General features: G+C 42.5%; 2 protein-coding genes across 2 annotated transcripts; one reads left to right on the top strand and one right to left on the bottom strand.

The window, feature by feature from the left end:
* Positions 1–24,925: 24,925 nt before the first annotated feature.
* On the bottom strand, positions 24,926–34,976 carry rbm8a (RNA binding motif protein 8A). The gene is made up of 6 exons (XM_056286284.1): positions 34,890–34,976; positions 33,351–33,410; positions 33,160–33,237; positions 26,855–26,991; positions 25,679–25,815; positions 24,926–25,346 (listed from the first exon to the last, which is right to left on the bottom strand). The coding sequence occupies exons 1-6, from the start codon at positions 34,954–34,956 to the stop codon at positions 25,298–25,300; spliced, it is 528 nt and encodes a 175-aa protein (XP_056142259.1). The 5' UTR covers positions 34,957–34,976; the 3' UTR covers positions 24,926–25,297.
* Positions 34,977–38,601: 3,625 nt separating this feature from the next.
* On the top strand, positions 38,602–40,980 carry LOC130118428 (type-4 ice-structuring protein LS-12-like). Its single transcript, XM_056286874.1, has 4 exons — positions 38,602–38,615; positions 38,883–38,960; positions 39,306–39,456; positions 40,510–40,980. Exons 2-4 carry the CDS (start codon positions 38,909–38,911, stop codon positions 40,781–40,783), a joined length of 477 nt encoding a protein of 158 aa, XP_056142849.1. The 5' UTR covers positions 38,602–38,615; positions 38,883–38,908; the 3' UTR covers positions 40,784–40,980.
* Positions 40,981–62,702: the final 21,722 nt, after the last annotated feature.

Raw genomic sequence — 62,702 nt, 5'->3', positions numbered from 1 at the left:
ATTACTAGGAAATTACTAGGTAATTTCTGACCCCCTAAAATAAAGTGTTACCAATTAGTTTGTCTCATAGGTTATAGGACAATATAAATAGATTTAAAAAAAATAGTCAAAAATGACTTAATGGCAGATTTATATTCTTCAAGTGACAATCACTCACTCACCAGTGTCGAAATGGAGCAACATACAGGGGACAAGTGGGAAAAAATAATTCTTTGTTTAACTTAATGTGTGTCATAAAAATAATTTTTGACAAATGTGTATTAAAGGCCCATCACTTGTAAGAGAATATAATGTTGGCACAAGAAAAATTCAGAGTTATTACTCATGGCATTTAGTGACTGTGAGCTGTACAAACTTGAAGTAAGTTTGTACCTGCACTAAACTGGACCCTGAACATCAAAGTAAAATTGTTGAAAACGAATTGTTTAAATTGTTAAATAAATGTGTGATATTTAACAAATTGGCACCATGTGGTCATGTTTCCCATCGCCAGATGAGCTGGGGCTTTATCACCTCATGCTTTACTTTTACTTTACTTCCAATCAAAACATGGAATCACGCTTACTGCCAATCCTTGCTTGTACTTGTTACTCACATCTCATGGATACTGATGAGGTCTACACCACTCCCTCACACATCTTGAGACAAGTGAGTACCATTATGGATAAAGGTACAAAAAAAACCATAAAATCAAAACTAAATGTTAGTCATTTATAAATGAAAAAAAAGGAAAAGTCCCTGAATGTATCATAATGGTCCCTGAATGTATCATAATTTTATTCAGGGTTTTTAGAAAACGAAATCTGATCTTTGACTTTAAAAATATTTGAGACTGTTCTTGCATGAGGCCCAATGATGTTGATACAGAATCCAACACCAGCTTAAGAGAACATACATGATATATCATCACATTGTCAACTCACTCAGCATTCGGCTGATATTTCCCCCTTTCTGCTGTAAAATATATCAAATTACAGCTCAATATGTTTGTACTGGCCAAAAAATCACTTTGCTCACTATCCTAAGATATGAGTGATGATTACTTGTGATAACTCCATAAACAACAATTTGAAAAGATAAGAACGCTATTTGTTTGAAATCTGTCAACTTCATTCACACTTATTATTTCATACATCATTTTAGATTAAAATCCACAGTAGCAATAATGATGTACAAATACAAATAAACAAAAAAAACAAAACAAAACAAAATGGAAACATGGTGATCGGGGGGATCAGGGGGGAAAATGCTGTTGTTATGGTCCTTATATGAAAGAGAGGGATGCACAGTTAAACAACATAAATCAATACTCCTTCCACCTACAAGTCTCAGATAATGATAAAATTCCCATGTACCCTGGGGAAGGTCGGGTACACAATTTTACACATGCATTGCTTCACATTACAATGGTTTAACAGTATCCTTCACACCAACCGCCGCCCTTCAATGTGTGGCATCAATTCCTGCAGGAAGCGCTCTGATAAATTAGTTGGGGATTCTTTGAATAGCTGGGGTGTGCTGCTGTAAACTGAATCCTAACGTTTCAGGTAGGCTCTGCCTTAACTGCCAGTAAAAAAAAGTTTTTTAGGGCAGCAAGAGTGTCACTAAAATGATAACCCATTACTTTTTATGAGAAGGATCATTGATTAAAATTAGTAGTTATAAATGATGTGAGGAACAAATAACTGCAGGTTCTGCATCCATCTCCACTAAAGATGCTCTAAACAATGTGCCCAATACTGGGCTGTAGGACTACTGACTGTAGAAACTGGTTCAGTTAAATCAGCCATATCAGGCAAACTATTCTACAGTCTATCTTGGTCTGGACAGAATGTGACGGTTCCTCCACTCATCTTTTCCCACAAGCCCATGTTCCTGCCTCAGCTCTGACTCAGTGAACTCCTCAGCACTGTGCCTGATGAGTCACGAGCTTACTCTCCTCGCACCTCTCCGTCCCTCTCTTGCCTCATGTTGCTTGCAGTTTTCTCCATCAGCAAACAGCAGTTGCTGGCAGGAGAAGTATACATTAAAAAGGTTTTCTCTGCCAGTAGAATAATTTTCGGGGACATTCTGGTCTGAGAAGCCAAGCTTCCTCTTCAGGGTGGACTAACAGTCTGGCAGTGTGGTAATGCTCTGGGTCGGGTCTACCATTCCCACACAAACAGCAGACTGAAGCCTGAGAGATGGAGGCCAGTCAAACATTTTAAATCCCTGATTTTCCACAGCTGGAGTCCAAACGAGAAATAAATGTCAAGTTCTGCAAATCAAAATGCTTTTGGCACCATTCAGGATATTTTTTCTCTCGAAGCCAATACAGTTCCAAAAATTCACATTTGTTTTATTACATTATATCTTATGGCTAATCTTCCTTGTTAAGCTAAAGCACATTTCACATTAGAGTACATTATTTTCTAGTAAAAACATGCAAACTGCTCATTTCAGCCTTAACTGACTCCTTATCCAACTGCAAATATAAACTAGTGAAAAATCTTTGATCCAATTCTACAATTCTAGATGTTTGATGCCTGAACAGAAACTCAGTACAGTACTGACAGGGATCAGCCTTTAATAGCCGTCCCTTGCTGCACTGATTGGTTTATGTTTAGGTTGTGTAGAAGAAGTAGAACCCAGTGTTTCCCCAGAGATTTAGCTACCTCGTAAAACCTCTTGTGTTTAAAGTCGGATGCATCTTGTAAAAGGTAATTTAACGGCTCATCAGTCTGAAAAACACCGCTATTAGACCCGCTGAGGGGAAGCGGGGGAGTAACAGCAAATAATTACCTGTCAACTCACAACACAGGCCACTAACAGCCTACATCAGCGTATTAAGGCCATTGGTTAAAAAAAAGAAGAAATTACTGAGCCAGGGGAGAGGGGTAATATTCCAAGAAAAAACTCAGAATTTATGAGATTAAAGTTGTAAATTTGAGAGAAAAGAAAAATCAGATATTCTCTAAGATTATGAAGTCAGATTTGCAGGAAAAAACTCATAAATTCTCAGATTAAAGTCACAAATTTATGAGAAAAAACATGGAATTTTTTTTTTTTGTCACATTGCTTTACTTTGCAAGGTTGGGTCAATCTCATCACACCACAGACTTGCTGTGTATTATGCCTGCAGTGGAGGACTTTATCAAATTATACTTTGCAATCAGATTTACCAATAAGGAAATACCCATGATTGTAGCCCAGAATCACCATATTATCATAAGCATCCGGACTTTGAAGAGACATTGCCATGAATTGGGCCTATTGATAAGAAAACAACATACTGATTTGGATGAGGTGACAGGTTTTATGCATCAGGAACTACAACACAATCCATCAGGAACTACAACGCAATGGACAGACACAAAGATTATCAAGGATATAATTCAAATGGGATTTGTGATACAGCAGGACACAATACGATGGATCATCATATTAATCAATCCTCAAGGTGTGGGGCGCTAAAGAGCGCAGCGTCTTAGGCACCGGCAGTACAACAACTAAACGGCTCCACACCTTGAAGATCGATTAATTTGATGATCCATCGCATTGTGTTCTGTTGCACTACAAATCCCATTTGAATTACCCGTAGATGTAATCAGTGACTAAAATCACGAGTATCTCCTTATTGGTGAATCCGATTGCAAAGTATAATTTGATTAGGTCATCCACCGCAGGCATAGTACACAGCAAGCGGCGGCATCTGTGGTGTGATGAAGTTAATCCAACCTTGCAAAATGAAGCGATGTGACAAAAAATAAAAATCAAACCACTGTCTTTATGCATGCTCAATAATCCAGGTAAGGAAATCACAGAAAGTTGAAATCAGTTCATCTGGACTAGGGCTGAACGATTTGGGAATATAATCGAATTGTGATTTTTTTTTAGACCAATATTGTGATTTCAATTTAGTATGCTTTTTTTAAGTTCCTTCTCTTCTGTATCATTTATTAAACATAAGCAATAAATCACTTTAGTATGACCAACACAACACTGGATACACTCACCATATAAACTGTGCTTTCCTGTAGGCCAGACCTACGTGTTATGATAAAATGAGACGAATTGATGCATGAATTGATATGAATAACATATCTTTATTTAACTACTGAATTGTAAACAGAAAAACCTCCAATCACAGTAGAATATTGACTGACTGATTTAACTTTAAGTCTTGTAAACAGTAATATAATTATCATGACTTAACTTTTTAATAAAATCTGAACAAGCAACAACAAAGCGCTGCAGAACAACCGGCCTGGTGTGAGCATTAATATGAAAATAAATACAAATCTTACTGATCTCCAGTCAGTAACGGTAACAAATCACATAAACTAAAGTGTATAAACATAAAAAAGAACAAATCTGTGGCTCTACCACTCTAAAAATATTTAGACAACTTAAAGTTGTAATAAACATGTAATATGTAAACATGTGGATTGCACTTTTTAATAAAATCTAAAAAGAAAAAGAAACACTGTGAACATTAATATAAATATTAATCTTACTGAGCTCCAGTCAGTAACAGTAACAAACCACACAGACTGAAGTGCACAAGGAGTATGGCTCTAACAGCCACTGTCATCCTACTATATGGTTCTCATTAACTCACAGGTTGTTCTTTTTGCCAGAAAAACCAGCATATCGACTTTTGCTGGTTTTAAAGATGAATGAATGAGTACAAGTAACTATATTCCCTCCAGTGCTAAACAGACGTTCTGAGGGGGAACTTGTGGCTGGTACACAAAGATACCTGCAGGCCAACTTGCTCAGTCGTGGAAAGTTGGATCTTGTTCAGCTTCCACCAGGCCAGGGGATCTTCTTCTCCATTGATGGCAGGGGTCATCAGTTAACTATTCAACTCAGCCTCCACAACATCTTCAGGTTGCATAGGCAAAGCAAGGGATGCCACATTAGTCTTGAAAAAGCTGCCGAGAGACTTATTTGCCTTTTCCACAGAGGGCTTTGTACCTTGAGGCTTCGAAACGGTTTCAGTACGGGACCTCTTCTCCTGCCAGATTTTCAAAAAAAAAGTAATAGCCATATGTTTTGCAATGAGAGATATACATATCCGCTTCATATAGCCCCTCTCCAGGGGTCTGCTGTTATAGTAGCATTCCACCAATTCCAGGTTCTCAGCTCTTGTCCATGAATATCTTGTTCCAGTAGCCCATTTCTCATCAGGTTGCCCAGTTCCCCAATACCTGACGCAGACCTTGTTGACCTGGGCAACGTCTGAGCCGGTATGACTCTGTTCATGTTACTCTCACTCATATGCGAGGTAGCTGGCTTGTATAGCACTAGAAGTCTAAGCCACGGACTCTTACTGGATACTTCTCCCCAACCGCGGCTTGAAACCCTAATCTCTGGCATGGAAAGCCGAGCTATCCAGCGAAGTCCAAATGGGAGACACCGCCAAAGGTGGTTGAGAATGACAGAGCTACGATCCTGTGGGACTTCAAGTTCCAGACTGACAAGCGGGTGCTGGCTAACCAACCAGACATTGTGGTGGCCGACAAGGAACAAAAGACAACAGTAGTTATTGATGTAGCAATCAGAAGCTAGAGAAATACCAAGGACTGAGGGAAGAACTAGATCGGATGTGGAAGGTGAAATCCACAGTAGTCCCAGTGGTAATAGGAGCACTCGGGGCTCTGACCCCCAAACTGCGAGTAACTAAAGCAGATTCCAGGAACAACATCTGCAGCCTCTGTTCAAAAGAGTGGTCCTAGGAACAGCTAAGATATAGCGCAGAACCCTCAAACTCCCAGGCTTCTGGTAGAGTACCCAAGCTTGAGGAAGACACACACCACCCGAAAAAGGGTGAGAGGGAGATTTATATATATATACACACTACCGTTCAAAAGTTTGGGATCACCCAAACAATTTCGTGTTTTCCATGAAAAGTCACACTTATTCACCACCATATGTTGTGAAATGAATAGAAAATAGAGTCAAGACATTGACAAGGTTAGAAATAATGATTTTTATTTGAAATAAGATTTTTTTTACATCAAACTTTGCTTTCGTTAAAGAATCCTCCATTTGCAGCAATTACAGCATTGCAGACCTTTGGCATTCTAGCTGTTAATTTGTTGAGGTAATCTGGAGAAATTGCACCCCACGCTTCCAGAAGCAGCTCCCACAAGTTGGATTGGTTGGATGGGCACTTCTTTGAGCAGATTGAGTTTCTGGAGCATCACATTTGTGGGGTCAATTAAACGCTCAAAATGGCCAGAAAAAGAGAACTTTCATCTGAAACTCGACAGTCTATTCTTGTTCTTAGAAATGAAGGCTATTCCATGCGAGAAATTGCTAAGAAATTGAAGATTTCCTACACCGGTGTGTACTACTCCCTTCAGAGGACAGCACAAACAGGCTCTAACAGGTACTATTTAATGAAGATGCCAGTTGGGGACCTGTGAGGCGTCTGTTTCTCAAACTAGAGACTCTAATGTACTTATCTTCTTGCTCAGTTGTGCAACGCGGCCTCCCACTTCTTTTTCTACTCTGGTTAGAGCCTGTTTGTGCTGTCCTCTGAAGGGAGTAGTACACACCGGTGTAGGAAATCTTCAATTTCTTAGCAATTTCTCGCATGGAATAGCCTTCATTTCTAAGAACAAGAATAGACTGTCGAGTTTCAGATGAAAGTTCTCTTTTTCTGGCCATTTTGAGCGTTTAATTGACCCCACAAATGTGATGCTCCAGAAACTCAATCTGCTCAAAGAAGTGCCCATCCAACCAATCCAACTTGTGGGAGCTGCTTCTGGAAGCGTGGGGTGCAATTTCTCCAGATTACCTCAACAAATTAACAGCTAGAATGCCAAAGGTCTGCAATGCTGTAATTGCTGCAAATGGAGGATTCTTTGACGAAAGCAAAGTTTGATGTAAAAAAAATCTTATTTCAAATACAAATCATTATTTCTAACCTTGTCAATGTCTTGACTCTATTTTCTATTCATTTCACAACATATGGTGGTGAATAAGTGTGACTTTTCATGGAAAACACAAAATTGTTTGGGTGATCCCAAACTTTTGAACGGTAGTGTACATATATTATATATATATATATATATATATATATGTATAGTGTGTGTGTGTGTGTTTGTGTGTGTGTGTGCATGTGAGAGAGAGAGAAACATTGACGGTATTATATTCAAGAACATTATTGTTATTATTACTATTAGACTTTATCTTAACTTGATTATATATACATCTTGCCGACTGTTCCATTTCAGTCAGGTCTTAATGGTACGGAAGTGGTCTGCGCTGATGTGCTGTGTTTTGAACCTCGGGTCCAGAAATGACATAATGTCCAAAAGCTCCTTGGTGTCACGTTCGCTATATGTGTCATTGGGGTATGCCAGGACCTTGGTTTTAATTGACCTAGACAGGTCAGTGTCTTCATCATCTTCAGCCAGGACTGACGTAGCCAAAAGATGGAGAACTGGCTTGAGGTAGGAGATGCTGACGTACTCCTCTCCGGAAAAAGCCTCAGTAAGTTCATGGAGAGGATGTAGCACCTTCTGAATGGACTCGTCAATATCCTGCCAAGTCAGGACGAGGGGGCGTGCATTTTGATCGCCTGACAATACCTGGGATATGGCCTTGGTCTGTTCCAGCACACTTGCAATCATCATTTCTTTGGATCCCCACCTTGTGTGGCACTCAGTTTTGAGGGTGTGCTTGGGAAGATTGAGCTCCCTCTGTGCCTCAGTCATTGCTACAGTCTTCTTCCAGCTTCTTGCACAGCCCTGTTGCTCTTGACACTGTCATCTTTCAATGCATTTTCTGAAAGAAATGGAAAAAAAATTAATTAGTGTACTTTATAAAATTTAAGTTGTGTGTTACTAGGCTATCACAAGCACACACATACACATACACACACACACAGCTACATTAGAAAACAAACTTAATCTTTCATTCAGCCATTCTGTTCTTAATCTTTCACATTCTCTTCTTACTCTCTCTCCATCCCTCTCACTCTTTCACACACACACACACACACACACACACACACACACCTTACCAATGGCAAGATATAATCGGTGACCCAAACACTGGGGCCTGGTCCACTCGTTAAGCTGCGCAGCCTTCACCATGTTCGATGCTTTGTCCGTCGTTAGGCAGACATGTTTTTCTTCATGGAGGTCCCAGCTGGCTAGTCCCTCTCTTAAACTGACTGCAATCTTCTCCCTAGTGTGCTCGTCTGGGAGGTAAGCAGTCTGAAGATAGCGAGCTTTTCTTCATTGATGAAACGCACAGTCAGAATCTGATAGGGTTCCGCTGTACGGCTTGACCACATGTCCGTGGTAGTAGCGAAAAACTCCGCTGTTTTTAGCCCCGCTGCGACTCTGCCTGTATGTTTTATATAGCCCCGGTATGGCAACCTCACTAAAATATGTGCGGGATGGCATGCTGTACCGTTTATCAATTGTCTTTACCAAAGCCATACACCCGGCCTTGGTCACCGTGTTGAGGGGCATCATATCTTTCCATATGAAGTCCGCTATCGCCTGAGTAATTTCGCGGTGCCGTTTTGAATCTCGTTAATATGGAGATATACTCTCGAACATTTCGGTCAGTGATCCCTGCCGGGTGGTATCCGGCCTACTTGACACATTAGTGGTCACGTTTTTAGCCATGCAATTGTAATACGTGGCCTTGTGATGCTTTCTTAAATGCTGGAAAAGGTTTGTAGTGTTGCCCTGTGTTGTAGCAACGGTAGCAAAACACAATACCTGACTCTGTGCAGCATCTTCTTCCCTAAATCCAAAATAGGTCCGACGTACTGCTCCTCTTTGACACTAAAGTCACCTCTTCAGTGTTGGGTTCTGCCGACGCCGTGTTCACATTACTGCTTGAATCAAAGCGCAGCGTGGCAAGTTGTTTTCTTTATTTACTGCTCTCACTCGCATGTCACGTGAGCTAAGGGTAGCGTGTTTGTACATGAGCCCCACATGGCCAGGTGTTTCCGACACTCTGATTGGTTAGATTATGTAACGTAATGTAAAAAAAAACCCACTTATTTTAATTGCAGCCTTTGCGGTTTGAAAATTGCGTTCTATTACATTGCGATTTCGGCTTGAATTCGATTAATCGTTCAGCCCTAATCTGGACACAACTTTTATTGAGAGAAACGTTTCATCACTCATGTCTAAGTGACCTCTTCAGTCTCAACGGACTGCAGATATTCCCACCCTTATAAACAATACAGTGGCATGACGACCAAAAACAACGATCGGTTTCATATGCAAATTGCCGTGACCATTAACTAGAGTTACAATGGCCATGTGTACTATTCACAGAGGATTGGGGAATAGTAGTTGCAATCACAGCATTGTAAAATGGTGACAGACTGATGTAGCAATGGAAGAAGTCCATATGAAATTACAAAATGACCCCACCCTTAGCAAAAGGACCACCCTTAACACTGACCAAGTGTGTCTGCTGCTGAAGCTGTGTCTTCAGTCCATGTACTTCACATACAGGGGGGGCAGTACTATAGGCAGAAGCATGGGTGTGCTATGGGTTCCCCTGTATTGGCCAACTTATACACGGAGGAAGTGGAAAAGAGGGTTCTGATGTCATATCCAGGGAAACCACCTAGCCATTGGTTCAGATTTGTGGACGACACCTGGGTTAAAATTAAATATTAGGATGCACAACATTTCACCGACCACATTAACTCTGTGGACAACCACATCAAGTTCCCCAGGGAGGATGTGAAAAATGACATGAGCCTTCTTTTCTTTTTCTTTTTTTTGGAATTTTTCTCCTTTTCTCCCCAATTGTACTTGGCCAATTACCCTACTCTTCCGAGCCGCCCCGGTCACTGCGCCACCCCCTCTGCTGATCCAGTGAGGGCTGCAGACTACCACATGTCTCTTCCAATACATGTGGAGTCACCAGCCGCTTCTTTTCACCTGATAGTGAGGAGTTTCATTCCACTAGGGGGACGTAGCATGTGGGAGAATCACACTATTCCCCCCAGTTCCCCCTCCCTTCCAAACAGGCGTTCCACCTGACCAGAGGAGGCGTTAGTGCAGCGACCGTGACACATACCCACATCCGGCTTCCCACCCGCAGACACGAGCAACTGTGTCTGAAGGGACGCCCAACCAGGCTGGAGGTAACACAGGGATTCAAACCACCGATCACCATATTGGTAGGCAACAGAATACACCAAAACGCTACCCAGACGCCTCACATTAGCCTTCTTAGACTGTGAAATTGCAATTGGTGATGGGGGACATTTGACTGTCGATGTTTACCATAAACCAACACATACTGATCAGTACTTAAGGTTTGACTCTCATCATCCACTGGAGCACAAACTAGGAGCCATCAGGACGCTGTACCACCGAGCTGACAATGTCCCCATCGATGCTGAAGGGGAGAAATCGCACATTAAACAGGCCCTGGTTAAGTGTGGTTATCCTAACTGGGCGTTTGTCAAAGTCAGGAAGACACCCAAACAGCCGATAGAAGGGAGAAGGACAACAGCTGCCTAAGCGTAAACCAGTGGTGATTTCTTATGTGGCGGGAGTGTCGGAACAGTTGAGAGACATATTTTCCAAACACTGCGTTTCCGTTGCTTTCAAACCCCAAAACACACTGCGTCATAAATTGGTCCACTACAAGGATCAGGTCCCCCGGCACAAACAGAGAAATATAGTGTACACCGTTAACTGCCGGGAGGATTGTCAAGACTTGTACATCAGGGAACCCAAACAGACGCTGGCCATGAGGACGGCACAACACAGAAGAGCCAACACGTCAGGCCAGGACTCTGCAGTCTATACCCACTCTTTCAATGATGAGGATGTGCACATCACTTGATAGGGAGGAATGTTGGTTTGAACAGGAAGTCAAAGAGGCCATCTATGTGAAGAGGGAACGACCATCCCTGAAACGGGGGGGGGGGGGGATAAGCGTACATTTGTTGACATCTTACAATGCTGTGATTGCCAACATTCCCAAATCCTCTGTGAATAGTACACATGGCCACTGTAACTCTTAATGCTCACGGCGATTTGCATATGAAACTGATCATTGGTTTCGGTCGTTATGCCACTGTGCTGTTTATTAGGGTGGGGATACCTGCAGTCAGCTGAGACTGAAGAAGTCACTTAGATGAGTGATGAAACGTTTCTCTCAAAAAATGTTTCCAGATGAACTGATTCAACTTTCTGTGGGAAAAAAACGACTATTTTTCCTTTCTTTTCTTCTTTTTTTTTTTGTAAATTTGTGACTTTAATCTCAGAGAATTTCTGAGTTTGTTTTCTTGCAAGTTTATAGAGATGTAACTATACACTCAACTCACGATTCGATCCACGATACTGGGTTCATGATACGATTTTCTCAAATTTTTTCAACAAAATTACTGAAGACAAATTGGGACTGAAATGATTCCTTTGTAAAAATCTACAAAATATAGTTTCTCTTTTCTTTAACAAATTAAAGAATCCTTTTTTTATTTCTGAGGTAGGTTATAAACTATGAAAAACAATGCATATTTCCTTTTCTTTGTAAAAATGAATCTGAAAATATCTTTTGCCTTAACAAATTTTTTTTTGAATTTTTAAACAAATCCCAGCTCAAATAAATAAACGAATAATTAAAATAAAGAAAATATCTTCAAATAAACAAACTAAGGCTTGGCCTGTGTTCCTAGCTTGGAACTGAATTTTTTTTTGTTTTTCTTGTAAATTTACCACTATAATCTCAGAGAATATCTGATATTTGCCAAAACAGTAAGCAGATTGATAAAACCATCCGAATCGGTCAAGGCTCGGGTTGACAACTAAATTATGACTTATGTCATATGACTTATGTCAATGACAATTTAGGTCAATGACAATTTATGTCCGAGTTTTTTCTTGTAAATTTCTTTGTTTTCCGCATAAATTTACCACTTTAATCTCAGAGAATATCTGAATATTAGCCAAACCAGTATGCGGATTGACAAGCCCATACTGGATCGGTCAAGGCCCGAGTTGATAACAGCCGCCATTGGTGCTGTTCCCTCCTCACAGGGTACCGTTGGAAACTATAAAATCCGCTCTGGCGACCCCTGAGAAACAGAGAATAAGCTTGTGAAAGAAGAAGAATGTCACAGCATATCGGAGTTTTTTCTCTCTCGCAAATTTACTACTTTAATCTCAGAAATTTAGTTTTTTGAAGAATATTACTCCCCTACCCCAGCTCCGTAGTTTTTTGTTTCTTTTTTGTTTGTTTTTTACCTACAATGGCCCTAATACGCTGTCCTAAACAGCCAGACCAATGGCAGAAAGGCCAATAAAAGTGAAGCCCAGAGGACAGAATGTACCCAAACAGAACAACAAAAGTCAGGCTGTTGTAAGTCCAGGCCTCTAACACTGGTCATTACTGTAAACCTACTCAAGTCCTGACACATAGTCCATATGACCACTCCTACACTTGGAGCGCAATAAGACTGAAGTCCACTTGTAAGGACCAGCCTACATGCTACTGTATGCAAGGGCATAAGAGCGTCGAAGACAAGCATATTTATTATCTCTGGTCAGTTTTCTGAGGATTTTATTATTTATTAACAATTTGATGCAATTTCCGATCCTTAACAACCAGTGGTTTACCTGTTAATGGAGTAGCACATGCTTTTAGAAAGAAACTAAAATGTTTGCCTGAGCTTCTGAATTTAACATTTAATCTGTGCACTGGCAAAACAATGATTATTCATTGAATGTGGCTAACAAGCTAGTCTTTTTACTTCATTTTACTAATGCACCGATGTGTAGGCTAATTAAGGCAAGCAGATCTGTAAAGACTTGTGACAAAAAGACCTGGGCTGCTTGATAACATTAACAGTCCTGCTGCCAGCACAGAGCAGTCAGGGATTTGTGCCGGGGCTGGTTGAGCTTTTGTCTGACAGGGGGCGTTACATAACAGGAGCTGCAGCTAACACGTGGGTGCTGAGCCCAGCTGAGCTGAGGGCAGGGAGAGTGGCCTGGATCACTGAGGCAGACACAGAGAGGTCACTGCACCCTACTGCAGCCACCGGAGTTGGGCTGGAAAGGGTGATTCAGTGCAATGACTACAGAGAAAACTTATTGTATAACCTTGACCAACTAAAAGCATGCAGCACAACTATGTTCCATTTCACATCTACACACAATTGCTCCAAGGAGCTGTACAACTGTAACCCTCTACTGCTGGCCACTAAACTGCTCAACCAGAAGAGTTAGACATTTAGAGCATCGCTCAAGGAAAATTCAACAGTCCAAGTTGTATGTGATTGTTTGTGTGTGTGTGTGTGTGTGTGTGTGTGGGGGGGGGGGGTTCCACCTAAGGTAGACGTTTCCAATGATTGCCTACCACTATCAAGACATTCCTGAGAAAAGCAGCATGCCAGCTCTAGATACCTGCACTGGCTCACTGGCTAATTGCTCCAAACACTTGACAAACAGCAATTGCTATTCAGAGCCATAGCAACACATTGAACAAAATGTAAAGGATTAGTGAGGGCACATGATGTTCTCTATAAAGTTTGTTTTAAAGTATTCAGGATGCCTTTGTGGTTAGTAAGGTTTTTCCAACCAAAGGGCCATCCCTGCTGAAGTACCTGTGAGTATGTGCTCTGAGTGAGTAGTAAGTAGTGAGTGAGTAGTTAGCATTTACTTACATTAACAGTTTTATCTTAGCATTTGGCTAACATTTGTTTGAGTTTGCTGTTCTGGTGTGTAAAAGTGGCGTAGTTGTGTTTGTTGATAGTATTTCAGTATGTACTTATTATATATGTACAGCTGTGTTGATTCTGCTGGAAGTTTGAATACAGAGGGTCCTGGTAAAGGAAGGTACCCATCTTACAACCCTGGAGCATTGACAGTGGCTGGCTTTGTGCATAATGCTGCAAGCCAGATGGGCCAGTAAATGTATTTGGACGTATCCTTTACACTTGATATTAACCATTTTTAGGTAATTAACTACACATTTTTTTTGTCTGTAACAGCCTGTCTATTTGTTGATATATTAATTTGCACTTCTGTAATTATGAAACAACAAAACAAATTGAATCAACTTGTAACCAAGCAGTGATATCACAACAAAGAAGAGCAAATTGTTTATCATGCTCTGAAAAAGTTTCTCAAAGAGTTATTCGGCTACTGAAATAAGCCTTAATTCCCAAATATGATGTAGCCATCTTGGCCTACTGCAGTGACATTATGGTGAGGTAAGAGAAGGACCAATTGGATTCCATCTGCTACAGTGGCAACCGAACCCCACATCAGATAGATTATTATAGACAGTAAGCTGTCCAAGAAAAAAATCTGCCGAATTATTTAACAGCCACATGGCCTGGATGCCCTGATCTGTGGCAGTACAAGAGTGCATGCTTAACAGCAGAGTGATAAAGTATTGGCGATCATGAGAAAATGTAACACAAAGCCCTTCAAAAATCATGTAATAACCTTGGAGACAATAAAATGTATAGCAGACAAAGGGGAGGACAGAGAGACTAAATAGACCGGTGGCCTACTTTGCAAAGAAGCTGAGAACATTCCCAATACTTAATAATGTCTCGGTGTGTATTCACAGAAGTTCACTCGATATGACATGGGCTAAAATATGAGAATGTCATGAAATAGATAAAGAGACCATGGTTAGGAAAAGATGGATTAACCCATGTTTTCAAAACATGAGCACATCAAGTGACTTCTGAGTTAAACAGTAGCTTGCATAACTTTGCAAAATGATGCTGGATAGATCTGGGTCTAAATTGATGAGGCAAGCAGTCAAAGCATGTGATCGTTTCATGTTTGGCCCACTTAATGTCGTTGTGTGAAAAATTGCCTTGACTTCACGGTTGGTAGGGAGAGCAGTCAGGACCAAAAAAGTCCATAATTCTCTCATACCTGAAAAGATTTGGGACTGTGTTGGACAATTAATCAAGCTTTAGAATGATTCTGTTATCTACACAGCTCACAGTAAAACTTTACTAAAAGAGGATAGAAAAGTTATTTCCCTTCATGGTCAGGGCATGATGGATGACCAGGTCTGTAAATGTGTCAGCTCTATTTCAGCTCAATCACTTGAACCTTTCCTGTTTCTCAAAGAATGCAACAAACTCTCTTACGCCTTTCAAGAAAATGATAAGTTATGGAGTTAAGAGGCATGAGGCAAGTAAACAGGCTGAAGCTGTGGTGCTGGTTGAGGTTGTGGCAGTGATGATAAATGTGGTCAGTGGGCCTCTGGACAAGAGTGAGGGTGGTTTAGGAAGTGGAGCATTCCAGCTTTTGAACACAGTAGTGAGTCCTGAATACCAACTGAAGAAATTTTAAAAGACTAACACTACATTATCCTTCCTAATATTGAAGCACTTAATAGCAGTCTGTAAACAATTCTGATGTTATGACAGTGTCAAATGATACACTCTTGTAGAGACACACTTGGCTTAATGTTCCAAGACCACTGATTTCTATATAAACCCACAAGTATATCATGAAAAGAAACAGCTTGGGCTCTTTCTGACAATGCTTTTCTCGGGGAGGCAAATGCCTGTTTTCCTAAACCTTCCAAAAATAGGGTTGGGACTGTGAAGACCAATTAATCACAGGTTAACAGGAAGCCAGAGGAAAAAAGAAAGAAAGAAAAAAAAACAAAGGTGTGGTGAGAAGGCTGCCCTTCAGCTGTCTTTAGACGCGGAGTGGCGTAATCTGGTTAGTGACTGAACCCAGTCGGCCTACACTCATTACATAACCACAGAACTCCATCTGAGGAGGAGGCTGAACACTGCCTGGCCGAGCAAGAGGAGGAAGACCAAGCCCGCCATCCAGCTCCTATGAGGTTTCTCGAGACTGTGCGACTCAGCTCAGCAGAGCAACAAACACATATTGCTGCACGTCAGCAGAACATGGCTCTGCTGGAGGATAAAGTGCTTCAGCACCTCAAAACATGAAAAGCAGTAAGCAGGATTACGAGAGAGCCTGCCGGTGAGTTTGTCTGAGGCTATAGAGCAAACTGCAATATAACGGGTTGCAGAGCACTGAAAAGAAAGCCCTTCTCCAAATGCAGCACAATTTCATACATGGCTGGAGAATGCTTTCCTTGGTGATAAGGATATAGAAGAGAGGTTAAAAACACAGCACAGTTCAATGAAAGTACACTCCAGTGTATAGAAAGCCGGTCTTGCTTGTGTTTAAAACAGATCGCAGCCAACTCTGACATTTTCTGCAGCATTGCTCGCCTTTGGAGGTGTCTGGATGCATCGTGTCTAAGTAAGCACAACATTTTTTTTTTGTTCAAGAATAAAGGGTTGCATAATGCCCCAGCATACAATAAGCATCACATCAGCACAGCCCCCCTCAGGCTTGGCGACAACAGCAGCACAAGTTTTTGGTAGCTAAGCGAATCAATGGTCTGCCTCCCTTCTCAAAGTGGAGTTGCCTTGGGTCAGCAGCATTTCTAAAGCGCTTCTACATCATAAAAATTATTGTCCTAAAGTCTTTCACAGTGGACAAAGATCACTAATATGGATGAAAACAAGGGAAACCAAACATGTTAAATTCTCATAAACTAAAATAAGCTTCTTCTTTTTTGTACATTTCAGCTATTTTGCAGCTTCTGATCCATTACCTCCTGCTTATAAACTGATGTCTCGCTTTTGTGAACATTGAAGTTGACGTCATTGAGCTGTTGAAAAGTGCTTGGCCAGAGCACGTTGAAGAGACCAATGTTTTTGGATGTTACTGGCTTACATCTTAGAAATCAATATGGTAAACTGGAGTTGACCATTTCCCTGGACAAAAGGAAATGCCAGTAAGTTGTCATTGGTGCAAAATCAATGAAACCCACTGAACTGCAAAGATGTAGAACATTTCCAGAGCTGTTGTTAAAAGAGTGAAATAAATAAACTAACACATGGTTTTGAGTCCATTGCCAAGTGCTTTTCTGTGTAAATTGAAGAGCACTCGGGCTTTTATTTGATTAAGCCATGGTCCAAATATGGCTGCAACAAGGAGGATTAGCAATCATTTTCCCCAAATAAGGACAGGAGCTATCTCTCTTCACTAGCCTTGGCCTGCACTGCAAGTTACAATTATCAAAAAGTTCCCATTATGAATCCAGCAGTGCAACTTGTTTAAAGTATTTTTAAGTGGAAATTAAAGCAAATGGAGTGAATTGCACTACTTTACAACCTTATCACTTGTTTTAAGAACATTCTTGACATTTGCAGCGCAGTTTTGTCTGACTTGCACATAAAGGAAACTGCATAAGAAACGTCCCCATTTTTTTTTCTTATATTAGATGTGAGGAGATGTCAAGACTGAAACCAGGATTAATTCTTGCTGAAGCCATTTTTTATTTTGTTTTGTTTCGAAACAACAACAATATGAAGGTTGAACATTCCAAACCTGATGAAGACACAATGACCAGCTTTGCACAAGCTACGTGTTGAAATGCACATGAAAACATCGGGCTGAATGCACACAAAGACACACAGCTGATGTCAGAGATTCCATGATAGACCTTCCCTGTAGGAGGCCATGAGCTGCTAGAGCTAGCCTGGCTCAGAACTGTTCACTAATCACTGAGGAATTAGTCGGCCTCTACTTCCCTTCCACCACATCCCTGTTACCCTCCCTGGCTCAATCCATCCGAGCCCTGCAAACCCCTCTTCTTTATCCACAAGACCACCACCGGCTGATGCATCAGGATTTGGAATGAGGCTTTATTGATTGATGCTTGGCTCCAAAGGCCCTCTTTCCCCACCTCATTTTGTAGTGGCTTTCAACCATCTTGTTATTAGGCTATTGAAAATAACTTCTGCTCATCTAATCTAAACTAGCAGTACAATGTATTAAAGACTTAAGTATATGGGCATTCCCAAAGTGGTTCTTATCCAATACAAGTAGTGGTTCTGAGTATCCTAAGTGTAATAGGCCTGAATGTTTATGGGGGCATTTTCCTCCTCAGTGCCCCCGTCAGCCCATTTCCTCTAGAAATCAATTCTTACAACTAAATCAAGGTAGGAGCAACAGGCTGTTAATACAACTAATAATGAGGACTAGATAGTACTTCATAACGTTATCTGTGAGGTTCTGGACATGGAGCAACCTTTTTTTTTCTTCTTTTTTTTAAAGGTCAAAAAATAATCACCCTCTAATCATGATCTAAAGATAGATTCTATGAACTGCATGGAGTTCCAAAACAGTAGACATAAATACAGAAAAAAAAACTGATGATGCTCCATGCATCGTGTCTCAATTGAGGATAACAATGACTTGGTAAAATTAGGGATAAGTGTGCCAGTGCTGTTTCTGTTTATGGACAGTAAAAATGGCATCTCACTAGATGTTTTGACACAGACTAAGTGAAGACAGTGCAGCTGATAAAGCGAGGAGTCTTTGTTTCTGGATTCTTTCTGCCCAAATGAAGGCTCACATGCGAGTCTTGCTGACTTTCACTGGAGCGCACAAGTTCAGCCAGTTCAAGTAGCTCCAGAGTACAAGTGTTTATCAAAGTGTCTGAGAGCTGATGTCATAGTGTAACAGAGCATGTGGCACAGGTCACCAAGTTTCACTCTGCCTGCTGTCTTTATAAAACTCTACCAAGCATGCCAGTGTTTCGTTCAGCTACAACCGATTACAACGCATATACAAAAGCATGTTAAACACTGAATTTAAGACGTATAAACTAACTCAGTCACTGTAGGTCAACCTCTTCATACAGAAAAAACCCACCAGTACTAACCTAACTTGGCCTCTTCCGCCCCCCCCCGCTACACACACACACACACACACACACACACACACACACACACACACACACACACACACACACATTTGGATTAAGCAGGATAACTCTAGACATCTCGCCCAAGATACCTGGAGCTGGTGAACTGTATATTCAGAACTGACACAGTTCAAGTCCATGGGAAGCCTCATTCCACGTCTTATTAGGCCTGGCTGGTGAGACGATCTATCCGTCACTCAGAAACGGCCTTAGAGGTCCCTGGCCTGTGCCATGGGCCATAAGCAAGATACAGTAATCATCAGTCAAGAAGTGGCAATTAACAGCCAACTGGAGCGGACCACTGGACAGAAGATTTCAGGGGGATCTTAGTGGCAAACCATATTCCTAGCAGAAAAGAGACACTATCAAACATTCTCTCACATTGTTGTCAAACTCATTCATAGCTTTAACAATGCACTGGCCATAAATTCAGTCTCAAGGCTGCTAATAAGGCTTCAAAAATGTCACACAGACCAGTCTACTGAATGTAAACACTCTTATCATTACATAATTCACATTTAGAAAGAAGGCAAGGAAGTTGGGCTGTTGGCTCCGTTTATTCCATTAACATTTTAGGAATGTGAGACATTTCTTGGGACGTTAACCTCAATATCAATCAATCAGTCAATCAAGTTACATTTTTTTATAGTGCTTTTCTAGCTGCAACAGCCACTCAAAGCGCTTTACAATTCATTCATACACACACACACGGTATGGGAGTGTCAGAAATGCTGGTTCTCTATGATTGAAAGAGGCATGCTGTATTCCTATCACCAGGTCTGCTAGAATGGCATTTTTTAACCAGGGCCTCCCCCTTCTGTAAAACAAAAGGGGTGTCATAAGAAACAAAGTAGATTACAGCTTCTTAATTCACATTACACATAACAAAATAAATGCATCTTCACTGGGCAAGTAACGTGTTACACAAGAAATAAACACACTTCAAAGGGCCAGTTGCACTTAACCATTGTGTGTGTAGAGCCAACAAACTTGGTTAGGGCTTATGCCAGTGGCTAAGCATGCACAAGCAACGACCGGCGGGTAGTACTAGTGCTCATGTGAATCCCCACGTGTTGCAGGCTTGGCACTCTACAAAGCAGAGCGGCTTTACGTCAATCTGTGTGTGTGATGTCATCCTGGGTGAGAGACTCCTCATTGGAACTGTGTGTTGGATTACTGCTGCTCTGTCCTCAATCCACAGTGGGTGCTGGGTCAGACTGACTAGTCAATGACAACACTAGCTTTTCTGTCTACAGGCCACCCTCAGCGTAAATCCTGAAACTAAACTGTCACTAAGGTGTTAAAAGTAAGAATGGTCATCTGCCAAATGCCTGTGAACCGTAGCTGTTGCAAGGAAATTAATTAACTCTACCAGCAAATATAGCAGTTGATGTAAATATCTAGTCCAACCGAAGAGGTTCTGGAAGTTCTTTTCCATCACTAAACTCGTATTTGACTAATGAAATTGTGAACAGGGCAGGTGAAGTTTGACTCTGTAAACCACAGCTATTACAATGCTGCTCTGCTATTTTACAAACCAGCTATTATTCAAACAGAATAGAATCATTAAATGATAGTTGTTCACCTGTCCGTGCAGTTGATGGAGCAGCCATATCAACCAGCATTTTCCTGGTGGCAGGAAATTGGGAAGGGCTAATAATTCACACAACATGTGATCTAGCTTCTCTCCTGGTGACAGGCTCTCATGTTAAAACTGGGTTGTGGCTGCTTTTATTAAGATAGACATATCATTTTTCCTTTAGCACTACACTCACAGAACTCTTAAAGTCCCATCTTACATTATAGATGTTTACTCAAGTACAACTGTGTGAGGATGTCAACCACTGGACATTCAGACCAGGCCTCATATCCCAGCCGACCAAGCAGAGGCACACAGCTTCTGGCAGCCAGGTGGAGCAGGCAGGGGTGGGATGGGTGATGTCCCGTTTCTAGGTCTCTCCACCCTGACACAAACAGCTCTGAGCACTGGCTGGCTGCTGTGTCACAAGGCTGGCAGGCATCCAGCTGTGCCGGGGAGGGTGGGGCGCAAAAGAGTTTTATGAGTCGCTGTCTAGGCGCAGAGGCCTCTCGGAGACAAGCCACCTATTGATCCCCATCTCACTGTGGCAGTTCTCTCTTTCACATCACATCTGTTCCTGTCCGACTTGCTGCTGAGAGACATGCAGAATGGAGAGGTGAAGCAATACGGAAGAGGATTTTGTGATCTCTTTTGAATTATCTTGACCTTAATGTCAACAGCAGAATGTCGCTTCTTAAATAGGCCTAAGGTGCGAGGCTTATTGGGGCTGAACTGAAATGCCTTATTACTTGTAGTTAGCAATGACTATACCATGCAAAAGTAAGTGGGACATGTAGATAAGAAAGCCATGCATTTGTGCCACTAACCTGAAGAGGCACCAATCTATTTACTTATTAATATGACCATGTCCGTTGGCTTGGCTGAGAGATCCTGAGGGAATAGCTGTGCAGCAAATGGGCTTGGCTTTGAAACCGATACTAAGTCCCTGACACACACATACACACTCTAATTGAGCAGCTGTTTGGGGGGAGCCCAGCAAGAGCTGGCTTTAAATTTTCATCTCCTCTGCATTGCTGAAGCTGTGTGGTCCCCTGGTGAAACACTAGATTCAAAGAGTCAGCCATAATGCCACGGCCAGACACCACGATAAGGCTTGATAATACTGGCTATCTTACAGACAGATGATAAAAATACTGAAGAAAGCAAAACATAAGCCTCGTCATATTTTTCAGAAAAACAAACAGCTTAGGCAGATTTTGTGCTCTGTGGTCCGACGGTCATACTAGTTTAGGGCTGCTAAACCTTTGTTAGCAAAATCATGAGACAGTGACTTTAAGGTGTGCCACAGCCATACAGGGCAGCCATAATCCAGTGCCCAGAAGTCCTGTAAACTTTTACCTTCCAATTGATGGGACCAGACAAACCTTTTTATTTAGAGGGTGAAAGTGTCATCTGGTCATACAGGAAGTCATGGAACCATTCAGTAAATGTATCCATCTACTATGTCTCCATTTATTTCCCTGTTGTGCAAACAATTTGATTCTTGTGTGTTGGAGAAAACTTTTCAAAAGAGTTTTAATCCAAATGGGGAAATCTTGTTAATAATTAATAGGGACAGAAATAAAATCGTGATATTATGTACTAGTTTAGCTTTTCTGAATTCTGTCTTGGGCAAGTTCAGAAAATGTGTGCAGGTACACGCCTTCACAGAAACTGCTTGCTCACCAGGGTGAGAAAGTAATCGTTATCATCTAAGAGCCAAAGCTGCTGGTGGGTCTAAGAATTCAGCTGCAACCCTAACAGATTCACCCACCAAATACATTGAAAAAGGATGGGTGTGGTAGAACAAACACACCACTAATACTTAGCACTGGTAGTTGGTTCCACTTTTCCCACCCTGTGTACTCACTGGTGAGCAGTCTTCCTTGCCACTGTTAGGTGGTTGCCTGTGTGTTTCGCATATCAAACATCACCCTTCACAGCCACGGGAAGGAATGAGTACAGGTGGGAGGGCTGGATGCAGTTCTTCTTCCTATCACACGACAACCCGTTCTTCAAACTTCCTTTGTTGTTCAAATTCCTATTCTGTTTTCATTTTGCTGTTTTTGTTTAGACAGGGTAACCTTTTAATTTTTAGCATTAATGACAACTTTGGATGAGCCAATATAAAAGTTTCCGAATACAAAATCCAGACATCATGGACTTTGGAGAATTGGTAGGGGGAGGGTGGCTTTTAAAGAATCCACAAAAACACTCCCTATAGGCCAAAAGCAGCAAAGAACTTATACCTCTGTCCTACTTTCATGTTGACCGTCTGTTCTGTGCTCTCGGCAAACAAGAGAGACCATAAATACAAGACCTGAATAATTCAAGCCGAAGTGTAACGTAAGCCTTTCATTGTAGTGATGTTGGAAATGACGGCAAGCAGCCCAGCCCTGGTTTCAAAGCCAGCACAAAAGCAAAATAACCCAAAACAAAGCCGACTTGGAGACACTAATTTGTACCAGGGTGGTTGTTGAGAGAAAGGCTTCATGTTGACTCTCTCAATCCATTCAGTTAGTATGATGACATTAGCCATGGTAACTGAACCAAACTGATCCGAGCATTTAAGTTTTTCAAGATACAAATAACCAAGCAGTTCATCTACAAGAACCACGAACTACTGGAAAGTACCCATTGTCCCAAGCCTGGTTTCCATCAGCTATGCACCTTAACCAGACATACAAAGGAGTTATTTGGATGGTGACTGAAAACTCTTACTTAAGAGAAACCTTTGACTGAGAATGAATAAGAAGTGTGTAGTGTAACTGAGTGAGGTTTATCACTGATTAACTGGAAGTTTAAAGACATTATTTGATGGCATACCCAAGTGAAATCAACAGCTGGACAGAAGTAGCATAACGTCAAGCAACCAATGCCCCTCACTAACCAGCTGACTACTGAAACATAAAACTCAGCATGCTACTGCTGCCGACTACATGTCCAATGTTTTGGGTGCCTTGCAAGCAAAGGTGGCCAAGCCTATTCTCTGGCACGAAATGATACTAAACAAGACACAAGCTTATATAAACACAGACAATTTAATTATGGTGTGAACAAGTTTCTCTACATGCTTTAACTCCCATCCATGGCCTTGCAGCCGGACTATACATTTCAACAGAAAAGCATTCTAATTCTGCTAGGTCCCAGCCCACAGCCCCAACTCCACATTATCCCATTGAAAAAAATCGTTATGGCAAAAGGAATCTATCCCAAGGAAAAAAAAGTTTTCAATTATATGATGGCATTAAGTGTTATCGATATTTATTCAAAAGGAAAGATTTCATTTTGGCACCCCTTTTCTGACCTCAGTGCTGGCTACCTAGCTGGAGAACATTTGGCTAACAAGATCTAGTGTTGAATTTTGGTCCGTTTTTAAAAAAAATTTATTTAATTTGTTAGTTCAAGTGACATTTTTAGAGAAAAACATTATCAGGGATGCGCAAGTGTGCAATCATATTGATACATATATTTTCCACATTTTTAAGTATTTGTTTCACATTTTCAATTCGATGTGGCCTAAAATGATGCTTCTGAATGAGCAGTATTTCTAGTTAGCACTTGAAAATAGTTTCCTTCGCTAAAACCATATTTTTAATCATTGTTCTATCAGTAATGAGTGAAATCTATAAAAACAAAGGGCAACAGGAAAAAAACTGTTCAATGTAACTGAGCTATTTTCCACAGAGAACTGACTTCCACCCAGGGGTAGAACATATTCAAACAGACATTGCACAGTGGGTACGCAACTTAATTTTTTTTAGGAAATAGCCAGATATGAAGCAGTCTACCACACTTCAAGCAGAGCAGGAACCACAAACTGGGACCCAACAGAACCCAGAATGCATTGACAATGCTCCTTATGGCATCAACTAGGAAGTATGGATACCAAAGAACAACTATGTTCACATAATAGATATGAATCTGGCAGCTGGCTAGCAAGTGGCTAACATCAGGAGCTAGCTAACGTTAGCCTGCTAACATCAGGAGCTATCTAACGTTAGCCGGTTGGAGTCTCCCTTGTCTGCTTACCTTGAGCTGCCCCTCAGATAAGGTTTTCATCGTCTGATAGTTTCCCGCAAAGTAAAAAAGAAAGAAAGAAAGAAAGAAACTCGGCGCCACCACCTATTTTTCCAATATCAACAGTTTGAAACTTTTAAATTTTTTCATAGGTGGTACTTCAGGTTGAATTCCAGACTGGACCACCAGCGACAACTTGGAACAACAACAATGTCAACCAAAGCCTCAACGAGTCGGCCCTCGTTGAAGAGCGAGCCAATCATTTATAAGAACCAGCTTAATTGAAACGCAGCTGAGCCAATGGGGACCGTCAGAAAGCTTGACTGGCGTTCTCCAGCGGCACAAACCCCAAATGAGATGTCGGGAGTTAGAAAAAAAAATCGCTAGCCAATTGGCTAGGGCTTTGGCCCAGTGGCCTATGGGAACAGTCCTGAATCCAGAGTGACAGGTGTTCCAGAGTTGACACAACGAATGGGGCGGTACCGTTGTATGGGTGAGGTCATCTAGGATGATGCAAAAATGTTCATGTCATTTGCAGAAATAAATCAACACACCAGAGCACGCTTTCAGTTTTAAAAAGTTTAATTCTTCCAAGGATTATAAAATAAAAGTCTCCAGTGGCATACAATGCACACAACATAAACAAAGGGAAACTTGAAACAAAAGATTGCGAATTAAAAAGAAAAACATACTTGTTAAGAACTATTAGTTTTAAAGAGAAAAACAATTCACAACCCCTAATGCGTACATCGCCATTTCTTTAAAAAATTAGTCAAATTCTGTGTTGAACCACCACGTGTAACTTTTTACATTACCCACAAGACACCGTACAGCTTTTCATCGTGAGAACCAATACAATACAAAAGAACCAAAATTATCTTCTCTTCGGCAGACAAAATGATAATATACTGCCTGTGAAGTTCAGAGAACACAGGATCAACGCCGTCTCCTGTCTGGGCTGCGGCTGCGTCTCCGTCCACCTCCCCTGTGAAAGATCAGACTATTACACTCGATCAAAACAAACATCTATTAGATCTGAGAATCTATGTTGCTCTGGAGCAGTTGACAAATGGTAAAACCATCAAAAAAGTATAGAATTTCCCTCATGTTCATAGCATTCCTTATACGGTTTTATGTCTACAGTGGCATATGTTCACTGACACTTAAAGGGAAGCTACAGTGAGGAGTGAAGGTTACAAGTCCAACAAAATGGTCCATGTAAACTGCACTTGTGTGAGCTCTCTCTCCTCCAACGTGAATGATACCTGTGCTGCTGAAACCACGCCAAACACACAGCCTATCACACACAATCTTTACCTCCTCTTATTTTTGGGTGGCCCTCTGACGAAACCCCAGTCGACGCTGATTGGCTGGCCCATTAGGTCTTGGCCATTCAGCCCTTCCATGGCTGCTTGGGCCTCCTTGTATGTCTCATACTCTACCAGTGCGTAACCCTGGGTAGGTAGAGTGGACAGCATTAATGATGGTGAACTAATGATACAAATAATATTCCGTTTTGGGGATTTTCTGGAATGTCTCAAAACAGATTAAAAAGGAGCAGTGATTATAGCAGATCCCATTCATTTATAATATATCTTTCTGACTCATCATTAAATTATATAAAGGAGCTACACAATAATGACTGCGCTTCATGTTGCCAAGATAGACACTAAAAAGAATATACACACAGCCTAAAACTTTTTTTTTAGAAATATCTCGGAAACATTAACAGGATGATCAATAATACCTGGCAGGTGACCACAGGTTGATGTTAATCAACATGAGAATCTATCCTAGTGAAGACAAGCCAGGGTTTTACAAAAGGAGCATTGTCCTCATATCAAAATTACAATGCTACCATCTTGTGGCTTAAAAGAAAACTGCATGTAAATAGCTTAAATAAGTCTGTGAACGTTCTCATTCATCCAGGTCATGGTTATCCAAAGGAGTTGAATCAAGTGCAACTGGACTTGGTATATACCAAGTCCAGTTGCCAAGTCCAGTTGCACCTGATTCAACTCCTTTGGATAGCTTAAATAAGAGACGACCTGGACTATTGAGCATGCATCAAAACACTAACATGTTACTTTCCCAAAGTCAACAACAGTTTTCGATGACATGTTTTACCGTGTGGGTGGGTGGGTGTGGCTGTGACGTTACGGTCTGTGCCGCTGTGTGCATGATATGAAACATTGTGCAGCATATGCGTATAAATTTGACCGGCACAGAATCGGATATATTTGAGACTGACTGGCTGGTCACTGGTCATGGCTGATCCAAGCTGAAAATCGGCCGATTCCGGTCACCGGCTGATCGATCAGTGCATCTCTAGTAACAATACTGGTTTCAATCATTGAAGCATGACGGGTGTGGTCATATGACGAACCACATACACCAGTCGATTGTTCGTGGGCATCCCGAACTCAAATATCCATTCACTCACAAACACAGAAACCCCGCAGAACGATAACTGTGCATGATTATTTGTCTAACCTTGAGGTATCCTGTTCTACGGTCAAGGTTAAGATGCAAGTTCTTGATCTCGCCAAACTCAGCAAACTTGTCATGGATGTCCTCCTCCGTGGCCTCCTCATGGACTCCGGTTACAAACAGGATCCAGCCCTCCACAGCTACAAGATACCCACAACAAATAAGATGTGACGCTTAATGCAACACAATCTGACTGACAATCAGTTACATTAATTAATTGTTCCAATACCGCATGCCAATCAAACAAAATGCCTTCACCTAAGATAGTGAGCAGGTTCACAACCATTAAGCCAAAAGTAAATGTGTTTCACTGGAAAACATGCAGGTTTGTTTTCTTGTCATACACATTCTTCTGTTTACATGTGGTAACGTGACGCTGCTCAGTGCTGTGCATTTTTCATAAATCAAAAAACAATTTCAGCTTAATATTTTCACCAAAAATAATGGTGTATCTCATACCAGAAACCCCCAACAACTATTAAAAGGGAAAAATCATGATCAACATGATACACCAATCTTCCGATCTGATACCTGAATTTGGATATCCGCCGATACCAACACTGACCAATAACAATATCAGAGCTTTTTTTTCTTGATAATTATTATCATCATTGTTGTTGGTATTATGTGAAAGGTTACACAAGGCTGTAGTAAACCACACAACACTTAATTAAAAGAGCAAAAAATATACAATAATGCATTAAATCTAAATGTATTCCAAAGCAGTTTATTTTAACTGTAGTATAAGTAGGCTTATGGCAACTCCTTCAATGTGCTTTTTCCCCCCCAATTACCCAATTCTTTTTTTTTTTTTACAAGAAGACCTATCCTGTCGTCGTTTAAGGTTAAAATGCTGGAACGATTTATGATTATTAGCCGATGAAAGGCATAAATAACACTAAGTGGTGATCTGTAAAAGCAACTGGAACTATGTTGCACCTGACCAGCCTGGTGTCAGGGTGTCTGGTGATATACACCCTGTCTAGCCTGGCAGCACTGATCCTGTTCCCTGAAACCTTTATCCATGTGTACCGTCTGGTGTTTGAACTGTTTTTTTCTCTCAAAGCATTAATTAAATCAAACTGTGACAATGACCTGGATAAAGTGATAAAAGATTGTAAAAGTGGTTCTTCACTTGTTCTGTCCAGTATGAAATCTATAGTGCAGTTCCAATCCCCACCCATGTCTACGTGTTTCCTGAAGAAATGGTATACCTAAATGTTTCTGAGTGCAAAAATCAAAAAGTACAGCTCTTATCAGCCTATCTCTCCCTCCACGCGGGAAAGAAAGATGAAAATCAAACACATGGGGCAGATAGAGAAAATAACACTGTGATTCTTTGCAACTATTTGTTAGTTTTCTAGTGTCCTTCCCTTTCTTGTGGACAGGTGCTTCTTTTCTCAAGGCTTTCTTAAATGATAACTTTTTTTCCTACTGATGAATCAGACCCTACAAGTTTTTGCAGTGCTATGACAGCTTTGAGAGATTTAGTTGTGTCTGAAAAATAATCAATTACTTTGACAGACTTGCCAGAAGTTTCATAAAAAAAATTAAAAAAAAAAAAAAAACAGCGATTTCCTCCAAAGTGTACAGTTCACTAGTTGGTCGCTGGGAATCTGTCACCGTGCCAACTGAGTCAGAATCCTACTCCATTTGATCATCATCCACCTTGTCCTGGCTCTGTGGCAGGCAGGTCTGCGGTCACCTCCTCCCCGTCAATCTGCACCTCCTGCCCGGGCTAGGCTGCACTAGCGCCGGGGAGGCTACGCACGCAGCAGCGCCACGAACTCCATGCAAACTTTGATATAGTTACTACATCATCTATGGTCATTTTATCTTCCTCCCAATTACTATAGAGTTTAGGAGACTCAAGGTTTACATTTTGTGGGGTTTCACTTGTTTCCCCGTCGCCATCGGCCTCGTTACACCCCGGTTGAGCCTTGTCGGCGGCTTCCGCATCCTCTGCTTCCGGCTCTCTATGTAGGCAAGCAAAGTGCTTGTGTCCCACATCCTCGCACTAAAAACAGTACATACTACCTGAACTTACATATAAAATTCTGGCAATGGGCTTAACATTGCATTATTAGCTACATATTTATAATTCATAAAAACATCAGACTATGGAATCTGGATCGGTCGTGGATCGGTAACGTCAGTCTGATAGCCGATAAGTGAATTACATCAGTATCAGCATCTGATACCGATATTGGATCGGACCAAACATATATATATATATATATATACACTACCGTTCAAAAGTTTGGGGTCACCCAAACAATTTTGTGTTTTCCATGAAAAGTCACACTTATTCACCACCATATGTTGTGAAATGAATAGAAAATAGAGTCAAGACATTGACAAGGTTAGAAATAATGATTTGTATTTGAAATAAGATTTTTTTTACATCAAACTTTGCTTTCGTCAAAGAATCCTCCATTTGCAGCAATTACAGCATTGCAGACCTTTGGCATTCTAGCTGTTAATTTGTTGAGGTAATCTGGAGAAATTGCACCCCACGCTTCCAGAAGCAGCTCCCACAAGTTGGATTGGTTGGATGGGCACTTCTTGCGTACCATACGGTCAAGCTGCTCCCACAACAGCTCAATGGGGTTCAGATCTGGTGACTGCGCTGGCCACTCCATTACCGATAGAATACCAGCTGCCTGCTTCTGCTCTAAATAGTTCTTGCACAATTTGGAGGTGTGTTTAGGGTCATTGTCCTGTTGTAGGATGAAATTGGCTCCAATCAAGCGCTGTCCACTGGGTATGGCATGGCGTTGCAAAATGGAGTGATAGCCTTCCTTATTCAGAATCCCTTTTACCCTGTACAAATCTCCCACCTTACCAGCACCAAAGCAACCCCAGACCATCACATTACCTCCACCATGCTTAACAGATGGCGTCAGGCATTCTTCCAGCATCTTTTCATTTGTTCTGCGTCTCACAAACGTTCTTCTTTGTGATCCAAACACCTCAAACTTGGATTCATCCGTCCACAACACTTTTTTCCAGTCTTCCTCTGTCCAATGTCTGTGTTCTTTTGCCCATCTTAATCTTTTTCTTTTATTGGTCAGTCTCAGATATGGCTTTTTCTTTGCCACTCTGCCCTGAAGCCCAGAATCCCGCAGCCGCCTCTTCACTGTAGATGTTGACACTGGTGTTTTGCGGGTACTATTTAATGAAGATGCCAGTTGGGGACCTGTGAGGCGTCTGTTTCTCAAACTAGAGACTCTAATGTACTTATCTTCTTGCTCAGTTGTGCAACGCGGCCTCCCACTTCTTTTTCTACTCTGGTTAGAGCCTGTTTGTGCTGTCCTCTGAAGGGAGTAGTACACACCGGTGTAGGAAATCTTCAATTTCTTAGCAATTTCTCGCATGGAATAGCCTTCATTTCTAAGAACAAGAATAGACTGTCGAGTTTCAGATGAAAGTTCTCTTTTTCTGGCCATTTTGAGCGTTTAATTGACCCCACAAATGTGATGCTCCAGAAACTCAATCTGCTCAAAGGAAGGTCAGTTTTGTAGCTTCTGTAACGAGCTAAACTGTTTTCAGATGTGTGAACATGATTGCACAAGGGTTTTCTAATCATCAATTAGCCTTCTGAGCCAATGAGCAAACACATTGTACCATTAGAACACTGGAGTGATAGTTGCTTGAAATGGGCCTCTATACACCTATGTAGATATTGCACCAAAAACCAGACATTTGCAGCTAGAATAGTCATTTACCACATTAGCAATGTATAGAGTGTATTTCTTTAAAGTTAAGACTAGTTTAAAGTTATCTTCATTGAAAAGTACAGTGCTTTTCCTTCAAAAATATGGACATTTCAATGTGACCCCAAACTTTTGAACGGTAGTGTATGTATATATATATATATATATATATATATATGTGTGTGTGTGTGTGTGTGTGTGTGTGTGGGTGTGTATGTTGTGGTGATAGCAGCCATAACACTGAGCAGCCCATCTCTGAAATGCTGCTGAAAATGTGCAGAAATTTGTCCGCTGGTGACAGCATCTGGGAATGTGAAAACTATGCTTACTTCTTGGTTTGCCACTACACTCGGTGGGCTACATCAAAATAGGCTACAACAACATTATATACAAGCAGTCACAATGAATGCCACACAAAGACAGTGAATCACTGTCAAGACAGGGACATGATTGGCGGACACCTCTCCGCACAATTTCGATGGCTTTTTGGAGATATACAGAAGACTGCATATAAAGAGAGATAACGCTGAATGTTGATTTGTTTCCCTTTAACATTAGAACCGGGATTTCACTCTTACCTAAAATGACCATGGGCAGTCAAAATGACTACCAGTTTTTAAACTCTATACTCTGTCAAGATAAATACCCCATTGAGATATTAATGCATTACATATGTTAGTATGTCTGTTAAGAAACTAACTGACACCAAAATTAACATTTTAACAACTCTTAATATTTTTCAAACAATTTAAAATGGCCGCTGTCCAACGCCTGTAAATACTGCAACGCATCGGTGGTAGTCATGGTGCGTCTGAAACGGCGTCTGTAGCCAGACATGTTGGAAATAATCAAAAATCATTTAGACTATTTCTCTGCACTGGAAAATGCTAGTTTTTTTTCTAGGACAGAGCAGTGAACCTTGCGAAGGAAATGATGTGACTACCACACGTCATAAATAGTGACATGACGCACACGATCACGCGCAAATTACGAGACAGTCATTTTGACCGCTCATGGTCGTTTTGGGTAGATCTTATCATAGCTTTTTTTGTGTGTGTGCAATTGATCTAAAACTCATTTTAATGCAAATATATGCAATTTTAGGAGAATTCAGGGAGCGGCAGGTCTGCATCTTTTTTTCTTCTTTCACAAGTTATTAAACTTTGAAAATCCAAAACGGTCATAATGACCATCTTGGTCCTTCTAGTGTTAAGTGACAATAATCAGTTAACTAATGATATTTGATAGCACTGATCATACACGATGAGCCAAAACATTATGACCACCTGTCTTATATGCTGTATGCCTGTGTGCTGCCAAAACAGCGCCAACCCGCCACGGCATGGCCTCTACAAGACCCCTGAAGGTGTTCTGTGGTATCTGGCACCAAAACATTAGCAGCAGATCCTTGGAGGTCAGGGCAACCACTTGAACACTTCATGTTCCTCAAAAATCCAATTTCCCCTCGGGAACGGATGAAGTATTTCTGATTCTGAAACTATTCACGAACAATGTGTTAAGTGTGGAACGGCACATTATCCTGCTGAAAGAGACTACTGCCGTCAGGAAATATCATTGCCACAAACGAGTGTACCTTATCTGCAACGATGTTTAGATAGGTGGCATGTGTCAAACTCGCATCCACATGAATGGCCAGGCCCAGGGTTTCCCGGCAGAACATTGGCCAGAGCATCACACTCCCTCCACCGGCTTGCTGTCTTCCCACAGTGCATCCTGGTGCCATCACTTCCCTGGGTAAACGGCGCACACGTACACGGCCATCCATACAATCTAAAAGAAAACGGGACTCACTGGACCAGGTGACCTTCTTCCACTGCTCTAAGGTCCAGTTCCGATGCTCGCGTGCCACTTGTAGGCGCTTTCGACGGTGGACAGGGGTCCTCGTGGGCACTCTGACCAGTCTGTGGCTACACGGCCTCATACACAGCAGGGTGCAATGCACTGTGTTGTGGCACATTCCTCTCATAACCATCATTAACATTTTCTGTGACTTGTGCCACAGTAGACCTTCTGTTGGATAAGACCGGAAGGGATAGCCTCCGTTGCCCTCGCGCATCGATGAGCCTTGGATGCCCAACACCCTGTCGCCGGTTTGTCTCTCCTCGGACCACTTGTAGTACCTTCTGTTGGATCAGACCAGAAGGGATGTCGTTCGTTGTGACCCTTGGGTGCCCAACACCCTGTCACTAGTTTGTCCCTCCTCAGACCACTTACAGTAGGTACTCACCACTGCTGACCGGGAGCACCCCAACATGCCTTGCCATTTCAGAGATGCTCTGACCCAGTCGTCTGGCCATAACAATTTGGCACTTGTCCAAGTTGTTCAGGTCTTTACTCCTGCACCCAACACGTTGACTAGAAGAACTGACTGTTCACTACCATCTAATCTATCCAGATGTTGAGACATGTGCCCTTGTTTGGAGATGATCAATGTTATTCAGTTCACCTTTGAGAGGTCATGATTTTTTGGCTCATTAGCGTATCATCACAATGATAAAGACGGATTAATTCCTTCAAAAAATGCAATCTTTCTGACAGTCAAGTAAATGAAATTCCATTAACAATGCTTACATCTTTGAGGGCCTGGCTCATCACCATCTTGTTCCACAGTATCATAATCCTCTTTGATTCTGGACCTAGCTCCTTCCTCTAGAAAAAAACAGCAAAAGGATATACACCAGATACAGTTGAGCGACTACAGCCAATAACATATCTAACAGAACTTTTGGAGGGAAAATACATTTACTGCCATGGTAGTTCACCTGAGCCAAAGCCCCTTCCTTTCCTCTTCTTTGCTTTCTCTTTCAATTTATGGATGCTTTCTGGGAAAAACAAAGGAAAACAAACTTGAATGACATGATATACAAAGACAGACAAACACTCACCGACAACCAAATGCAGCCACATTTATACTGATTAGCACGCTGACTTGCAGGGTTGTCCGTTTCATTCAGCATTTTTGGCAAAAAAACAACCACTGTTTGATAACTATTATAGGTACTCTGAATTGTTTCACTATGAGGCTTTTTACACAGCCTTTTCAAGGCAGGAACATTGCACCATTAACCCGCCTCACCATTCTGTGCAAAAGGTATCAAGACAAAATGAGGGTCGTATGTAGACTCAGCTTGTAGACAAGATGAGTCTACATTACATAGTTTTTTTGCGGGATCTCGGTGTAAAAACGCCTTATAACTGTGTAATCATTATGTCCCTGTGGTTATTGCAAATCAAGATAATGCTTGTCTATGATGTCCACTCAGCAACTATTGCATGTCTACCCATCCTGGAAGAGGGATCTGTTATCTGATGCTCTTCCAAAAAAATTTTCCAATTTTTTTCTCCTTATAGTTTTTTTTTTCTTGTGGAGTTTTCTTTATCCAAATGAAAGGTCTAAGGGGTCTCATACATTGTCATTCATTTTATTTACATCTGTTGGCGGATGTGGTATGATTGTGAAGCCCTCTGGGCCTGAAATATGATTTAGGGCTACACAAATTAATTTAACTTGGATACTTTGCTAGTACAATCAATATAATGGGATACTCAGTTGTGTAATCCAGCATCCGAACCCACTGACAGAGCAGACACTTTCTTGCCGAAAGTACAGAAAGAGTCTTTATGCATGCTCAGCAGTCCAGGTGCGAAAATCAAAGAAAGTTGAATCAGTTCATGTGGACCAGATGAACTGATTCCACTTTCTCTTAAAGCACAGAAAAGCAGCAACACTAACTATATGATGAAAACAAACGAAGCTCTTAAAATCACTTGGTTGGTGTGTGTAGCTCGCTAAATACTAGCACAGAGGATTTAACATCAGGAATCAGGAACGCTTTATCAGATCAGATCCAGTGTTTGACTGAATGATGATCTATATGAGAAGGACGTACTTAACAGCTTGTTAACTGGGTGGAGGAAGGTGTGCTCAATACATGACAATAGCCAGAAAGAATCAAAATTTAACTAAAGTAAGCTTAACATAAAGTCAATACGTCTTGTTACTTTACCGTTCACGGCAAATCCGACGCATTTTGGATAATGACCAGGCGAGTTTAACTCGTATTTATCACGGGCTCTCCCCGCTACTCAGCTCCTAGCAAAAGCATGGCTCAGCTAACACGAGTGTTAGCTTGCGCCTTAGCATACCAGCAATAAATGACCAGGACATTAGCTTATTAGCTGCTAGCATTTTCGAGAAGCACACCACCGGACGGTAAATATCTGGTCTTAGAGAACTCTGGACTTGAACAGCTGAGAACTTCTGGATTAATAACACGTATTCAAAAAAACATCAGTTTCACCGTCGCCATCCTCATCCATAGGAAAGTCCTCGCCTCCCGCTTCGTGAAGATCCAGTACGTCCGCCATGATATCTGTAAATTGCGTGTGCGAACTACCGCAGCGCGCATGCGCAAATACGTTTATACTTCGTTTTCCTGTTTTAAGGGCAGTTTGCAAACAGAGTACTGGCGCATTACTGCTACCAACTGGTATGGAGTGTGAGGGGGGTTTTCGGGGTTTTTTTTCTAAAAATAAAAGAGTAGAATGAAATAATCCTTTAGCATACTCAGAACCTGTCGATCAACTTTGTTCTTTAAAATGCTGAAGCAAAAAGGAAAAACACTGATTTCGTGAATTTACCCTTCCCTTCTGAGGCTCGAAGTTAAATTTTGTCTTTCATTTCTGTGTTTTCCCATTTCAAATTGTGAATTTTTGAGTCCCGAGTGTCCAAATCTCAGTCTCGATATAAATGCTATTTTTTTCTCTTCTGTTTCAGTCTGTAAGTCTCATACTACCTTGTTCTCTTTGAGTTTATATAAACAGCACCCTGTTCTTTCTTCCTTACACTGCTTCTGACATCTATTCTTTACTTTGTTTTAATCAAACGCTTTCTCTGTCTTGCTGCGTTTTAAATGCGTATCCAGATACTTTTGAGGGACGCACGGCTGAACTCTATGCGGGCCAAGGCGCCAGGATGGGAAAGGGGCAAATTCAGAGGGACAAGGGGGCGTGCTATTTTTGCCTCTCCAAACTTTTGCCCTGCAAAGGAGCCAGCTTGATAGGCCCGATTAAAACCCTCTCGTGCAGGCCACCATGTAACGTGGTGTAAAAATGTGTGAAACATGACAAAATACTTGACAAAGTTTATTCTAGAGTTTCCCTCATCCTAATCGAGGGTCTAGTGGTAGCTATTCTACACAGCACAAAGTGTAATGACGTTACACCATGCAGCTTGTGATTTTAGGGCAATACAAATAAATTTAGGTTTCACTTGAAATTTGATATGTTACACAACACCAGACTTATTTTCAGTTACCTAACTGTGATTATTTGCAATAATAAGAAGCTCTAGTTACATCAAAATGGCATTCTGTTGTAATATTTGTTGTAATATTGGATCAACTGTAACATGATTGATTACAGGAATACTACATCTGTGTATGGCCCAAACAATTGCATATTGTCGTTTTATGCCAGTATGGGTTGCACATTGCCGTCGGGGTCACCAGTGTAGAGGAGCTCAATCAGGAGTCGTGACAACTTTCTCTTTCGGCTACACAACGTGCACCATTTATTCCTTCCACCATTACAACAACAACAAAACCCGCGCAGCGGAAGTGTGTCACTGCAAACCCGAACTGAGAAAACAGCAGCTGTAAACCAACGTTCCTACTAGCTCAATAAGGGGAATTATGTAGCCCCATAACCACTACAGTGCCATCATTGCAGCACAATGTTAGCATCGCATGATAAGGTTCAAGTGCGTAAAAATACTCCTAACCAATTAGATATTTAAATCAGAAACGTTTAAAATGGGGAATGGAAAATATCCAGTCTGTCCTGCTATTGTGTTGATGCGGTTATAGAGACCAGGCCCCATAATTATCAATTTGAAAGAACACCCACGTTTTCTTTTTCTTTTTTTCATTTCACACGTTCTTTTTTTCCCCACCTCTTTTTTTTTTTTAAGAGAATTACTTTTCCTGCTCATTGGCTCGATCTTATTTGCACTTCAATGACTTTCAACTTTTCTGCCTGAAACTGAACGGTGGTTCACTCTTTACAGATGCACAACGCCGCAGTTGTTCTTGCCAGTGTTGAAGAACCAGTTTATTCATTACTGTTTTTTTGCCACAATCTTTGTGTTCTGACGTTCCCCCATCTCTTTAATCCGTTTCTTTAAACAAAAGAGAAGACCAAAATCAAGAGTCAAAGAGAACAGTAGGTTCATTTAACCCGGCCTGATGGGCTTTCATGTGCAGTTATCCTCAGCCCTCAGAGCTCAGGTGAGAGAACTGTCTTTGTATTGGAAGTCCTCAAAGATAACTGGATGACTGAACTAAACTGACAGCTTTTCTCTCACCTTTTCCTTTCAGGTATTCCGCAATGTGATCTATATTGTATGCAAAGTAGTGTACTTGTACGCGTGCAAGGGGTTATCACAAGTCTTCTGGAGAAAGGGCAGAGCCTCCATTATGCTCTCTGATAAAGTCAGGGGTAACACGTGCTAGAAAACCATCACCCGAAGCCAACCTGGACATTAAACTAACACGTCATGTAACATGTCTAAGCACGCAGCGGCAGCGGCAGCAGCAGCTTAGACCTCAGGTCCCTACCATTATGCTGACTCCTACAGTCTGACCTGAATCCATTAAATACTGAATGCCACTTGTCAGCACTTATTGCTGCTTATTGCTTGTGCAGTAGTCAGTAGGTATTGCATTTGAATGCATATCCACATCAATTTGCGATTTTATATCCAATTTTAAATTCACCAAATTCATGTGCAATTCATGCAAAATGATTAAAAAAAACATGCTTCGGTTGCTGGTGTCATTTTTCAACTATTAAAATTTGCTATAAAAGGCAATTAATGTGATAACTAAACAGCGTACCCCATAATCTGAAGGAAAGGGAAACTCTCACAGGTGACTATGAACAACACAGCAAATCATAATATCTTGTTATGGTGAATTTTAATGATGTTCAGATTAAATAGACATCTCTGCCAAGGATCTAAGAGATTGGGCCTAAATAATAAGGAAAGCTGCAACAAGGAGCAAGGTAACACGCCGAATATACAACCTACCTATCCAGTCTACTGTGATGACGGTGTCAGTCTAAGTCAGTCTCCCAAGTGCAGGCTACCAGAGGTTTGAGGCAATTGCTGATAACTGGGGGCAAAAAGACCCCCCCCACTACTGTTGAGTAATTCAGTTTTATAAATGAGTTGAGGAAACAACACAGCAATTTGATGACTAAAATTCAACCAGCACCTAAAATAAGGCAGGTGTTCCTGTATTGACTTTTCTGTTTGGGGTTTTACTGCAGCTCTCTGAATTAAACATATGCAGGTTCTCTGTAGAGAACCTATGCAGGTTATATGCAGATTAAATACATGTTATATGCAGGTAAACATATGCAGGTTCTCTGCAGGGAGCTGGTTATACGCAGGTTATATGCAGGTAAACATATGCAGGTTCTCTGGAAGAGGCTGGGTGCAGTGGTGTAGTGGTCATTGAGGAGGTAGGCATACTGCGACCTAGATGGGTAGATCACTAAGGAGAAAGTAGGTATACTCTCCTTTAAATTTCAATGGCTTTTTAGCTGATAGGTGATTGTATTGTAAATTGACAGAAAAAGAGGTTGGTATACTGTGTAGATACCCATGTATATCCTCCAATACACCACTGGCCAGATGTGTTTCAGCATAACATGCTATGTGAATAAGGACATTGCATAAAATACTTATGCATAAAATAGGTGCCATTTTGAAGATTGTGTGCCCACACAGAGATCTGCTTGTGCACGTTAGCACATACAAGTGCACTTTGTGTCTTGCTTGTGACAAGCAACATGTCAGAGTTCAGCCAACACAATGGTTACACTTATCTTGTCAGGTCACTTTCTTGAGTTGGAACCAATTAAATCATGATAAGCCCTGACGTACTCTTCCCCAAGAGCTATAAAACCCATCGCTTCTGTGACAGAAGCTACCGTTAGGTCCGAGAAGCCCAGGAGTGAAGGTAAGTACTATGCAATTACCTCAGTATTTTCATTTATTGCTCTTTATTTCCAATCCTGGCAAAATATTCCCCTCACGCCATTGAATACTATAATGTATGGAGATTAAGTTGCATAGCTACATTTGTTTATGATCAAGTACAAATAATTTCCAGAACTGTACAAGTCCCAGATGCTGTTTCACTTTTTAATGAAAACATTTTTTACTAAATTACTCGCTGCTTCAATGCAATATACCAAAAAATTGTTTTTTTCTTTTTTTCCTAAAGTGTGTATTTCCCATCCATCTGCAGTCATGAGAGTCTCCCTTGTTGCTGCCCTTGTCCTTGTTCTGGCTATTGGCCATGGTAAGACCTGACTACACTACAATAACAAAGCAAAAAAAAATAAATTGAAAATTGAAAAAAAAAATTCAAAAATTAAGGTTTTATGTGAACTATTGTGGAAAAAAGATAAAGGGAATTATTATGTGTGTGTGTGTGTGTGTGTGTGTGTGTGTGTGTGTGTGTGTGTGTGTGTGTGTGTACCAGAAAATCATGTCTGTTAAATTTCAGCAGAACTAAGCAGGGCCATTACAGAGACATTATTTTGATATGTCTTCCATCAAATGTCCTCCATCCCTGTTGAACCTCATCTGAATTCTGACTGAATATGGTGAACTCACATGAACGCATTGAAAATGTGTTGGACAGGTGCTGAGGCCGCGTCTCTGATGAAGAGCGAGGCCCCCTCGGCGGTGGAGATGATCACCAAGATCATCAAGGAGATGTCGGCCATCGTCACCGGCACCACGCAGGGTATGGTGCAGAAGCTGAAGAGCCATGAGCTGACCAACAAGGCCCAGTAAGTTCAAATCTCAAACTGACACCCAGCCAAAAAAAATTACAAAACAAACTCCTTTCACCTGTGTCTACATGCTGGTGTTTTCCTATCTTTTACACATGATCAGACAAACAACAGTGACCAGATGCCGTGGCATTGACCCTTCAACTCAGTATTTGCTTTTTATATTGTTGCCCTCTGAATGTTTACGGCAGTGTTTTTCTGAGTTTTTCTACTTCTTTTGTGCCTTTACCATAGAGCTGACCATTGTGTGCCATGAAAAAAAATCTAACTCTACTTAAAACGAATCATTTATATTAAAATAAATTCAAATTTTTTCCATTTATGGGAATGAGCCATGTATTTTATTGCTATTTCAAAATGGTATACCTATTCTTTGTGTTGGGAGGTTGGGAAACACTGGTCTAAGTTCCTTCAACTGTCACGGGCTCACATAGATCGGATGAGAGTGTAATTCTGGAAACACGAGTCAGTAAAATGGTTCTGGTGGTGATGGTCTTGCCATTAGCACACCTACAAACAAATACAGACAAGGTAAAATGCAGAAAACTTGTGCGATTGACAGAGCAAAATATAACTATTGGGCGAGTCCCTATCTAACGTCAATGATGCCATTATAAAAGATATTAAATTAGTTGTCGATAAATTGTCTGGGCTTAGTCATGCACGTAGCTGACTGATAGGCATGAGTACTTCACGGTCTCTGAACAAAACAACTTTTAAGATAAGGAAACTCTTACCTCCATGATGGCGTGTGATACCATAAAAGCGCTTTGTGATCGAGAAAGAAAACCTTCAAGCTAACCTGAAATGTACCATCAGGTAAACCATCAGGTTGCACTGAATAACCTGTCAAAGTGGCCACAGAGGTAAAATACTTGTAAAAATAAGGTCTAAGGAAACAGCAAGTCTTTGTCATTGTGTTATAAGTGGTTTCCCAATTAGTCTTGTATCTCAAAATGTAAATCAGGGTTAGCAGGGGAGATTAGATTTGGATCCTGTTGATGCTAACAAGGTCTGTGGTGGCTCTGGTTCTGTCTTCCTCAATCTCAGGATGTACATTGAGGACAGCAGAGCACAGATCCAGCCTCTGGTGGAGCACGTCCAGATCGAGGCTGGTAAGCTCCAGGAGCAGGTGAAACCATATTTTACCAACATCGAGGAGCAGATGAAGCATCTGACGGACAACCTCCAAGCTCAGATCATACCTCTTGCTGAAAACTTCAATGTTCAGATCAAACCTCTAGCTGACAAGTTCCAGACTCAGGTGGAGAGGCTCTTCCAGCAGGTGATGGACCAAACCAAGGCCCTGCTCCCCCCACAGTAAAGCTAGCTGTTGGTTCAGCCTGGTTCAAATGAAACACCCCCACGCCCCTGGCAAGATTTTTTTTTGGGGTCATTTTTGCTCTGCCCAGATTTTGGAGGGAAAACACTGTTTCACTATATGTCATCTTGCTTATTCCCCTCTCCATAAGTGATCTGAGATATGATGACTTGATTTTCACCATTAAAGAGCTGGAAAGGTGGGCATTTTGTGTCTGATGGCTCTTTATTTGGTTGATTTGGTGTGTTGTACATGCATCTGTCTCCTGTATTGTACGAGGACTGATTTTGGAGAGGCTAAAGGGCAAGGAGTAAGGTTGAAATGAAATGAATTGTGAGGTACAATCTAATGAGAGGTGCTCATTGAAGTATGGGGTCAATATCAACCTTACACTACCAACCCTATTGTACGTTCACCGGGGGTGTTCCATATCCATGGTTCGATATTCTGGAGTAGATTCTGAAAGTGGGTTGGAGTTTAGCTAGCAATCTGAACAAAACCAGGTTGATATGATTAATGCAAATTAATTTCCTTGGTGGAATGACTTTACTCCAGTCATACCAACTAAAGGTGTGGAATAATTACTGGTGAAAAAAATGATACCCTGTACAACACTGAGGTTTTGCTTTGTCTGATCATTATCACAGCAACCTACAGCATAACTTCTGACAAGCTATCAGACACCAAGGCTGCTTCCAAACATGTGAGGTCAAACAAATGAGGGATTTATAAGAGTTGGCCGAGGATACATTTCACGGGCTTGTCAATCCCTATATTGGAAACCCTTTCAACAAATCCATCTATCTCTCCTAACAGAAGAGATGACAAGTATATGCCATGGCTGCTAAATCTGACCAAATTGCTGACGGTCACTTTCCTTTTTATGTTTTTGGATTTTTTCCTCCTCGTTCTCCCCAATTGTACCCGGCCAATTACCCCACTCTTCCAAGCCGTCCCAGTCGCTGCTCCACCCCCTCTGCTGATCCGGGGAGGGCTGCAGACTACCACATGCCTCCTCCGATACATGTGGGGTCTCCAGCCGCTTCTTTTCACCTGACAGTGAGGAGTTTCACAAGGGGGACGTAGAGCGTGGAAGGATCACGTTATTCCCCCCAGTTCCCCCTCCCCTCTGAACAGGCGTTCCGACCAACCAGAGGAGGCGCTAGTGCAGCGACCAGGACAAATACCCACATCCGGCCAGGCCAAGCCACGGGGAATTGAACTGGCGATCCCCATGTTGGTAGGCAACAGAATAGACCGCCAGGCCACCAAGACGCCCGGTCACTTTCCTTTTGTCAGGACATTATTGGCATGAAGAATATTTCATTTGCAAACTGTTGAAAAGATCGTTATTCTTTTATACTACTACAGAAATAGCACTCACTGATCACTATGAAGCAAACTGTCTTCACATGTTTGATATATTTACCAAGCAGCTTGCAACCAGTCATAGAGTACTTTTTACCCGTGGCCTTCTCACCCACAGTCAACAAAGGGGAAGATGGGATACATCTATTTCCGGTGGTCCCGTTCCTTCTGAAAGTGAAATTTATCAGATTTAATAACTCTCAGATTAAATGAAACAAATCTGGTGTCACTAGACTTGTTTAAAACCGGATCCCAACAGTCTTTTTCCACCTCAAATGAAACACCTGTCGGTGACGGACGAGTACCTGCCACATTTCCTTATGATCTATTTAATGATCTTGAAAATTAGTCGAAATCCTGGCTCACACCCTGGCGCATGCTTTGCACTGTGAAAGAAAGCAAATTTGGAGGTTATTTCACAAACACCCACAACATATTTCAAACCCATTTCTAATCCAGCACAGCGTCAGATTTCTTCATGGGGTTCAAACCCCTGGAAAATTACCTGGAATTTAACATCTGTTTTTGTGCCACATTCAGAAACATTATTTCAGGTAAGGCAGTTTGAAGAATGGCTGATCGTTGAAGATTGAAACAACAGTCGACGGAATTTGAGACGGATTGCTTGAAAAAACAAAACAAAACAACAACCTTGAAAGAGGTTTAGTTTTGTTTTAGTGTGGTCATTTCTCCCACGCGGTGTCTGTCTCACAGCGGTGAGGGAGACAATGACTTGTTGTCAGCTGATCTATTGAACAACAAAATCACTAGTCTTCCACGCCACTCTGGACTCTTTTCCACTCGTTTTTAACATGCTGCCCCTCTTCCTGACAGTTTTCCACCGGCGTCTCTTCAAGGCAGTTCTCAGTACTCTATTCAAGCAAATCACTGCAGCTCAAGCTTTTCAAGATCCATTGCAAATGCCCCACTTAAAGGTAGGTATCATGAGAAATCAGTCACTGAACCAGAACCTGCTAATTTGTACCAAGTCTTTTCATGAAATGAATGCTGCAGCATACTTAGTGATTCAACAGCATGGTCATTTCATCGGGTGTTAATGGATCTGTTGGTGCCCACTCCTTCCTCGTCTGTTGCCAAGCTACACAGCATACTCAAGGTGGCCTCCTTGAGCTTCAAGTATGATACAATTCCTCCTTTGGAGGGGTCTGAAAGAGCTTTCCACAAAGCCCTCGCCGCTCTCCTTCAAACCCTGCTAGCCTTGATACAAGGAACATTTGCAACAACCCTCAAATCTCCGGGTTGAAGGCAACAGGATTTTCACTGCGACACTGCCAGCTGGCCTTCTCCTTGTTTTCGTAGATTAAATGAACTGGTTGGCAGCCAATCAAGACAGCATCTGTAGAGTTAGAACACTGAAAGACACACACACACACACACACACACACACACACACACGTGCACACAACTATGTTGAACAAGTTCCTCTGATTGCTTACGTGTGCTGCTGTTTGGTTTACTGCTCACATTTCAGCCCTACTATTTAATTAACTTTCATCCCAAATTTCTCATGAAAGAAAAATGGGATTCAAAAAGGCAATTTACTGTTGCAAATGTCTACATGTGCATAAATCATACGCCATTTAGACATTTTGTTTAATTTTGCCCCTATATTTTTTTCCCAAAGTGTAAATACCAACATTTTCAATGAAAGTCATGACTAGGCAGCGTTTGTATGACAGATATTTTACAAGGCACATAACCCAGTTAATATTGGGTGTATTTCATTGAAACATACATGTTCATACTTACGGCATATTGTTTTACGATGCTTAATTATGCAACACTATCATGACTTGAAATGAGATTAAATCTGCAATTCTGCAGAAACCCCCTGCAAACATGAAGAAAACCCTGCTGTTGCAGGGGAAGACTGCCATTCTCATGAAATAAGAGCATACAGGACGAGTAGGAAACCATTAGGAACATATCGTAAAGTACAGAAACACATATTTATTTACAGCAGAAATGTAGCGGTTCCTTCTCAGAGAGCCCTGTGGTGAATAAAACAGAGCGCACAGAACGGCAAATTGTGACACCAAATGATGACTTTCATTCTTCCTTCTCTGAATGTGGAACACTTTTACACGGGGGGGGGGGCATAGGCTGCACATATTCAATATCACATGAGAAAATGGATTCAAAAAAAGCAATTAAAGGGAAAGGAAATATGATTACACAGATGTAGGTTGGATTTTTTTTCTTCCCCTCTATAAATTCAGTAGCTGACCCTCGGGTTGGGAACCATTGCATTAACATGATGTGTCTTATACACAACACAGATCCATTTCCATTACATAAACTTGAATGAAGGTACAGGTGGTTCCAGAGAATGATTTTTTTTGTTGGTTTTTTTGTTATCAGAGTCGTTTTATAAGCTAGTGAAAATACTTTGTGCATCTGCAGTCTGATTTCGAGGGACAAAAACACAGTCACCCACTTTCCACTAGCACTTTTGTTAGTGCTTTGTTGTTGTTGTTGTCTTTTTTACATATATATGTTGACGGACACATTATTGAGATGTCATTATTGGACGTCTGATGTGTGTGAAGCGGCGTCCCCGGTGTGTCAGCTCATATAACAGGATTATCACAGACGTGTGACTGCTCACATTGAGGTATTGGCAGGTGACCAGGCAGGCGTGCTGTGCTGGACCATGTCTTTCAAATACATATACAGTCCTTGAGCATATTCTATGACTGTAGCAGATACAGACAATACCTTTGAAACCTAAAAAATAAAAAACAAATAAAAAATCCAAGCTACATTTGTAACAAGAGAAAATGAGAAATTAAATGTTTTAGAGTAAAAAGAAGAGATGTTTGCATAGTTTGTGCGATCATATTCAGTGTCATCGCACAGCAAAAACTGTTATTATGAAATCAAAGAGGGTTGAATCAGTTCATCTGGATACAATGTTTATTGACAGATACAATTCATCACTCATCAAAGTGACATGTCACCCTGATGAGTGATGAATTGTATCTGTCAATAAACATTGTATCCAGATGAACTGATTCAACCTTCTTTGATTTTCTTACCTGGATTATTGAGCATGCATCAGGTTACTATGAAATTTGACTTTCACACTGAAGTTGTTTAGCTGTTAAGCAATGCAAACACAAATTATGAGCGCAGGGAATCGTGTGAGGATTCACCGAAAGCTGATTGTACGTCAGTGAAGAGTCCTTTCATCTCATTGGACTTAGTCACTGGACGGACAACCTTGAGTATTTGGACTCAACACACAAGATGCAATCTAATCTCTGTGTGTGTGTGTGTGTGTGTGTGTGTGTGTGTGTGTGTGTGTGTGTGTGTGTGTGTGTGTGTGTGTGTCTGCTTGTAGATGTTTGTTAAATAGCTATCATGTGAATAATTAAGACGTCTCACATGAAGTTTGAATGTTAAACCTGTGTGAAGCCTTGCTGCAGGAGGTAGTGAAATGTTAATCGACACAACTGAAACTTAGCGAGCAAAAGAGGCTGAAATACGGTGACATGACAGTTACAAATGAACAGGATCTTTTTTCTGTGGCTGATACAGCAACCAAAATGAAGTGAATATTAAATATTAAGAAAGCAACACAATTTTTGTAGGTTGATGGGGGGGGGGGGCAGCATACACAGGCTAGGAAAGGCATTAATTTTTATCCACTGGGAAAAATTGTTGGTACTTACAGTTTCTGAATTAGGCACCTGGGGTCATCCACAAGGACTTCGATTGCACATGCACAAAAAAGGTCAATTTTCAGTGCACAAAGGGAAAAGTGGAGGCTGTTTGTAGAACCTTTAACCCACCTAAAATTTCCCCTAAAAATAAAAAAAAAGAAAGAAAGAAAGAAAAGAAAATTGAGATCGCGGAAAACCCTCAAATGCTGAGGGGCCCAAGCTTAAATGCCTGAGCACAAGAGTGGTCTCTATGCTAATCTCTCTCAAAGAAAAACGGACACTGTCTGTCCCCACCGGCCGGTGGACGAGACTGATAGATATGAATTTGCTGGCATGGCTTATGTTTTTTACTTAGAACTGACAGACAGACAGCCCCCATGCACACAGGTGCTATTCAAGGAAATCATGCAGAAGTGACGTCACTGCAAAAGAAATCTTGCCCACCACCTTTTCAACATAAAGGTCCCTCCCACTTCATGTTGCTCTGTCCATAATTTTCCTCTTTTTCTCATTCCTTTCTTATTCCCCTCTCCCCTCTCTCTCTCGCTCTCTCTCTTTATTTTTGTCTGCTGTTGCTACTCTCTTCCTTTCTTCCCCTTCCCTTCCGCTCTCCATCAGTTTCCATACATCAAAGTGAAGTACAAAGGTGCAAACATGGCTCTATCGGGCACTGACACGCACCACAACAGACATGTCTTCATAACTTGTAATTTCTTTCTTGCTTTACAGCCTCATTCTTCAGTCCACCTCTGTCTTTCTTCCTCTTTTTCTCTCTCACACACACACACACTTCCATACATATGCTATGGGTTGAATGTGTTACAAAGCACTTCGTGTTTTTTTCCATCGTGCCATCACTGCTTGAACAAACACTGTTGTGATTACCTCAGGTCCTCTGCTGTTTGTGTGCTGTCGTAAATGTGTGCATCCCTTCCTGATGTAAATCACCAAAAATGAAGCTTCCCCAATTTTCATGCACCCTCCAATTTGGAGCACGCCCTGTCTTGCTAATGCTGAAACACCACTTTGTGAAATTACAGTACAATTTTGAAAAGGAGAAACAGGCAGCAGGCAATTCAGGTGCTCAGCCTCTGCAACAATGGAGCGCCGGCCTTGGTGATGGTTGCCAGGCAACGGAGGAAATACAATGGCCTCCTTGGAAACCAAAGACCCTTAAGTGGACTGACAGGAATGAAAGCACATACTCAAAGATGGAAAAAAAAAACAACAACAACAACACAGACCGATGCAGGGAAGGGTGAGAGCAAGTGATGCTGGGCACCTCTTTGTGTGCATGCCGAGCCAAAATATTGCACTTGGAGGGGGGTCCTGACTTGAATAGGATGGAATCACTGTTCTTTGGAAAAAGCTCTGCAAAATACAGAGCGTGTGCTAACTGTAACATATAAAAAGCTATAGATTTGTGTTGAATGTATGGTCCGCTAGTATAGGCCTTTTGCTTGTAGGCTAAACTCACACGTTGTTGGCGGTGGTGGTGGATAGTGTTTCAAACCGAGCAATCTATCGATCAAACGCTCAGTCAATAGAACAACAACCTGTGTCTGGCAGGCTGTCTGCCCCTCCATCCCTCTAACTTTTCATCGGTCTGTATATTTATTTGTTTGTCCGGAAATCTTTCCATCCACCTGCCCATTTGTTCACCCATCCAACCATCAGTCCACTGGTCATTTCATCCAGCTTTCCACCAATGCCGTCATCCATCACACTGGATTTATGATATTTTTATAGCTTCTGCACGCCATCAGCTCATGTTGATGTCTGTATTCATCCAATACCAATAATAAGATGGAGAAAAGAAAGAAGAGGAGTGATAGAAACCAAACACCAAAAATAGCCAACAGACCTGATTATCCCTCAATCTAACACCAATTTCTGAAGTGCAGCGGTACAGACAGATGCTCACAACAGGCAACCATTATTTTTAACCCTTATAAGAGCCCTTAATGAATGAAATGTTTGAGACGGGGGAGATACTTTCTTCAGGCGTATGAGTTCTTTCTTTTTCCAATCTTTCATTTAACCAGGGAGTTTTTGCTGAATATGCCTGCAACAATCAAAAAGTTGCACAAAAGGAGCAATGAGTTGGGCTGCAGAAATGAAGGCAAATGAGAGTGGTCTTAAAAACAGCAGCAGCCCTTTTGGGCTGAACAATGGCCGTTGTTCCGAACAACACAGTCCTTTTGTTGCAGCAGGATGGGACAGGTGCACTTTCCATGTAGCAGACAGGAGCGAATGGTATTTGATTGGTGGAAAACAACAGCGAGTGAATGGAGTATGAAATAGGAATATGTTATAGTAAATGTAATTTCTCTCCTGTTTGTTTGTTGCCCCTCTTAACAGTCACAAGTGTGACCTTATTTAATGCATTTGAGCGTCCCCCATGACAATAACCTTATAGAATCGTCAGGGTTCTATCTGAACAAGGCCTTAACCACATCAGTTGTGTCAACACAACAAAGGGCGCATTCAGAAGAACACGACAAGCGAAATGGTAATTTCTTCATTTCTGCTAAATAGCAACTCGGTTTTGATAAGGGCCACGGGCGCGATTAAAACGTGTGCCCTGCTGGATAAATAACAGCCGTGGCCACGTGCGAAATTTGGCATGATCAAATGAGCTGCTCAGACACATCTTTAACGGCCCCGAAAATACTGAAAAGAAGACCAGCAGCTCCCCTTCCCATTCAAGTGCCCCCTCCCCACCCCCCGACATTTCTTCTCCCTCATCTGTTGAGGAGAAACTGAAGCACCCACTTCAAGTCAATGCAATTATTTGCTCCTCCTGGGGCCTGTCGACCCCCCCCCCCCCAATCCCACCCCATCCCACCGGCCCCCTGAAGTGCTCCACTCAGTTAAGGCCTGTAATGTAGATTCCATTTCATCTGCTATTAGGCCTCACCCCTGCTAGCAAGCTCGCTTATTGGTCAACCCCCCCCCCCCTTCTCCCTCCTTGCATCCTTCCATCCCTCCATCCCTCCGTCTTCAGAACCTCCCTTCAATATGTGCCCTTTCACACCTGCTGTCCTGTCTCTCTCTCTGTCTCTGTCTCTGTCTCTCTCTGTCTCTGTCTCTGTCTCTCCCGCTCTCTCTCTCCCTCTCTCATGTGTCACTGTTAAAGTTTGTTTCTTGTTAGATAAAAAGCTGTTTGAAAATTCAAAATTCTCTGTCTCTCTCTCTCTCTGTCCTGGTCTCCTGCTCTCTCACTCCTCTCTCCTGTGATCCATCACGTCCATTCCTGTCTCCTGCCACACCATCTCATTCCTTTATCACTATCCCGGCACTCATTTTTCCATCCATCCCTCTGTCCCCGCTTCTCTCCCCTCCATCTGCTTCCCCCTACTCCCATCCCCAGCCTTGCATCCCCCAGGGGAGCCCTGCAAACTGCTTATTCAACAATCGGCTGCCATAAAGATATGTAATGACATTTCAGCAGGCAAAGAGGCCTGTGTGGTTTTTAATTCATATTTAATGGTTGTCAGGCTAAATAGCCCACTATCCTAAATGGGGAGAGGCTGCCGCACTTCCACTTAAGACTGAGAGCTGTCTGCTGCCGCCAGGCCTCGGCTTGTCATATTCCATCCCTCGTTTTGATTTTTGTCTTTTGCTTTTTTGTTTTTCCATGTTGAACAGTGCATGATGCAAGAGACATGTTGACAGTGACTCAGGTGTAATGTATTTAGAAGTGATCTCGCTAGAGATGTATAACAACACTATAAAAACAAAGTTTTGTACACTTTCAGAAAATGAGTGGACTTGTCTGACATAACATACTACATGGGTGTATCTGTCTGTTGACAGTAAATTCCTTGGATTACTTTTTTCTTTCATCTATAAAAGAGATCTCTATCATTTCACCAGGACTGTTGCCAAATATTACTGCTCAGAGTTTACTATGGCCAAATCACCATGTGGAATTCAATAACATATGTTACTGTGTGGGCTTTGATAGATTTGTATATCCAATATCAAATATGTCATCGGCCCCTGTAGTTACATGTACTATTACTATTGACAGTGTAACTACAATATTGTAACTACAATGTTCTAAATTGAATGTTATCACAGTATTGTAACTACAGTATTATAACTACAATATTCTAGATAGAATGTTATCACAGTTTTGTAACTACAGTATTATAACTACAGTATTGTGACTAAAATATTCTAAATAGAGTGTTATCACAGTATTGTAACTACAGTATTGTAACTACAGTACTGCAATGCTGCATTTTGTTCTCGTGAAATTACAGGTGAATGGTCATCTAAAAAAAAAGAAGGTTACACACTGATGAACCTCTCCTCACCACTATGGATGGCGTATCTATGTGGTCGGAGCTATATTCAATCTATCGTAAGGTTTTTGAAGACAAGCAAAACATGGTGCGCGGACTATTGCAGTATTCAAGATGACGTCACAACATCAACAAGCAGCATTAGGTCATCACCGTGAAACAAAGAGCGCAATCGCTACTACAAAATATTGACGCACTGGCTTCATCGTCTCAGTTTTTTGTTTTTTTGTTTTTTTTTTTATCCCTGAGTGGAGTCCTGGGCGCTGAAATGTAAATAAATCTATGAGGGCAAGGAGCTGGGGGGCTCCGGTTACCACTCCCAACAATCAAGAGGCTTTTCATACCGCCCTGGAGGGCCATTCCTGTAACGCTAGCACACAAATCATCCAGCCTCTCCTCCTCTCTCTCTCTCTCTCTCTCTCTCTCTCTCTCTCTCTCTCTCTCTCTCTCTCTCTCTCTCTCTCTCTCTCTCTCTCTCTCTCTGTCACACACACAATGCTATCCTCTATTCCTCTATTCTGTCACCTTGTTTTTTTTCTATTTTTTTTCTTCCTGTGAGTGTTCTTTGTCATAATCTCCTCATGCTGCCAGATCTCCCACCGGTGTCTCTTTGTATGCTTTCACTCCCCCTCTCTGTCCCGTTTAGCGCTCTGCTGTGAACCTTACTGTACATCACAACCCAATGGAGGGTGGTAATAGAGAGCAATCCTTTCACCTGTGTCGTGGATGTGTCACGGGCAAGGATATTCTGGGAATACAGTACACTAAATTTGGATTGTTTTGTGTTGGTAGCCGTATATTGTCACTCTCAGATGATAAGCTTAACCGTTGTGTTCTGTTCAGGTCAAAAGGACCCGTCTAGGGGCGTCTGAGAAGCGCGGTGGTCTATTCCATTGCTACTAATACGGGGATTGCCGGTTCGAATCCCAGTGTTACATCCGGTTTGGTCGGGTGTTCCTACAGACACAAGTGGCCGTGTCTGCGAGTGGGAAGCCGGATGTGGGTATGTGTGCTGGTTGCTGCACTAGCGCCTCCTCTGGTCGTTCGGGGGGGAATAGCGTGATCCTCCCACGCGCTACGCCCCCCCCTGGTGAAACTCCTCACTGTCAGGTGAAAAGAAGCGGCTGGCGACTCCACATGTATCAGAGGAGGCAGGTGGTAGTCTGCAGCCCTCCCCGGCTCAGCAGAGGGGGGTGGAGTAGCGACTGGGACGACTCAGAAGAGTGGGGTAATTGGCTGGATACAACTGGAGGGGAAAAAAGGGGGGAGGGGTTAGAATAATCCATCTAAAACACCCATTAACCAAAAATAGTTTTAACATTATTCATAACTGTGTTCACATCTGTGTCACCGGCAAAGAGTACATCCATCGCTAATTAGTGAACAGAATATAAGAGTTAATTGTGTTTCTAATTTGTTACTTTTTCGTACTTAGTGATTGAAGCTTATCTACTTCCAAGTCGTGCATATAGCACCTATGGTAGCATTAAAATAAATGATAAATGGGTTAGTGTTGAGTTTTATTGACTGGGGGTGAATAAAACTTGGGAGTATTAGAATTGGCAGTTTCAATAATAATCTGTATTTGCCACAACTGAGGTTAGATTTGAAGTTGTCATCTGGAAGCAGAGATATGTTGGGAATCCTTTGTCAGAAGGGAACTTTAGGACCACACCACTGAGAAATGCTGCTTCCTATTGTGTTTGTGAAATTGCCGGTGATGTTGAACATTTAGAAAGAATTTCAAATGAGAGAGACCTGGGCACTGTATACAGGGTCACATGTCATCTTATCTCTAGTTGTTACACACAAACATGTGGCAGTTACTCCACACTGAGCGATGATGCTATCTCTTTTTACCGATCAATGAAGGCCTCAGCATCTCATCGACCGGGACCCGGGAACCCGGTCGGTTCTGTGTTGGCCCACAAATGCCGGTTGGGTCACACGGGTCATAGCCACTATTTGGACTGACACCGCCAGAGGTTAACAAGCAGCGGCTAAACACGACAACACAATACACTAGCAGGAGGGCTGAGGTGCAGGAGGGCTGAGGTACACTACGTGTCTCCGTCAAGGTCGGAGGACAGGCATGGTTTGAATTTTTCACATTTGATAATCACTTTGGTGATTTGGCTAAAGAAGAAGTCACTGAATGGGGCAAAAGATGGGGAAAAGATGCTCATTTCAGAATTGTACCTTAACAGTTTGCACATGATTTAGTCAGTGTCTTTATGCATGCTCAAAAATTTAGTCAGTGTTTCAAAACCCAATAGACGCTGTCAATGCACAGCCTAGGGACAAAAGTTTGAGGCTGTTGAAATTTCAAGAAATGAACTTGACCCGTCCCTGCTTTTGAGGACAGAGAAGAAATGATCATTTCCATGTGGGATGGAGTACTTGAGTACGGACTTGGTCTCAAGGCCACGTTGTGAAGGCCTCAGTCTCATCAGACTTCACAACATAATGACTTTGACTTGACTCATTCTCAGACAGTGAGGACTCATGACCACTTTTCAAAACCAGTCGAGTTCAAAACTTTACTTTTTCCTTAGTTGAATTTCTTTCCTGAACTTTCCTGAAGAGCTCAATAAAGTTATCCATCCATCCATTTTCCGAACCGCTTATTCTGCTCTCAGGGATGCTGGAGCCTATCCCAGCAGTCACTGGGTGCCAGGTGGGGAGACACCCTGGACAGGCCACCAGGCTGTCACACAGGGACAATTTAGTAAGTCCGATTCACCTGACCTACATGTCTTTGGAATGTGGGGGGAAACCAGAGCCCCTGGAGGAATCCCACACAGACAGGGGGAGAACATGCAAACTCCACACAGAGGACGACCCGGGACGACCCACCAAGGTTGGACTACCCCGGGGCTCGAACCCAGGACCTTCTTACTGTGAGGCGACTGCACTAACCACCCTGCCACCTCAATAAAGTTATATCTAATTTGTTTCTTTTTATTTGTTTTTACTAATTTATGTCTCTGAAACATTGGAAAATTAGAATATGAAATATTCCTTCCTTGTCGGAGGGAAAAAGAAGGCTAAGTCAATATGACAGTGTGGTAAAATGTTGACTTTTACTACAATGGTGGACTACTACAGTTTCAGTCATGGTGTTTAATTTGACTTGTGCTGTTGTGGTGTCAGTTTTTACACGAGTTTGGGCCCATTGGTCTTGAGATGGGCTCACCCCCCTACAGACTTGGTCTAGACTTGGGTGGTCTTGACTACAAGGTTAATTTCCACATCGGGAGATCAATTAAAAAAAATTGTGGGAGGGCGTCCGGGTAACGTAGCGGTCTATTCCGTTGCCAACGAACACAGGGATCGCCGGTTCGAATCCCCGTGTTAGTCGGGCGTTCCGACAGACACAATTGGCCGTGTCTGCGGGTGGGAAGCCGGATGTGGGTAGGTGTTGAAGTAATACTTCGGGTAGTATTGGTCGAGGATCAATGACCACACCGGGTTATAGGGCTCAGGTTTAATCGTGGCTCAGTAGGCAGACGTAATAACCATACATGGTAGTGGTGTAACCATAATAACAGTCCGGGTAGTACATAACACCTAGTGTAGTTCCAGTGGATATATATAGCATTATATCACTACATCCCCCCTGTTTAGTTTTCAATTTTTACAGTATCAAAATACTCTAGAACATTCGGTTATATAAACCAACATATCACACAATTCCAATGTGGTACAATCATTGATCAGCATTGTACAGTCATGACACAGAGGTTGCCTTCTCTTTTTTTTTTTTTAGACAACACACTCCGAATTGTCCATCTCAAAAAACAATAAACATATTCAGAGCCCTCCTTTTGTGTGTGATTGTCTCTACTCATAGTCCTTGTAGTGAGCTGGTTTGGAAACAGCTCTACCATATCTTGTGCGTACTGTCTTGTGTGTTTCATAGGTTTGGCTGGAAGAAGTTCCAGCTGCATGAGTGTCCTGTTGAGGTTCTGTGAAGGGGGTTCTTGCGCTCCTTAGTGCATGGGGGTGGTGAATTTCCCGCAGGTGGCTCCTGCCACGTCTGAGTTTGTTCCCATTTGATGCTTGCACAATGTAGCTCCTTGGCTCATCGCACTTTTGTACGACGGTGGCTGGATACCAAGTCCCTTTTTCCTTGTTTAGGACAGATACGTGCTGTCCGGGACCGAGTGGAGGTAGTTCTCTGCCGCTGCTGCGGTCATGATGTTCCTTCATGTTTGCTGTTCTCTGCTCCAGGTGGAGTCGGTTTTCCTCCTTGCCTGGGTCCCCTCGACTCGGCAGCAGGGTGGTGACTGGCCTTCCGAAAATCAGTTCTGCTGGTGATGGTAGTTTACTGTCGATGGGTGTTGCTCTGACCTGTAGTAAGGCCACTTGTATGTTACCTCCTTGTCTCATGGTTTTCTTCACAATGGATTTGATGTGTTGCACATGCCTCTCAATGAATCCATTGCTTTTTGGATAGTGGGGTGAGCTTGTCACGTGCCTGATTCCCCAGTCAGCCGTGAATTTCTGGAACGCGTGCCCTGTGTACTGGGGTCCATTATCTGTAAGTATCTCGTCAGGCCTTCCAAAAAGAGACATGTACATTTCCATTTTTTGTGCAACTGCCCGGCTGGACACAGGCATGGGCATTTCGTCCACTAGAGGGAACTTAGAATATCTGTCCACAATCAGTAAATACTGATGTCCATCGATCTCGAATAGATCAGAAGCTAGGGATTGCCATGGTTTTGACGGTGTGTTGTGTGGGTTGAGAGGTTGCTTTGGATTTGCATCCTGATGTTCCACGCATACGCTACATGACCTGCAGACTCTTTCAATGTCCTCGTTCATTCTGATCCAGTAGACACTTTCTCTCGCCAGTCGCCGTGTCTTTTCGATGCCCTGGTGTCCTACATGCAGCTGTTCGAGTATAGAATCAGTCATGGAGTCTGGGATGAGCACCTGTCTGCCTTTGAATATGACTCCTGCTTCAACTGCGAGCTCATCTCTGAATGACCAGTACTCACGTAGTTGTCTTGGTAGAGCTTTGATGTGTCTGGCCATCCCTGGTGGATCAGCTCTTTCAGTGCATTGAGTCTGGGGTTGCTGGTGGTTTCCGTGCGGAGTGCGTCCTGTTTCTCGGAAGAGAAGTTTATCATTGCAACAGTGAGCATCTCTGGATCCTCGACTTCTGCCTCTATTCCGTCAATGCGCTCGTCCAGCTCGATGTTGCTGTTGTTCTCAGGGTTGGGTAGTCGGCTGAGTGTGTCTGCCAGGACCATCTGGTTTCCTGGTCGATACGTGACCTTGTAGTTGTATCCTTGTGTTTTTATCAACATTCGCTGAAGCCGTGGCGGGGCGGCATGCAGTGGCTTTGTGCATATGGTAACGAGGGGTTTGTGGTCTGTAACTACAATGAATGACTTCCCATACAGTGAGGTATGGTATCGCTGCATTCCATAGACTATGGCCAGCATTTCTCGCTCTATGTTGCTGTACCTGGATTGGCAGTCGTCCAGTGTCTTTGAGCCAAAAGCTATGGGTCTTTTGTTCTGCACTAATGCCACGCCCAGTCCTTTCTGTGATGCATCGACCTCAAGTGTCAGAGGTGTGCTTGGATCATAGTACTTCAGGCAGTCATGTTCGTTGATAACTGATTTCAGGTCCTCAAAGCTCTTTTGGTGGTCAGTGTCCCATGTCCAAGGCACGTCACTTTTCAGCAGCACCCTCAGTGTGTGTGCTTTGTCTGCGAACTTTGGGATGTAGGGTGACAGGTAGGTCAGCATCCCCAAGAATCTGCTCAGTTCATCTTTGTTCTGGGGTGTCGGCATTTTCTGGATGTCCCTGATTTTGGCTGGGTCAGGTTTGATACCTTTGTCTGTGTACAGGTTGCCAAAGAATGAGATGCTTGTCTGTTTGATTGTGCACTTGTCACTGTTGAACACAATACCTGTCTTGGCTGCTCTCTCCATCAGGTTGGTCAGGTTCCTGTCATGCTCCTCTTCGCTTGCTCCGTAGACTGTGATATCATCAGCTATGCTGACGACACCGTCGAGCCCCTCCAGGATTTGGTCCATCTTTGCCTGGAAGAGATCTTGAGAGACACTGAGACCAAATGGCAAACGTTTCCAGCAGTATCTACTAAATGGAGTTCGGAATGTGGTTAGCAGTTGTGACTCTTTCTCTAGGTGTATTGACCAATATCCAGCTTTTGCATCAAGTTTGCTAAATATTTTTGCATTTGCAAACTTCGGGTTCAGTTCCTCCACAGTAGGAATCTTGTGTGGGCATCTCCTAAGGCTGGCATTAAGCTTTTGGGGGTCTAAGCATATACGGAGGGAACCATCTTTCTTTGTGCTGTATGCCAGACTCGAGCACCAGTCTGTGTGCTGTTCTACTTTTCTTAACATATCTTGTTCGACTAGGTTATTCAGTTCATCTTTCAGTTTGTCTTTTGATGTGAATGCTGCACTTATGTGGTGGGTCTATGAATGGTTAAGCATCCTTTTTCAGGAAGAGCTTGGCCTTTCCACTGAAGTTGCCAATTTTGTCAAACTGGTCTGGGTATGCTCTCTTTAGGTCTGCACTGTTAGATATGGTCATTTTGGGTTTTGTCTGTCTTGTGTTGACTTTTTTCTGGTTTGCATTTCCTTTCTCGGTCACTGCATCTACATTGACAGTCACTAGGTTTAACAGTTCACATGTTGGCAGCCCAACTATGGCTGGCCCTGGTACGTCTACAACGTAGAACTTTGCATAGATCCATTTGGATTCTTTGTACTGGCATGGAATGTCAATGGTGCCTAGGCAGGGAATGGCGTGACCACTGTACGCAGATAGCCTCCTGTTGGTTTTTTTCAGTCGTTTCTGGGTGCATGCATTTTCACCGTACATCTGCTTGAAGGTACGTAATGGGAGTGTGTTGCCTGACGCACCTGTGTCTATCTTCAGACGTAGTGTGTATCCACGACCAGGTAGGTCAGGTGGTGTCACCTTCAGGACTGTGTACGCCTCCTCTCTGGCCGGCTTGCTGTCTATGCTACGCATGCACTTTTCACTGATAGTTATGGAGTGGAACTGTTTCTGGTAGGTACTTTCGTTCTCACTGTCTATTTCACTGCTACTCTCTACAGCATGTATGCGAGTCCTGCTCTGTTGCTTTTTGTCTTTATAGGTGTTGCGCTTGTGCTGTTTGTCTTGTGGTGTGTGGGACTTACTTCCCCCGCTCGTGCTCTGGCTGGAGTGTTCCTGGCGCTCTCGTTTGGCCTTCCTGCAGCACCGCTCCCAGTGACCTTTTGCACCACACGCATTGCATTCATCATCATATGCAGGACATCGACGTGGTTTGTGGCTTCTCCCACAGTTACGACATATGCGGTCCCTGTCCACAGCATGGATTCTCTCATTGTGTGACAGGCTAAGTTTGTCTAACTGTTCATTGCCTGCTGTCAGGGCTTCATATTTTCATCCCTCGGCCAGAACCTCTGCTAAGGAATATCCTTTTGGTTTGCTGTATAGATCATTCCTCAGGGCATCATGGGGAGTGCTCGCAATAATAAGCTCAATCATACGCTCGTTAAGCTCTTCGTCTGAAAACTGACATTTCTGTGCTAGTGTTCTGGCTCTGGTCACAAAATCATCAATATTCTCATCTGGTTTCTGTCTGTGTTGCATCAGTTGCAGTCTATGGATTCTGAAATTTACGTTCAACTTTAGCTGTTTTTCAAAGAAGTCCCATAGTTTGGCAGGCTTTTTCTTTTCATCATTGGTGAGACCACTGGCGTTCAGTCTTTTTAATCCTCCATCTCCGATTCCACGACATATTTTCCTAGCTTGTTTAGCTGCGCCATTTATTTCTTCATCTTCTAAATACAGAGTCATTTTCTGGTTATACATTGAAATTGCCTCACCCAGGTCCGGGTCTGACCAATTCATCGTCGGTAGATGCGATGCCATGACGTCTCCTGTTGCTAGCTAGCTAGTTAGCTTTGCGGCTAGCTCAGCTCCGGCGCACTCTTGCTTGAATGATGACAGAAATTTTCCACGAACAATTTTATCAGTCTATCTTCATTCTTCATAGAGAGTATCCCACCGCTGCCACCATGAAGTAATACTTGGGGTAGTATTGGTCGAGGATCAATGACCACACCGGGTTATAGGTCTCAGGTTTAATCGTGGCTCAGTAGGCAGACGTAATAACCATACATGGTAGTGGTGTAACCATAATAACAGTCCGGGTAGTACATAACACCTAGTGTAGTTCCAGTGGATATATATAGCATTATATCACTACAGGTGTCCTGGTCGCTGCACTAGCACCTCCTCTGGTCGGTGCCTGTTCGGGGGGAACTGCGGGGAATAGATTGATCCTCCCACGCGCTCTGTCCCCCCGTTGAAACTCCTCACTGTCAGGTGAAAAGAAGCGTCTGGCGACTCCACATGTATCGGAGGAGGTAGTCTGCAGCCCTCCCCGGATCGGCAGATCTTCGATGCTCGGAAGAGTGAGGTAATTGACCGGACACGATTGGGGAGAACAGCGGGGGAATAAAAATTTAAAAAAAATGTCAGCCCGAAAATTCAATTATATTGTGTCTGGTGGGAGAGGGATTTTGGAATGAAAATGTTCATTCCTTATTTAAGCTGCTACCTGGAGGCTTTAATTGCTTAACCACTTCGAATGATTTTATTTGTATGTAAATATAATCGTAAAGAACAGATTTGGATTTTATCTTCTGAATGAATACTTCAGAGGATATGCTTGATTTCTTTTATCTGCGTGTATCGCGGGGCTAATTCCCCGTGCGCCGCTTCCTGTGAGAGAAACTGGATCTCGCCTCTCTTCTTCGTGTATGATTTCCCCGCGAGGCGACTTGCATATCGGTTGTCATGCAGGAGGTGCTGATGGTCTCATTGAACGGGGAGTCGAGAGGAAAAGAGCCCTGCCTGCAAGTGAGCTTAAGACATTTATTTAAAAGAAAAAAGAAAATGTAAATCCATCCTTGCCTTCATCATATGATTATCTTTCAAAGAACATGAAATAGGTATTACATATTTACAGTACACAACTGAATCTGTGAGATTCATAATTGAAATCAGTTGTGCTTCGTCATGGAGTCCCATGGAGTCATGTTTGTGCGGATTTTCATTACAACCCCAAACGACCACCGTCTGCTTTTGCTAACAAGCCCTCCTGTGGTTTGGTTGGAGGTGTGTTGCTGACCAGTGATAATTAGATGGCCTGTGTTGGGTTGGAATGGGAACCTGCATACACGTGGCTCTATGTGGCACATGGGTTGAGTCAGAGGTGTGGAACTGAATCACTGTTACTTTGACTTGAGTCATTAATTTGACGACTTCAGACTCGATTTGGGGAAGAAAAAAAAGACTTCGGCCCAATATAGTAAATGTCCGGACTCTCAGCCTTTCTCGATAAGTAAGTCCATGAGGGTTCAGGGTTGTCACATCGTAAAACCTGCAAACTGCATGAGCGCTCGCTCATTGGCTTTTTTCACCCCTTAGTGAGCACTTTCAGAGAGTCTCCAATACTGCAGACTTTGCTTGAGGGACTAACCCACAATTCATTGCATTTTGACGTTTAAAACGAGGATGACAGGGGAAAACTCTGAAACATAAAAAAACAAAAACAAAACATGGAAGGAGCTGGCAAGAAGAAGTAAACATGTAAATATATTGTAGCGAATTCCGGGGACAACGCAACCACAGAAACTGCCGCGGCCGGGAAGCGAACCCGTATCGCCCGTACCGCAAAGACATCACTAACCGCTCGACTAAAGGGTCAGACTCGCCAGCCAGCGTGTCGACTTATCCATGCACGTTACACTACCCCCCTCCTTCGGGAAGCGCGTCCCCACGCTTAAGTGTATCAGCTCCTTCACGCCCCAAGGCGCATACGCTTCCGATGGCCTTACGGTCCCTCCATCCCACTTCTGACACCAATGTAGCGAATTCGGGGGGACAACGCAGCCACAGGAACTGCCGCGGCCGGGAAGCGAACCCGTATCGCCCGCACCGCAGGAGGCATCGACTCGACGCTCGACTAAAGGGTCAGACCGGCCAACGTGTCTACTTATCCACACACGTTACCCTACTAAAACACACAATGTGCATGTTTGACGATGGTCTGATCTTGATTTCAAAATATTGTAGCGAATTCGGGGGGGGGGGGGGGCAACCACAGGAACTGCCGCGACGCGAACCCGTATCGTCCGCACCGCGGGAAACATCGCTAACCGCTCGACTAAAGGGTCGTCAACAGTTTAACGTTGTCGTTTGCGAAGTGGGAGACACGGGTTCGCGTCCCGGCTGTGGCGACGGTCTCCCAGACTGCCCCCCGAATTCGCTACATTGGTGTCAGAAGTGGGATGGCCATCAGAAGCGTATGCGCCCAGAGGCGTGAAGGAGCTGATATGCTTAAGCGCGGGGACGCGTTTCCCGAAGGAGGGGGATAGTGTAACGTGCATGGATAAGTAAACACTTTGGCAGACAGCCGACAGGCAGGCCCTTTAGTCGAACGGTTAATGATGTCTCCCGCGGAGCGGACAATACGGGCTCGCGTCCCGGCCGCGGCAGGATCTGTGGCTGGCTCCCGAATTCGCTCCAATATGTTTTCAGCCTACAACATGCTATATTCATAAACAAGTCATGAACAATACTGCAATTAATCATATGATAAAAAAGCCTGTCGGTCCTTTATGTGCCCTAGTCACAAACAATGCAAAATAAAAATAAACACTGCTAAAGCTGCTGTTGTTAGAAATAACATGTAGATCCTGGTGGCAACAGCTGCCATCTTCATGGTAGTGTGACACCACAAAAAGCTGTTCCTTCCTCATATTTCTACCATTTCAAGCCCTTGCAACTCCCCGTGCACTCACGCAGGCGATGTCAATTAAATTTTGTGACGGTTCAGTTCTTAGGGTTAAGGGGGAACATAACTTGACTTGGACGTGGACCGCAGTGACTCTTGATTTACTCGATGTTCATGACTAAATGGCTTGACCGAGTTATTTTAATCCAAATTTGGCAGTAGAGAAATAATGTGAGCATCATGTTTACATTTTTTCCTTGACACATCAAATACAGCAACACGAGGCTGCAGCCAATACACTGGAAAACTTTTTTTTTCAAACATTTTGCTTCCTGAAAATCAGAATCAGAATCAGAATCCAAATACTTTATTTATCCCCGAGGGGAAATTGAGTTCTATTATAGACACCCACGCTCTAATAACTAAAAACTAACAAGATATAAGATGAGAAAATAGAAACAGAAACAAACAGAAATAAAAGATAAATAATAGAAATAAGAACTCAAAATGAGAGATTATGATAGACAATCTACTACTACTTTCGGCTGCTCCCGTTAGGGGTCGCCACAGCGGATCATCCGTTTCCATTTCTTTCTGTCTTCTGCGTCTTCCTCTGTCACACCAGCCACCTGCATGTCTTCCCTCACCACATCCATAAACCTCCTCTTTGGCCTTCCTCTTCTCCTCTTCCCTGGCAGCTCCATATTCAGCATCCTTCTCCCAATATACTCAGCATCTCTCCTCCACACATGTCCAAGCCATCTCAATCTTGTCTCTTTTGCTTTGTCTCCAAACCGTCCAACCTGAGCGGTCCCTCTAATATAATCGTTCCTAATCCTGTCCTTCTTCGTTACTCCCAGTGAAAATCTTAGCATCTTCAACTCTGCCACCTCCAGCTCCGCCTCCTGTCTTTTCGTCAGTGCCACTGTCTCCAAACCATATAACATAGCTGGTCTCACAACCATCTTGTAAACTTTCCCTTTAACTCTTGCTGATACCCTTCTGTCGCAAATCACTCCTGACACACTTCTCCACCCACTCCAACCTGCCTGCACTCTCTTTTTCACCTCTCTACTGCACTCCCCGTTACTTTGGACAGTTGACCCCAAGTATTTAAACTCAAATGCCTTTGTCACCTCCACTCCTTGCATCCTGACCATTCCACTGTCCTCTCTCTCATTCACGCATAGGTATTCCGTCTTGCTCCTACTGACTTTCATTCCTCTTCTCTCCAGTGCATACCTCCACCTCTCCAGGCTCTCCTCAACCTGCACCCTACTCTCGCTACAGATCACAATGTCATCCGCAAACATCATCGTCCATGGAGACTCCTGCCTGATCTTGTCCGTCAACCTGTTCATCACCATTGCAAACAAGAAAGGGCTAAGAGCCGATCCTTGATGTAATCCCACCTCCACCTTGAACCCATCGGTCATTCCAACCGCACACCTCACCATTGTCACACTTCCCTCATACGTATCCTGCACCACTCCTACATACTTCTCTGCAACTCCTGACTTCCTCATACAATACCACACCTCCTCTCTCGGCACTCTGTCATAAGCTTTCTCTAAATCTACAAAGACACAATGCAACTCTTTCTGGCCTTCTCTATACTTCTCAATCAACATTCTCAAAGCAAACATCGCATCTGTGGTGCTCTTTCGTGGCATGAAACCATACTGTTGCTCGCTGATCGTCACCTCTCCTCTTAACCTAGCTTCTATTACTCTTTCCCAAATCTTCAT

Source organism: Lampris incognitus, chromosome 9, assembly GCF_029633865.1.
Source record: "Lampris incognitus isolate fLamInc1 chromosome 9, fLamInc1.hap2, whole genome shotgun sequence".
NCBI classification, from domain to species: domain Eukaryota; kingdom Metazoa; phylum Chordata; class Actinopteri; order Lampriformes; family Lampridae; genus Lampris; species Lampris incognitus.
Note: the sequence above shows the minus strand (reverse complement) of the source record. Positions and strands in the feature narration are given on the sequence as shown.

Bases quoted from the DNA above. Each gene is read 5' to 3' on its own strand.
- LOC130118428 (XM_056286874.1), top strand. From the start codon at position 38,909: ATGAGAGTCTCCCTTGTTGCTGCCCTTGTCCTTGTTCTGGCTATTGGC. The intron at 38,961-39,305 runs GTAAGACCTGAC...TGTGTTGGACAG, and splicing joins TGTTCTGGCTATTGGCCATG to GTGCTGAGGCCGCGTCTCTG. The intron at 39,457-40,509 runs GTAAGTTCAAAT...CCTCAATCTCAG, and splicing joins GAGCTGACCAACAAGGCCCA to GATGTACATTGAGGACAGCA.
- rbm8a (XM_056286284.1), bottom strand. From the start codon at position 34,956: ATGGCGGACGTACTGGATCTTCACGAAGCGGGAGGCGAGGACTTTCCT. The intron at 33,238-33,350 runs GTGAACTACCAT...GTTTTTTTCTAG, and splicing joins AGGAAGGGGCTTTGGCTCAG to AGGAAGGAGCTAGGTCCAGA. The intron at 25,816-26,854 runs GTTAGACAAATA...CTACCTACCCAG, and splicing joins GTAGAACAGGATACCTCAAG to GGTTACGCACTGGTAGAGTA.